At 44.7% G+C, this 65,746-nt stretch overlaps 2 protein-coding genes and 2 long non-coding RNA genes across 4 annotated transcripts; 2 read left to right on the forward strand and 2 right to left on the reverse strand.

Annotated features, from left to right (window-relative positions):
• Positions 1-22,147: 22,147 nt before the first annotated feature.
• LOC115548197 (uncharacterized) lies at positions 22,148-23,453 on the forward strand. The gene is made up of 3 exons (XR_003977545.1): positions 22,148-22,579; positions 22,699-22,832; positions 23,416-23,453. It is a non-coding gene; the product is annotated as an uncharacterized LOC115548197 (long non-coding RNA).
• Positions 23,454-24,888: 1,435 nt separating this feature from the next.
• Positions 24,889-30,420, forward strand: LOC115548040 (uncharacterized). The gene is made up of 4 exons (XR_003977520.1): positions 24,889-24,973; positions 29,135-29,383; positions 29,496-29,766; positions 30,094-30,420. It is a non-coding gene; the product is annotated as an uncharacterized LOC115548040 (long non-coding RNA).
• On the reverse strand, positions 30,292-32,691 carry LOC115546774 (G2/M phase-specific E3 ubiquitin-protein ligase-like). The gene is made up of 6 exons (XM_030360564.1): positions 32,488-32,691; positions 32,133-32,386; positions 31,927-32,052; positions 31,009-31,149; positions 30,734-30,842; positions 30,292-30,619 (listed from the first exon to the last, which is right to left on the reverse strand). Exons 1-6 carry the CDS (start codon positions 32,546-32,548, stop codon positions 30,402-30,404), a joined length of 909 nt encoding a protein of 302 aa, XP_030216424.1. The 5' UTR covers positions 32,549-32,691; the 3' UTR covers positions 30,292-30,401.
• Positions 32,692-32,876: 185 nt separating this feature from the next.
• On the reverse strand, positions 32,877-36,001 carry LOC115546856 (uncharacterized). The gene is made up of 5 exons (XM_030360677.1): positions 35,622-36,001; positions 34,070-34,276; positions 33,615-33,853; positions 33,418-33,518; positions 32,877-33,291 (listed from the first exon to the last, which is right to left on the reverse strand). The coding sequence occupies exons 1-5, from the start codon at positions 35,752-35,754 to the stop codon at positions 33,075-33,077; spliced, it is 897 nt and encodes a 298-aa protein (XP_030216537.1). The 5' UTR covers positions 35,755-36,001; the 3' UTR covers positions 32,877-33,074.
• Between the last annotated feature and the right edge of the window lie 29,745 nt (positions 36,002-65,746).

The raw sequence follows: 65,746 nt of genomic DNA on the forward strand, positions 1-65,746 counted from the left end.
TTTTTGAACTGCATTACCTTATTATTTTAGTGAGGACTCAAAAATGACTCCAAATAACCGATGTTAGGTAAATCTGTTTATGTTTTGTTACGCGTTTCTGGATTTTCCTTTTTTTATATATATCGTCCGATATATCGGAATATCGGATTTTTAAATCACCAAATATTTGTATCGGTAACGGCCTTAAAAATCCCTTATCGGTCGGTCTCTAGTGTGTGTCTGTGTGTGTGTGTGTGTGCGCACGCGCGTGTGCGTACGGTATTGTTTGCATTTATCTTTTGAGCTTTATGTGTCAGCATAATCACGAAACATTGACTGAGCGACTCGCTGTCTCCGACAGCAGACAGGGCCCTCAGAAAGGACCTGTACCAGGTCACGGGGAACACGAGGACCCGGTTGAGGGGACTCAGGGAGCTCTGGGCTGAGACCCTTACCATCGCCCTGCCGGATCAGCAGGAGGAGAAGCCTTTGGGCCGCCCTTCAGGCCTGAACCCCTTCCCTGGCCAGACCGCCCCGGACCGAGGCCAGACCGCCCCCGACCGAGGCCAGACCGCCCCGGTCCGAGGCCAGACCGCCCCGGACCACGGCCAGACCGCCCCGGACCACGGCCAGTCCGCCCCGGGCCGAGGCCAGACCGCCCCGGACCGAGGCCAGACCGCCCCGGACCGAGGCCAGACCGCCCCGGACCGAGTCCAGACCGCCCCGGACCGAGTCCAGACCGCCCCGGACCGAGTCGAGACCGCCCCGGACCGAGGCCAGGCCGCCCCGGACCGAGGCCAGGCCGCCCCGGACCGATGCCAGGCCGCCCCGGACCGATGCCAGGCCGCCCCGGACCGATGCCAGGCCGCCCCGGACCGAGGCCAGGCCGCCCCGGACCGAGGCCAGACCGCCCCGGACCGAGGCCAGACCGCCCCGGACCGAGTCCTGACCGCCCCGGACCAGGGCCAGACCGCCCCGGACCTGGGCCAGACCGCCCCGGACCAAGTCCAGACTGATCAGAAGGAGAGGCCTTTGGGCCGCCCTTCAGGCCTGAACCCCTTGGGAGACATTAAGACGGCCACACAGCAGGCTGAGGGGAAGGGCCTCAGGTCTTGGATGCATGTCCTGTAAAAAAATAATATATATATATGTATGTAGTAATAATAATAGCATACAAAAAACCCAAAAAAATAAAAGCCCCATAAAATGTATTACTGCACCATTGTTCAGACAAAGTATGTACGTCAAACATTTGATGGCACCCAACCGATCATCACTGTGGACTTGGGCGGGACCCATCCGATGTTTGAGGTCCATACTTTGTCTGGGTCCAGGTGAATTTATAAAAAGTATGTACGTCAACATCTGATGGCACCCGACCAGGTCGACATCAATGTGACATCACACAGGAGGGAAACCCCAGCTTTGTCAGAGCCCGGGTGAATTTAAACAAAGTAGTCAAACATCTGATGGGACTCAACCAAGTCCTCATCGGTGTTGCATCACACTGAGGTGTGTAATGCTTTGTTTAAATTCACCTGCGCTTGGACCAAGCTGCGGTTTCTCTCCAGTGTGAAGTCACATCGATGTGGACTTGGTCGGGTCCCATCCGATGTTGGACGTACACACTTTGTTTAAATTCGCCTGGGCCCAAATGCCAATTCTTGCATATAAAATCGAATAAAAATATGTTTGCCGGCGGTTGTTTGAGGGAAAGTAATAGCTAAAACCTCTAAAATAAAGAAACTTAAAGCAGAGGCGTACCAGAACCACTATTAAAGATGAAGAGAACTGGAACAGCAATATCAAAAGAAAAACAACCCGACTATATGTAAAAAAATTTGGGATACCAAAACTAAGATCAATTATATATTAATGGACGAATATGGAAAAAATAACATATTTATGAAACAAAATTATTATGAAATTGGCCCAAGAGCAACTAAACTCCTAGCAAAACGTATACGAAAACAACAAGCAGTTAATACCATACATACAATTAAGGATCCATGCACCAATGAGACGATAGACGAGCCGGAAAATATAGAAAGAGTATTTAGGGGGTTCTATGAAAAATTATATACACAACCGGCTGCTGCGAACGAGGAAGAAATTAGAACCTTTTTAAACGAATTGGATTTACCGTCGATTGGCACTTACCAAAATGAAAGATTAACAGCAGACATTACAAGGGAAGAGATTATTTATGCTATAAAATCATTGAAAAACAATAAATCTCCAGGGAGCGATGGATATCCTGCAGAGTGGTACAAGATTTTTAAGGAGGAACTGCTACCAGCTCTCCAGACTTCCTTTAATTGGATTCTAAAAGAAAACAAAACACCACTAACATGGGCAGAAGCAATTATATCAGTCATTCCAAAACCAGGCAATGATAAGGATAGATGTGAAAATTATAGACCGATCTCAATACTAAATTTAGATTATAAACTATATAAATCAATTATCTCTAAAAGAATAAATACCTTCATTACAGAATTAATTGACGAAGATCAAACGGGATTCATATCGGGCCGCCAAACCCAAGATAGTATACGCCGAACTCTACAAATAATTGACAATGCAAGAAGAGAGAAACAAAGCACTGCACTGGTTAGCATTGACGCGGAGAAGGCATTCGACTGTGTGAATTGGAAATTTCTTTATTAGGTGTTGGAATGATTCGGATTTAATACTAAATCAGTACAATTGATCAAAACACTTTATCAAAAACCCTCTAATAGAATTAAAATTAATGGAAGTTTGTCCAAGAAAATATATCTACAGAGATCGACCAGACAAGGATGCTGTATGTCGCCGATCCTTAGCTCAAGCAATCCGACAAAATAAAGAACTTAAAGGGGTCACCTTGTCAGGATATAAAATTAATGTTTCCAAAACACAGATTTTATCGTTTAATTATACCCCACCAAAAGAGATCATGGAAATACATGACCTTAAGTGGAACCTTAGGTCAATTCAATATTTGGGCGTTACGATCACCAAAAACTCCACCGACCTATATAAAGCAAATTATAACAATTTAGATCAAGAAATAAAAAAAGATATAGCAAGATGGTCTACCCTCCCACTTGATCTAAACTCAAGAATTGAGATTGTTAAGCTTAATATATTGTCCAGATTTCTCTATCTATTCCAATCTTTACCAATAGAGGTCCCCAGGGGTCAATTTGCTAATTGGGAAATAATGATTTCCAGATTTGTCTGGGGGGGCAAAAGACCTAGAGTCAGATACAAAACTCTTCAGCTAAGGAAAGAGAGAGGAGGTATGGGTCTTCCAAAATTAAAGGAATACTATTATGCTGCTCAATTGAGACCTGTGCACTGTTGGTGTAGGTCAGAATTTAGAGCAAAATGGAAAGACATAGATAACAAACTATACAAAGAACTAAAAAATAAAATGGACCGAACAACAGTACACACGCTAGGTCTATGGTTTAAAATTGTGAAAGTATATAAGATTCAGAATGACATTAATATATTAAAATGGGTAGCACATGATATAAATTTAAAACCTGCATTGTATGATCCAGGATTCAAGCACTGGGTAACAAAGGGAATAACAACTTGGTGTGTTTTGGTAAAAGACGGGAGGCTGGAGAGTTTTGAAAATATAAGAAGAAAATATGAATTGGGAGCTCATGAATACTATAGATACCTTCAAATGAGGGACTATTTCAAAAGGGAAATCGGGTCAGATTCTCCCAAGGAGGTGAACGGTGTCATCCAAATCATAATAAAAGCATATCAGGAAAGTAACAAGAATAATTTCGGCAATGTATAGAGGTTTGAATACTAACGACAAACATTCAACTAAATATATTAAGACGAAATGGGAAAAATAACTCAATGTACAAATTTCAGATGAAGATTGGCATGATATGGGCACATCACTCGTCCACGTTTTCTTGTTTTTTGTTTTTCTTTCTTGTTTTATTTAATTTTTATTTTTATTTCTATTGCCATTCCATTTGTTGATGTTGATATAATGTTGTCATATTACTGTGAAAAACTGTCAATAAAGATCTAAGTAAAAAACAAAAAAAGAAATATGTTTGCCAAAATCTTCATTCTCTTGTGTCTTTTTATAGATGTATGCGTATGTCTTATACTTGGTGGCAGACACACACTCTATGACACACACGTGTGTGAGTGTGTACACACACAACAATAGCAGGTGGTGGAAGAAGAACCTGAAAGCCATGAGTCTTCCCAGAAAAGGGCCCTGGTAAAAGTAAAAGGCCCCCAATAGATTACGACTTGAGTAAAAGCCTTCCACTATCTGATATCAATTGCACTTAAGTATCAAAGGTAATTTTCTGATATTATATGTACTTGAGCATGGAAATTAAAAGTACATTAAAAAAAGCAAACCAATAAATGTTTTCCGATTTGAGATTTATTGGAACTTTGACAATAACACACACACACAGAGAGCGAGAGAGAGAAAGAGAGGAGAGAGAAACAGAGACAGAGAGACGGAGACAAAGGGCCCTATCTTGCATCCGGCGCAAGTGACTTAGTCACTGGCGCATGTGTTGTTGCTAGTTTACAACTGGCGCAGAGCGTTCTTTTCCCACCACCGCCACTCGCCGGTAAATTAGGGATTGATCATGCGCCCCAAGGGGCGGTTCGGCGGAAGGAGGAGGCGTGTTCTGGCGCAAACGGTATTTTGCCGTTTCTGAATACCATTGCGCTACTGACCAGGAAATACCTGGTTTAAAGTCAGTGGCGCGTTGTTCAGATGCTATTTTAAGGGCGCATGCATACATGCGCATGCGATGCATACGGATTGCTTGTGCACCTCGCGCATACACTTTGCTTCTCCCATCTACCTAGCCGCACATTCTTGGTAAATTATTTGGTAAAGAACAGCTGATGCAGCGGTAATAAGTTGTACTTTTAAATCAATGCATCTGCAAACACCGTACAGCAAACACATATTTTCTTGACAGAGACATCGTGTAGGCCTACATGCCCATAACTTTTAGGATTGATGAGTATTTGATCGTGAAAAACATTGTTTTACCGCGAGTGAGTGTTAAAAAGAATGAATGAATGCGGGCGCGCGTGTGTGCTCTGTTTAAACACACGCAAACTAAACACGTAACGCATAATACAATCAATGGCAATGTCTTTTACCGCGGGGACACATGCATGTTAGGATAGCATACAATACTGATAAGAAACAATGTGTATAATGTATTGCGTATATCATTAAATAGAACCACAGTTGCCGCATATCATATGTTATATTATATACGTTTTCTTTGCCGAAATTTATTTGAGGACTCAGTATTTCTGAAGTTGTGGAAGAAAACCCCTTATTCCATGTGTGAATTAGGCCATATTATTTGGCAATAAACTGAGCAATTTGCAGTTTGAAATTCATGTGCATCTGTCTCATAGGAGGCTGCAGACGCGCTGTCAAAATATCAACTCGTCCGATTCAAATGCGCTCATGGCTCTTAAAGGGGATGGGAGCTGGCACTCTCATTGGTTTTTTGGACGTTACGCCCAAACCACACCTACGGGTAACTAGGCTACTTCAGACCAACTAGGCTGCTTCAGACCAACTTTTGACACTTGCGCCGCGACGCAAGTGTCATTTATCCGCCTGTAAAATAGCGATAGCGCCGTAGAACCGCCCACAAAGCTGCTTGTGCTTTGCGCTTCCCACTTGTGTTTCAGACCGTTAAAATAGGGCCCAAAGAGTAGGCACAGCATTGTCACCGCATTGTCTCTGTCGTTTCACGTCGTATTCACCATGAAATGGAAAAATGACTCAAGCAAACACACAAAACTTTACCAGACTCGCCTTGCACTCGTTTCACCCAGGGAAAGATTGTTTCCCAGTCTTTATTGTAGCTGCATTCCTGTTCTTAACCGTACGAGTCGTGCTTTCCTCCGTCTTGTGCTGAAGGCAGTTTGACCTGAGTTGCATTTTTTCTTGTTGGTGGGCGTGCCCTTAACCTGCGTCCGCGTCCCATTTGGATTGACATGATCAATCGGCCCGCCCCGCCCCCTGATGAAAGCCCTCAATGAACAAAATTGAGATTCTGAAGCCCTGTTTACACGAATGGGAAAACGCTGATATTTCCACGCGGTTTGGCCTCTCATTTACACGAAAACGCAGTTTTTGTCACAGAAAACGATAATTTCTAAAAACTCCGGCCAAAGTGGAGATTTCTGATTTCTGAAATAGGGCGCTCATTAACGTCATATGAGCGCCCTATGTCAAGTAGGTCTATCTGCAGCCGGAGCCACTTGCCAAACACGCCCATTGCTCTGCCAAACACGCCCATTGCTCTGCCAAACACGCCCATTACTCTGCCAGACACGCCCATTGCTCTGCCAGACACGCCCATTACTCTGCCAAACACGCCCATTGCTCTGCCAAACAGGTCAAGTCTATTTTCGGAAATGTAGGGGGATATATGAGTGGCCCCACGTCGAATGGCATGACCCAAGATACGTCAGACAGAGAAAGCGTGCAAATTCGAGCAAAATATGTTTGACAGTGGAAGGATTTACATGGTTGCTTGGGTTATAGACTTCAAGACCCCCCGGCCCCCCCCCCTCTTTCTCCTTTAAGTTTGGTGCCGAACAACTCGGCCCATACCAAGTGTGACGGGATATTGTTGGTCAATAAAATGATTGAATAAATGTTCAACATGCATGCATGTAGCCTACTACTTTGACTTTCTAATCTTCTGGCGAAATTACACAGGGTAAGTGTAAATATTAAGCATATATAAAGCACATACCTGCCTTTTTTTTCATAAATATCCTTAATGCATAAAACGGTGCAGTAAGAATTAAATGTCGTCTTCCAAGTAGCTCTAAGTACTGCTTATTAATATTAGACCAAACAAGACTCGTAATGGTAGGTAAAACAATACTTTATTAAAGCATGCAATTGTGTTGTAGAACAAAATAAAAATAAAACGTCTGAAGTGTTTGCATGATATTGAAGCCTACAGCGATCATTAGTTAACCTTGTCATTTGTTTACCCTGGTGCCATAGCAACACCATTGCTACCTCTCATTGGCTGAATCTTTGAGAACGTTGTAGACTCAATCAATATAAGGTCGCGGGGAGACGAAGCTCTGTTCGTTTGTATATTTTATTTACGTGACCATATTTTTGTTTTATGTTAAAAAAAAAAGAATCAAAGAACCAGTTCTCTTGTTTTGGGCAACCAGTTCTTGTCGTTCACGTTCGGGATTCGTTCGTTGTGAACGAATCGGTCGCGACCATGGTCGCGACCGACACACACACACACACACACACACACACACACACACACACACACACACACACACACACACACACACACACACACACACACACACACACACACACACACACACACACACAATGCATTTCGCTGCTTAAACAACAACAACAAATATTCCCTCAAATATTATTACTTTCAAAACATTGGCCAAAGTGGAATATCTTTTTTTATTTGGGCTGCTTCTAGGACATTTTGGGTGGATTTTGAAAGGTATGTGGGCGGGACGTTTTTTGCAGGACCTGGCAACCCTGCGCTGTTGCCCGAGGTGCTGAAAGGCTCCGGAACAGAACTGGATCCACTATGGCCAAAAGACTTGTATGCCCCCCCTCCCCCCTTAAATAAATAATATGGCAGAATAAAGAATAAATTGGCTAACCCGGAAGCGTCGCCCTGGGTTCCCTTGACAAAAAGCCAACGGGGTTTTCCATTGGATTTTGGATTATTGCAGAAAAATGACCATCTTTGAAGCACCCCCTCAAAAACTGAAAATAAATAAATAATTAAAAATATCCTTGCTCCAACTAACGAAATGTAAACCAATGCATTCTGAATGGGAGTGTTTCTCCGATTTTTCCATGCTACACAGAACGAAATGTAAACCCATGCAAATAAAGACTTCATGGTCATAATAATTTAAATATCATTATTCTCCTGAGGGTGGTATTCTATTTTTTCAACGGGGCTGCATCCAGTCAATTGACCCTCATGGTTGCTATGGTGGTTGCTATCGACCGCCCCCTCATACTTACATGGCTCCAAAAACCACGCGGCAAAGGAGCTGCCGTAAATTGTGTTGTTTTTGTCGTAAACTAGGGTCCGATGGTTAAAAAATAGACAGATATTCCAAGGTATCCTTAAAAGGCAGCTTGGATGTTTTTATTTTCTGCAGTTTAGACTTCTTCTATAACCTATTTTTGAAAGCAAAACACCAAGCTCATTGATTTAACGAGGCAGGGTTATTTGAAACAATTTATTGAATAAATATTTGTGAGGGGTCATTCCTTCTCCTGAGTTTGCTTCCTATTTATGTCTAGTGTACACCCCTACTGTCCTCAGGCATCCCCCCCCCCTCCCCACATGGATTTAGAGAATTGTTGCCACGTCCCAGTGCTGGAGGTATCATATATATGAAAGAGGGCATTCAATTATAGCCTACTACAATGATCAATTAGGAGGCTGAAGCCCTAAAGAAAGTGATGCAATAGGTGACTGGGTCAACAACATTTAAGTAACCTCTACCTTGAGGTCTCTTATATATCAAAGGGGGTCTCAAAGGACGCATACGCTTCAACCTGTGGCTCCAGCCCTACAGGAAATGACTCATCAAGTGCTCCATCTCGTTGCACCTCACCCAGCGGCTCGCTTGCAAGATTTTGGCCTGAGGTTCTTCCCAGACCTACACCCTAGCCATCCAACATGCATATCTGAGAATCAGGCCTCTCTTTAATAATGACAAAAAGTTATGAGAGAAACACACATTAACTTTTGTTGTCTCATAAGCGGCGTGGTGGGCCGGCTCCTTTTGACCTTTTGACCCCAGACTTCCGGGGGAATAGCTGAATCAATTCATTAGTCAATCAGAAGTAGGCCTATTTAAATATCTTCCCGGTGGCGTAAGAGGGCGAACAACATCTACGCTTCCAGGCGATTGCAATGGTGCCACACATGAGCATATTCGAATATGTTTGATGGTAGTAATTAGCTGTCGAAATTGGAGGCCTTAATCAATAATGAGCAGCTATTGATTTGCTTCCCGATAGAAATTTGTGACAAATTGTATGTTATTTAGCATCTACACGTTGAGCTGAGTCCAATGACACCATTTGTCAAAAATCTCCATCGGGAAGCAAATCTATAGCTGGTCATTATTGATAAAGGCCTCCAAAATCGACAGCTAATTACTACCTCGAAACATATTCAAATATGATCATGTGTGGCACTGTTGCAATCGCCTCGAAACGTAGATGTCAAAGGACACCTTGTTTGCCCCGTTACGCCACCGGGAAGATATTTTCATACTTCTAATGGATTGATTCATATTTTAAGGTTCTCGGAGTGAGACTTTAAGCGGCTGCAGCAGAAGTGTTGAGACGAAAGATGATATCAAGACATTTATAGAATATTCCCATTCACATTATGATTCTTCGTCATAGCTATCCGACCAAACATCCTTCACATTCACCGAGCGAAGATTATGAAAGTCCAGGCCCCCCCTTCCTGCACTCGGGGTCCGACTGGGCCAAGTTTCGGGCAGGAAGGGCCCCCCCTTCCTGCCCTCGGGGTCCGACCGGGCCAAGTTTCGGTGCGGGGGTCCCAGTTAGGCCCTAGAATAAGGTATTCAATTTCAGGGCGGTAGGACCTTCCTATCTCAAAAACTGTTTTTCCACCACATTCTGAACCATTAGGTCTTGCATGCAACACTTCTGAGGGGCTTTGTCCAAATGACAGTCCATTTGGGAAAACTTTTTTTCTCTAAGGGCTAGAACTCCAAATCTCGGATATGTCGTTCTCGGGGCCCCGGGAAATGTGTGTAAACATTTTAGCATCCCTAGCTATCTCGAAAAGGCCGGAAAAAGGGGCATGACCTCCAACAGTACAGTAAATGTACGTAAGCATGCCGAGGTTAGTTTCTACTCCCCATTTTTTGTGGGATGGAGGTGTACATTTGTGGCTTAAGGTGTGTAGACACAGCTGGCCTCTGGCCACGTTTTTGAAGTCTGGGGTCAAAAGGTCAAAAGGAGCCGGCACCACGCCGCTTATGAGATAACAAAAAGTTAATGTGTATTTCTCTCATAACTTTTTGTCATTATTAAAGAGAGGACTGATTCTCAGATATGCATGTTGGATGGCTAGGGTGTAGGTCTGGGAAGAACCTCAGGCCAAAATCTTGCAAGCGAGCCGCTGGTTGCAGGTGCAACGAGATGGAGCACTTGCTGAGTCATTTTCTGTAGGACTGGAGCCACAGGTTGAAGCTATGCGTCCTTTGAGACCCCCTTTGATATATAAGAGACCCCAAGGGACAGCTTACTTAAATTTTCTCGACTCAGTCACCCATTGCATCACTTCCTTTAGGGCTTCAGCCTCCTAATTGATCATTGTAGTATAATTGAATGCCCTCTTTCATATATATGATACCTCCACCACTGGGACGTGGCAACAATTCTCCAAATCCATATGGGGAGGGGGGGGTGATGCTTGTGGACAGTAGGGTTGTACACTAGACATAAATAGGAAGCAAACTCAGGAGAAGGAATGACCTCTCACAAATATTTATTTAATAAATTGTTTCAAATAACCCTGCCTCGTTAAATCAATGAGCTTGGTGTTTTGCTTTCAAAAATAGGTTATAGAAGAAGTCTAAACAGCAGAAAATAAAAACATCCAAGCTGCCTTTTAAGGATACATTGGAATATCTGTCTATTTTTTTAACCATCGGACCCTAGTTTACGACAAAAACAACACAATTTACGGCAGCTTTTTTGCCGCGTGGTTTTTAGAGCCGTTTTTCTTGCTCCAAGCCATTTTTGGAGCAAGGATATTTTTATTTATTTATTTATTTTCAGTTTTTGAGGAGGTGCTTCAAAGATGCTAATTTTTCTGCAATAATCCAAAATCCAATCGAAAAACCCGTTGGCTTTTTGTCAAGGGAACCCAGGGCGACACTTCCGGGTTGGCCAACATACGTCATCCCTCCACCACGCTATACGTGTGTGCGTGCGTGTGTGTGCGTGTGCGTGCGTGTGTGTGTGTGTGTGTATAACACGCTATTTTATGTTGAAATGCGACGTAATCCAGTGTTCACGAAACGTACACTGTCAACGTATGCTTTTGGCGACTGGGTTGGCTCTCAGATATACGTGTTTCTAACAAGATGATATCATTAAAAGTTGCATAAAGTAACGGTTCAATAACACAAACGCAGGAAACACGTGAGCTGCTAGTTTAGCGAAAGCAGCGTCCCTAACAACCTGACGTCGTTGAAACATGCGAGCGAGCCGATCAAATCCTAATAACTATAAAACTAAAGATCAGACACAATCACTGACTGAAGATTATGCAAGTAAAAAGTATATTTCTCGCTAGAAATGTTATTAGAATAGAATAGAATAGAAAGCTTTATTGTCATTGTACAAGTACAACGAAATGCAATGAGCAGCTCCATACATGCATACATGTAAATCGAATATAAATATATAATAATTACAAAAGCAATGTATAATATAAATAAATAAATAAATAAAATAAATAAATACAAATTTAAAATACACAGTAAAGACTACCAACAGACTACTCTGCAGTAGACTACCAACAGACTCCTCACTCGACCATTCATCGTGTTTCCGTCCCCAGCTCACCATTCCCTCCTCCCCCTCCCGCAAACCATAGGAGGAGGAGGGAGGAGAGCGCGCGCCTTCCTCACGATGTGCGCGGGGGGCACCACGGGCATCTACTGCAGAACTGAGTTCAGTAAGGTGACAGCTTTAGGAAAGAAGCTGTCCCTGAGTCTATTTGTTCTGGCATATATGGACCTGAAGCGCCTGCCAGAGGGCAACAGGTTGAAGAGATGGTAGCCGGGGTGGCTGGTGTCCTTCAGGATGCCTCTGGCCCTGCTGAGACAGCGGGAGCCGTAGATGGTGCTTAAGGAAGGCAGAGGGCAGCCAATGCTTTTTTGAGCAACGTTTGCCACCCTCTGCAGTCTCTTCCTGTCGGCCTCCGTGCAGCTGGAGTGCCACACTGACACAGCGTAGGTCAGCAGGCTCTCGATGGTGGAACGGTGGAAGGTCACCAGCAGCTGTGTGTTTAGATGCTCCCTCCTGAGCACCCTCAGTAAGTGTAGCCGCTGCTGGGCCTTCTTGACCAGCGCTGAGGTGTTGACCGACCATGAGAGATCAGCAGAGATGTGGACTCCGAGGAATTTGAATGACTGCACTCGCTCCACACCTTCACCGTTGATGTACAGGGGGGCAGGGGCGGCTCTGTTCCATCGGAAGTCCAGGATGAGTTCCTTGGTCTTGGTGATGTTCAGTGCCAGGTTGTTAGAAACACACCACTCACCAAGTTTCAGGACCTCATCTCTGTAGGCCGCCTCGTTTCCCCCTGTTATAAGGCCCACCAACGTTGTGTCATCAGCAAATTTAACAAAGATGTTCTCTGGGTGGGTGGGACTGCAGTCTGATGTGTAGAGGGAGTAGAGTAGTGGGCTCAGCACACAGCCCTGGGGAGAGCCAGTGCTGAGAGTGCGGGAGGAGGAGAGGTGAGGACCCAGTTTCACCTGCTGGGGTCGGTTGACCAGAAAGTCTTTAAGCCAGGAGCAGGTGGATGGTGGGAGCCCCAGGTTGATTAACTTGGGGATCAGAATGTCTGGCATTATGGTGTTAAAAGCTGAGCTGAAATCAATGAAGAGCATCCTGACGTAGCTTCCCTCTTTCTCCAGGTGACTCAGCACTGAGTGGAGAGCGATGGCTATTGCGTAAATAGACCAAAACCATGCGTTCCTATTAAATCAGTGGGTCAAATCAATGTACTGTCGAGGTTTGAAGAGTACATTAAAGCACTTTTAAGGAATGATGTGGTAACGTGATCGCTTGAATAAATAAGAATGGCAGGGAAGGGGGGGGGGGCACAGGACATCCATAGAATAATTACACAGGGTGCATTTGGAAACCATATTAAAAGTAATATTGTTTGTAAATAGGAATGTATGAAAAATAAAAAATAGGGGGACGAAGGGGGGCTGGGGCAGGGGGGCAGAATAAACACAAACACATGGTAAGAAAAATAAGAAAGGGGGATCCTTTGTGGGGGGCCGGGGGCTGGGGTGGAGGTCATGTAAGGGGGCCTTTGGGGGGTAGGGAAGGGAGAGGTTGGGGTTAGGGTCAGGGGTGGGAGAGGTTAGGTTTAGGGCCAGGGGGCGGGGTCAGGGTAAGGGCTAGGTAAGGGAGGGAGAGGGTTAGGGTCAGGGGTGGGAAGGGTTAGGTTTAGGACCGGGAGAGGGTCGGGGTGAGGGTTAGGGTCAGGTGAGGGAGAGGGTTAGGTTTAGGACAGTCAGTAATTAACGACGCCACGGTGGCGGCGCTGGCACGGGCCATCATCAGGCGGCTCCCCAGGGGTCCCCGACCCACCCCAACGTTCAAACCAAGGGGTTGCATGGTCCCCAGCCTGTCAATCCAAATCCTCTCCGACCTGCGCCGTTGGGCGGCAGACCAGAAGGGGTTGGCTTCTAGCACCGACGCGGAAAGGGCCAGCCATCCGTGTTGTATAAAATGCGCAACCAAGGGTAGGTGAGCGTCTCTTTTATGTTTGATATTATGTCGGTGCTGGTGGAAGCGGACACGTACTGTGTTTCCTGTTTCTCCTACGTATTGGAGTTCACAAGTGAGACAGCGGATCAGGTAGACACAGTTCTTCGTATTGATGCCTGCGTGCCGTTCAGTGGGGAGAACATTCCCATTGTTTTGGTTCCGGGCAAACGGAATAAAATTATAAAAATACGAGAGTCTAGTGACTCTGGGCTCCGACAAGGGGCGCAGTTTGGCCCTCACCAGGAGGTCTCTAATATTTTTGTTTCTCCTGTAGGCGGCGATGATGCCATAACCCGGAAGGTAAGTGGTCGTGTCGAGGAGATGTTGGAAGTTCGACCTGACCAGTCGGGTCAGGCGAGCGGACGAGGTGGAGGAGGTCGTGATAAAGGGGATGCGTTGCCCCTCGAGAGGAGGACGTGTGAGTTTAAAGGTTTTAAGGGAGAGACGGCGGGCCGATCGTGAATATCCCCTAAGGGCGAGGGCGTCAAACAGAATTTTAACTGCTTCCCAGAAGTCTGCAGTTCTGGAGCATATGCGCTGAAAGCGCAGGAGTTGCGGTTTAAGGAGCCCCGCGAACGTGTGCCTAGGGTGGAAGCTGCTCGCATGTAAGAGCGCGTGTGTGTCTGTGGGCTTAAAGAAAACTTTCACGTCTAACATGAGGGACGTCATGAACTGTGGGCCTTTGAACGTGGTGGTATCGAGAAAATCAACGGAGGAAAAATGTTTGCATGATTTGAGAGTAATGGACGGATCGTGCGTGTTTAGGATGTTTAGAAATTGATCGAATTCCGATTCAGAGTGTTGCCAAACGCCCCATATGTCATCTAGATAACGCATGTATGATAGAGGTTGCAGAGGGCAGACGGCGAGCGCAGAGGCTTCCCACTGCGACATAAAGAGGTTTGCATACGAGGGGGCGAACTTCTTCCCCATAGCCGTGCCTTTGATTTGGAGAAAGAACTGATTGTCAAAGAGGAAATCATTTCTCGTGAGGTTTATCTCCAGCAAGCGAAGAAGTTAGTAGTCAGGGCGCGTGACGTCAGGACGCAGGTTAAAAGCATCACGCACGGCGCGCATGCCCCCAGCAATGTCTATATTAGAGTACAGACTGCCAACGTCCATAGTGAATAAGAAAGCGTGCGCAGGGACCCGAAGAGCACGGACCTTGGTGACAAAATCATAAGTGTCTTTTACGTAGCTCGCGTGTGAGATAGAAAGAGGTTAAAGATAGTGATCCAGGTACTCAGCCGTATGGTAGGTTTCACTGCTACAGTCCGAAACTATCGGGCGCCCCGGGGGGATCTTAAAGGGCTCACTCCAGGCCACAGGCTCTTTATGAATTTTTGGTAACATGTAGAAGAGCCTGGGCCTGGGTTGCGCGTCACCCAAGAGGTAGTCACGCTGCCCGTAGGTGATGTACTTTTTTTCCACAGGGAGTAAATCAAATCAACAATCATCGGGACGGTCTCAGTATATATGGGAGCCTCCAGTTTGGAGTAGTAGCGCGTGTCGTGCAGCTGCCTGTGGACCTCCCATATATACTGAGACCTGTCCATGATGACAACAGCGCTGCCTTTATCGGCGGGCTTGATTACTATATTTTTGTTTTGAATTAGTTTGCGCAGAGCCTCCGACTCCTCAGGGAGGAGGTTAGCAGGGGCCCGGAAGGGTAGTTTCTCCGACGGGGGGTGATCCCGGAAATAGACGGCTAGTTTAACCCTGCGGTGGTACTGTTGCATGTCCGAGCGGACCTGTTGGTGCAACTCGCACGGGTCTATGTCGGTGGAGGGAATGAACGCGAGTCCTTTATCCAAAACTGAGAATTGCGCCGCCGTAAGTAGGAAAGACGTAGAAAGGTTAATAACCGAGCGGTTCCCTCGAGGCGTGTCTCGGGGCGCGGGAGCGCTCAGTTTAAATACCCGACCCATTGGTTAAAGAGGAGCGCTGCCGTGTCCCGAGACCAATGGATGTTATCACGTTCGGTGACGAACGCCTGTCTGGGCAGCGTTGGGATCGACTCGTATCGAGTGGCGATGAAAGCATTTAACTTGGAGAGAAGCTCCTGCTCTCTGAACGGGAGCGCACGGGAATAGTTGACTTCAGGAATCAGGAGCGCAGCGCAAGGGAACGCGATACGTGCCCATTTAACAGCGGTTTGGAGATTACGCACAAACGATTTCTCTAACTTGTTATTCCTTTTGTTTAAGCCGAAAGCCAGGACCAGTTTGCGGACCTTGGGGTTGATGGTGGTCTTGGCCATCACCGCGGAGGCATGACGGAACGACGCGCAAGGATAACCATCGATCTGGAGACCAGGTATGCTAAATTCAGCGAAGCGTGTGACGTTCGAGTCACCGAGATTGAGAAGCGGTTCCCTAGACTGTAAGTGCCACTCTTACCCGCATTTCTTACCCGTGCTTGGGTGTCGGGTGGGTCGAGCGAGGGTCACAGTCGGGGTGGAGAAGGAAGAGCCAACGGTGTGGTGCTCTGGAGAAGTCCCGGGGCTGCAGGCCGTAGAGGAGAGGGGGTAAGGGGAACGGGAGAGGAAGAGGAGGCGGGGGGGATGGGGGGGCACAGGGGCGGAGAAGAAGGAGAGGAGGAGAAGGCCAGCGAAAAGGTAGGCGACGGCAGCCTGGCCGGGGAGCGCCGTTCAGCAGGTCCTACCCCCACGTCGAGGGCCTCCGGACCGGGTCCAGGGGACCGGAGGCCGGGGGCAGGAGGCGGTGGTCCAGCAGGTAGGGTGAAGCGTGGCAGCACGGCTCCAGGGGCGGGTTGCAGGAACAGCTGGACCAGAGGGACCGGAACGTCCAGAACCTCTCTGAGGCGAGAGCGCAGCGCGCTCACCGTCTCCGGGCGCAGGCGTTGGCCGAAGTAGCGTTGAGCCCAGGCCAGGGCCACGGTGAAGCTCGGGCGCCAGATGGGGTCTGGAAGGAGGAGGAGAGCACCCACCTTCTCGTCCACCGCAGCCTTGTAGTGGTCCCGGAGCAGCAGCATGCTGGTGTACCGCCAGTTGCGCGCGTCACCGTCAATCAGCTGCGCGGTCGCGGCGTTGGGGACAGCAGGGCGAATGGAGACCCTCAGGGACTCAGCTAGCCTGGCGACGACGGGAAGGGGCTCCGGGCCCTCGGCGTTGGCGAGGTGGTGAGAGGCCTTCAGGGATGCCAGGAGTCCGGGTCGTCAGAGAGCTGAGCAGCCGGGGCACGCGGCGCCTGCCTGGGTGGAGGCGGACGCGCAGACCCAGTGCGCGCCGTGGTGGTGACCGGAGGTCGGGGCCGGTCGCGGGGTCGTGGGTCGGGACGCGGAGGTGGAGGTCTCACCTGCGGGGTCCGGCGGGGGGTTTCGGAGCTCAGGGGGGATGGCGAGGAGCCCGACGCGTCTCAGGAGCGCGGCGATGGAGAGGCTCCTGCGCCTCACGGCGAGGAGGCGAGTAGGCCGGTCTGCGAGGAGGTGGGTAGGCCGGTCGACGTGGAGGCGAGTAGGCCGGTCCGTGGGCCTCGGACCAACCCTCGTGGTGGTGACGGGTAGGCCCGTAGGGAGACCAGTCCCTGACGGGCCTCGCGTGTTGCTCCCAACGTCTGGGAGACGGGTGGCGTGGGGCCCAGAGTATTCGTGTCCGTGGTCGAAGTGATGGAAGCGGGCCTCCGGAGCAGGTGCAGCCCACGCGGAGAAATCCATCAGCGTCGAGGGGTAGTGGGGGTCCCGAGGAGTCCGCCTGCGATGTCCCCGTTGGACCAGGGTCCACTCACCGTCATCTTGAAGGTGGTTCGGTTGCATGTTTCTTTTCGAATAGTTCGAATTCGAATTAAAACGGAAAGTATCTAAGCTATACTGAAATAAACTAAACTGAACTGTAAGGTAATGAGACAAGTGCGATCCAGCCAATATCCGATCTATTTGGAAATTAGGCTGCTGTGGGCATAGTACTACGTTTCGTCAATACAATGACTTCATCAGGTACAAATAGATAGCATAGAAACACACCGTATAATGGAGAATCCAGACAAGCCGTGGTTACTGTACGTCCACACCAGGAGCGACCATAGCGTCAAAGACGCTTTGGTCGCTCACAAAGTTTCGCTGCGAATTTTTCTGTTCGCTTTGGTCGCTCAAGTCGCTCATGACGTACAATTCAATTATGCAGACGCATTTAAAGGAGCCGTATGCGTTTAGTAGGCCCTACAGACAGCCATATCAAATAGTGAACTCTCCCATACACCTTGGCCATATTGCCGAGATGGTTTTGCTTGTTCGATAAAGTGCTTCGACAACAAGTAGGACAGTGATTCCCCCCAATATACAAAAAATCCTAAAATGTAGGCTAATTACAACCGAGAACAAAAAACCCTGCGTGCTGTAGTAGTTAAAATATGTTTCACTGATCTGGATCTGCAAATCATGATCTGCACTCATTCGTCGCATTCAAAACAAATAGACATTAGCGCACATGGCTAATTTGCATAGGCCTACGTACACAGGACTGGTTGGCTCCGCAAGGCAAATAATGGAACATATCTATCTATCTAGGCCTTTCTGTCTATCTATCTATCAACGCGTGTCTAGTTGTAATGTGTAATAATGTGTTTTAATGTGTGTAGCAAATTATAATGATTCCCGCTTAAATACGAACGTTCTAGATGTAGCCTATAAATACTCCCGCTTATCATCACTTGATATCCAAACCACTATGGCGTTTCGATCTCTGAACTGAAAAAGGGTGGGTTCGTACAACACCGGGTGCCCAGTTACAGCCGCGATTAATACTTCAGCCGACATTTTGTTCTGTGAGTGAATAAAGGTAGGTAGGAACCAAAGTGCCTGCCGATGTTCCCTGGGATCCACGCAAGCGAAGAGCGTCTACATTCCGATTGGCTGTCAGTGTTTGGTCGCTGAAGCGAATAATAGTCATTTGCATAAAGTTAAAAAGTTTTCAACTTCTTTTTGACGCTCTGGTCGTTCAACTTTGGCCGCTGGTAGCGTTGGTCGCTTTGGTCGCTTTGGTCGCTCTTGCCCATAGAAAGTGAATGACTTCCGGCGATTTGGTCGCTCAATTCGCTTCTGGTGTGGACGGACAGTTACAGAGCACAAATGAGAGACAACGAAAACAAATACTTTTATACAGACATGTAGGAGGGAGGGGGGACTTGAGGTCTGGGGCAGAGACATCCAATAGGGGGCCAGGGCATCAAAACAATTTCAAATTTAAACATGAAAAGCCAATGGGGGGGTCAGGTGAAGAGCCAATGAGAGATCAGGAGGGTAAACAACTTTAAAGTTTGAATTTGGGCCAATCAGGGGGTCGAATTTCAAAAGTAATGCTGAAGGAATGCAACATTATATCCAGGGTGTCCGCGGAGGTCTTAAAAGTCTTAAAAAGTCTTAAATTCATTTTTCTAAATTTAAGGCCTTAAAAAGTCTTAAATTCGTCAAAAATGTCATATGCTGGTCTTAAATTAATAACTCGGAGGTCTTAAATTTGTCGGGGCAGGGTTATTTAATTTCTTATTTTTCTCGCGGGACTTTTCGGGAAGGAGATGTACGAGGGGCTACTTTCTTGCTAGCTGCATATATAAACGGATGTCTGCGCGCTTGCTAGCTAGTCTGCAACAATGGGTAAATGCAAGTTCAACGTCAGTTGGCTGGAAGACGTCCGTTTCCGAGGTTGGCTAGCGTCCGTTGCCAACCCAGAACAGGCCAGATGCATTCCGTGCAAAAGTAGCCTACATTCAAGCTCGGCACCATGGGGATTAAGGCTGTCGTCAGCCATATGCAGAGCCAAAAACATAAAACCTCTGCCAGGAGCCACACACAGACCCCAGCCATTTCTACGTTTTGCATCTCTGCCCCGGCGCCACCGCCGCAGACGGTCCGCGCTGCTAGCACTGACCTGAGGGTAGCATTTGGTGCGACACCAACACTGAAAGCGGAGGTGTTGTGGATTCTAAACACAGTGGTCAAGCACCAGTCCTACAACTCGAATGAGGGGATAGGAGATCTCTTCGGTTTGATGTTCCCTGACTCTCAAATCGCGAGCACCTTTACTGCTGGAAGGGACAAAACGGCATATATCACTCGCTTCGGACCAGCGCCTTTCATCCGAAATGAGCGAATCTGCAGCGTCAACAAGGCTTTTGTTTTGATATTTGAGACGTTGAACCACGCCACTAAAAGCAAGCAACTTGACGTGCACGTCCGATATTGGGTCGGAGATCGAGTGCATTCCCGGTACTTGGGCTCGCAATTCATGGGGCCCCACATATATGGGGGTAAAGGGATGATGCATAATATAACCGTGTTCCCCTTGGCTGTGATTTGAACTTTGAATTCCTCGTAGGAGTTCATAATAATACATTGCTCGCCTTGGATGAAATACACCGCTCTTGCGCGATTTATTTTGCATAAGGGTGAGTCAAATGACGCGAGAAACGCCCCTTTTATGTGAACGCGCATTGAACCTAAAGCGGAAAACCTGGTTCAACTAATTTAATCTAAAGTGAGCGTTGTGGTACCATTTAACTGTGATTGCGAGTTGCGGCTGTGTCGAGCCAGGTTTTCCCAAGAAAGCCTGGGTATGTTCAACGAGGTTCGTGGTATACCCCCCAGGTCTTACTGAAGGCATTTATTTAATGGTGAAAATATTATTAATCAGTGGCGTAAATATCGACGGTGCAACCGGTGCAGCTGCCCGGGGGCCCAGACGCTGTCACCCCCCTCTCAACAACTTACAACTTGGGTGCACCATGAATACGTGCTGGTGCACCCAAATTAAAAATTTAGGCGCACCAGTGCACCCAAGGAAAAAGTTAGTCTGGAGCCCTGGAGTATCACTTTATGTTCAATAAACAGACAGAAAGTAAACTTGAATGAGTCTCATTGAGTGACGCACATGCTATGCTTGGGTTGTAATACAGCGGGATCCCCCCCACCATCGCGGGTTTAAGGTCTTAAATTTCATTCAAGGTGGTATTAAAAAGGTTTCTTAAATTTGACTTGCTGAAACCTGCAGATACCCTGATATCACTTTTGCTGTGTTTCTCCAGGTCACCAGCAGGTGGAGCCCGGAGGATCGTGGTGTCTGCACCAACCGGAGCCGCCAGCAGGGGCTGCTAAGTCGCCTTAAACCGGGTGGTGTTAAGGAAGCAGAGATGACGGCCGTAATAGAAATAATTAAAAACACAATAAAATAATACCGTTGTATCGAATTATTGCAGTGTGGGGGTCAAGGTGATACAATCCAAGGGTAAAAAAATATACAAAAACATAAAAGGCAAACTGTACATTAATGCGACCGTGATGCGGGTTCATACATTAAAAACATTGATTTTTACATGTATATATGCATTTGAAAAAAATTTATGTAAACATAAAAGAAGAGGGAGCAGCAGGTAAGTGGGGGAAAGGGGATAAGTGAGAAGGAGGCATGGAATGGGGGGCACGGGACACTGATAAAGGATAAAAATAAATAAAAATATGGGCCTGGATGGAAGAAGGAGCCGAGGGAAAGGTCAAAGGGGAGTCGGGAGGGTGAATCAAATTGTAATTACAAGTGGGGACGGTAATAAGGTCAAATTAGACCGTTATAAAGCCGTTTTGATAATGTTGTATTTTTCCGTTGCAATACCATCAAACAAACAGGAGATGGAGCATGGAAAGCCGTGGCGTTGGTGTTAGTCTGGGTCACCGACAGGGGGTGCAAAGTGACGCAAAACAATAATGGAATGGGGGACACGGGACATGGATAAAGGATGAAAACTAATGAAATTAAATAAAAGCAAGGGCCTGGATGAAGGGAGGAGTCGAGGGAAAGGGCAATGGGGAGCTGGGAGGGTGAATGAAAATATAATTACAAGTGGGGCCGATAATAAGGTCGAATTAGATCGTTATAAAAAACGTTTTGATGTTAATGTACTTTAACGTTGCAATACCACCAAACATCCAGGAGATGGAGCATGGAAAGCCGTGGCGCTGGCGTTAATCTGGGTCACCAACAGGGGGTGCAAAGTGACGCCGAACAATAAAGGTAAATATTGTGTTCGTTTAAACAGGGTTAATGCATTAAAGATATATTAAAGGAAGAGGGGCAGCAGGTGAGTTATGGAGGACTAAAAGTGCCAAAATTAAATAAATAAGTACACCATTAAATAAATAAATACACCATTAAATAATTCCTTAAATGTGTCATTAATTAATTAAAATTGGAATTAAATACATAAATGTTTTATTAAATGTGTCATTAATTCATTAAAATTGGAATTAAATACTATTTAATTAATTGACATTTACATTTCATGATTTACATTTACATTTCATGATTTACATTTACATTTCATGATCCTGTGTTTCAGTGCTTCATGAAATGTAAAACTGTCAAACTCGCCCATCAAAATCGGTGGGTGGGGCTAACGCTAATCGAGTCTGATCCATTGCTTTGGTCTGAAGTAGAGTGCTTGGATAAAGAAAATGGCACTCCATACCAGTAGGTGGCGGTAATGCAGAAGAAGAAGAGGAATTGTTAAACTGTCAAACTGATTTGAACTTAAACTTTATCTAGAGTGTGAAGAAGAAGAAGAAGAAGAAGAAGAAGATGATGATGATGGAGGATCTTCATGAACTTTCTAGGGAGTTGGTGAGAGACGTTTTAGATTTAGCAGAGGATGTGGAAGCAGGACCTGCTGACCCAGAGCATGTAGCGAGTAAAGCAGAGGAATTTATTGAAGTTCTTGGAGTTATTTCCGCACTTTCTGACCAAGATATTGATTATAGAGTGACTGCAAATTTAGAAGAAGTAGTCCACCGCTTCTCTGGTACCAGGGAGCATCAGGCCCAACACACACAGGGACCGGGGCGTTTGGCGTTTGACATACCGAGTGCAGTTCTGGAGCATCAAGTTCTTAGTGGCTTACCCGCGGGTCAAATTGCAGCGATGTTCGGAGTGTCAAAGAGGACCATCAGGAGGCGCATGAAACAAAACGGTTTAAGGTATTTACACTTTTTTTTTCTTTTTTTTAATTCAGTTTAGGGATTGCTGGTCTCATCCACTCAGAAAGGATATTATGTTTAAGGTAACATTACTTGATGTTGATATTTTGTTTGTGCAGAAAGACAGACCTCTATTCAGCTGTGAGTGATGAGGAGTTAGACCGTATTGTAAGTGAAATTCACAGAAGACATCCAAACACCGGCTACAAGCTAATGCGCGGTCATCTGAATGCAAGAGGTGTGCGTGTTCCAAGTGAGTATATTAATATGAGCATTATTTACATTTATTTTTAATACAGAGCTCTGCCCTTTGAAAGGTGAAGGAAGTCCGCTTATGGAAAGACGTTGCGAGGGGTCTGGCTGCAGACCTCCAGTGTCAGATGATTAGTTGTATTTATGTTATGACGCAAGCTTTATTAGACATTCATACAGCATTATTTTTTGTTCATTTATATCTTCTTTCTTTGACCTGGTTCTCACGGGTTGACGATCATTAAAGCCCTGTATTTAAAATCAAGACCTGGCTTATCACTGGAGGAGCGATAACACAAATACAGTTGTAACAAGTATCCTAGCCGTAGCGAAAACCGGACTTCCTTTGGACCGCAGTGGTCGCCATGACAACGGGACAACAAACCTAATTAACATGACATGCAACGTAAATAAACACACCTCGCTTACTGCATACAACCCAGGGGGAATGAGTCTTCTTAAACAAAAAATCATTCAAAAATCCAGAAAATACACACGTCATGTCTTTCATTATGACACCACTATTTCCTCAAAATAAGTAGCCAGTGAGTGTGTGGTTATTCGTTTTATTTTCCTCCCCTCAGTCTCAAGACTGCAAGAGTCTTTACGCAGAGTCGATACGGCCACACCAACCGCGTTGCCCGCGTTGGACAACGCGAGTAACGCGCCTAACCTGACGCTTGACCAGTGTGTGGTGGTTCAACGCTTCCAACGCGTCAACGCGCCAACGCAGCTAGATGAGTCCATGTCCATGCAAGTGAACGGAGCGTTCCCTCTTCGTCATAACTATCAAACCAAACATCCTTCACATTCACTGAGCGAACATTATGAAAGTAAAATGCACATTTCTCGCTAAAAATGTTTCCATAAACGCATTTAATGGCATAACTATGTAACTATTTCCACCCAGAATAAAGAAAAATGTCGGCCGTGGCTGCGCTGGAGTCCGAGGTAGGAAACCCAAACGCCGCCGTGTTTGGGTGATAGAGTTTAGATCGGGTTAGATTAAATAATCTCGGATATAAATAACAATAATCGGGTTAAATAACTTCACATGGTGTGTCTGGTGTGTTTCCAGCATTCGTAGTGTTGATCAGCAGATATATAGTCCGCCAAGACGTTGAGGTTGCTTAGTAACCAGAGACTCTGTCCATGCAAGTGAACGGAGCGTTCCCTCTTCGTCATAACTACCAAACCAAACATCCTTCACATTCACCGAGCGAACATTATGAAAGTAAAATGCACATTTCTCGCTAGAAATGTTTCCATAAACGCATTTAATGGCGTAACTATGTTACTATTTCCACCCAGAATAAAGAAAGTTGCCGGCCGTGGCTGCCATGGACATGGCTGCGCTGGAGTCCGAGGTAGGAAACCCAAACGCCGCCGTGTTTGGGTGATAGAGTTTAGATCGGGTTAGATTAAATAATCTCGGATATAAATAACAATAATCGGGTTCAATAACTTCACATGGTGTGTCTGGTGTGTTTCCAGCATTCGTAGTGTTGATCAGCAGATATATAGTCCGCCAAGACGTTGAGGTTGCTTAGTAACCAGAGACTCTGTCCATGCAAGTGAACGGAGCGTTCCCTCTTCGTCATAACTACCAAACCAAACATCCTTCACATTCACCGAGCGAACATTATGAAAGTAAAATGCACATTTCTCGCTAGAAATGTTTCAATAAACGCATTTAATGGCGTAACTACGTTACTATTTCCACCCAGAATAAAGAAAGATGTCGGCCGTATGCTTCTGTGCAAGCTCACTACTCTCTGCCAGTGACGTCGGGTCAAGCTCCACGCTGATTGGCCACCGCGGCTAAGCGTCACGCGTTGGAGCGTTGAAAGTTCAATTTTCTGAACTCCGGGCGTTGGTGCGTTGGGCGCGTTACTGCGTTTACGTGCGTAATTACGTGCAACTGCCGCGCCTAACGCCCCCAACGCAACGCTTCAACGCTTCAACGCGTGTACCGCGCCTAGACCAATGGTTCCCTATGCAAAAATGACGATTTTCAACGCCCCTAACGCGAGCAACGCGGTTGGTGTGGCCGTACCTGCTGCGTGTATTAAGACGACGACAGTATTCTGTTCCTGGCCCAAACTCTTTGTGGCATATAGATGGCCACCATAAGCTCATCAGGTCAGTGATATAAGTAGATAAACAATGCATCTTTCTAGATGTTTCATTAGGGGTCCAAGCCAACAGGTTGGATCCCTATTGTTTTTGTAAGGATTTTTTTAGGGGTCCAAGCCAACAGGTTGGATCCCTATTGTTTTTGTAAGGATTATTATTATTATTATTATTCCAGCACTAAAAGTGTGCCCACACCCCAAACCGTAAATGGTGCGGACACGCGAATTGCATGACTAGATCCAGGTCCGTGAACACTACGCAGACGACAAAATCCAGACACGCCGGCCACTAGGTGGCGCTATACCAAGGAATACGCGTTTGGGGCTATAACTCCCACACCGAACCTCCCACAGTCAAAAACTTGTACGCACATATTCACTGGAGTCTGCTGCATCTTTTGGCATAGGCCACGCCCATTTGCGTCTAGAATTTTTTTTCGCAAAATCGCGAAAACCGCAAAACTGTTTTTTCCCTTCTCCTCCCACATTTCTCGACCAATCAACACCAAACTTTGCACACGACATCTTCAGACGCACACGAAAAGAAAAACTCAAACACTTTTTGATCCGACCTTCGATTACGAAACGGTAGCATTTTGAATATTTGTTTATTAGCTACGTTTTACGTTGAAAATCAAAAATCCAGAAAAATACCAAAATTAGACATCGGATCAAGTCCAAATTTTACACACATGTCGGTGCTACCCTTAATGGCGTTCAATAAAAATATCGGAATATATTGCCATTAGGGGGCGCAATAAACGACGAAATTGTATATCTTCTAATTGGCCCGAGGAATGTTCTTCAAACTCAATGGAAACCATCAAGGGGCAAACCCGAGTCTATATAAAAAATATGGCCAAGAATTATTAATGTGGGCGGGAGTTATTTGGCAAAGGAAAATATTCTTTGGAAAATTTCGCCACAGGGCGGCGCCAAAAAACGACGACATTGTGTATCTCCTATTTGGCCAATGTTCTGAAAACGCGTTTTAGGATATAACTCCCACACCGAAGCTCCCACAGTCAAAACCTTTATATCCACATGTTGTTCACGGTAGCGTTTTCAATACTTGCTTCGCGTTGTGCCGGCGAAATGCACATTTCTTGTCGCGTTGTGCCGGCGAAATGCACACTTCTTGGACCCCTGCATAACTGCTTGCAGTTCTAGTTTATTATTATTAGGGGTCCAAGCCAACAGGTTGGATCCCTATTGTTTTTGTAAGGATTTTTCCTATTATTATTCCCCCGTAAAAGTGGGAATACAGCCCAAACCGTAAATGTTGCACACACGCCAATTGCATGACTAGATCCAGGTCCGTGAGGACTACGCAGACGACAAAATCCAGACACGCCGGCCCCTAGGTGGCGCTATACCAAGGAATACGCGTTTGGGGCTATAACTCCCACACCGAACCTCCCACAGTCAAAAACTTGTACGCACATATTCACTGGAGTCTGCTGCATCTTTTGGCATAGGCCACGCCCATTTGCGTCTATAATTTTTTTTCGCAAAATCGCGAAAACCGCAAAACTGTTTTTTCCCTACTCCTCCCACATTTCTTGACCAATCGACACCAAACTTTGCACACGACATCGTCAGACAAGCACGAAAAGAAAAACTCAAACATTTTTTGATCCGACCTTCGATTACGAAACGGTAGCATTTTGAAAATTTGTTTATTAGCTACGTTTTACGTCGAAAATCAAAAATCCAGAAAAATACCAAAATTAGCCATCGGATCAAGTCCAAATTTTACACACATGTCGGTGCTACCCTTAGTGGCGTTCGAAAAAGATTTCGGAAAATTTTGCCATAAGGGGGCGCAATAAACGAGGAAATTGTATATCTTCTAATTGGCCAGAGGAATGCTCTTCAAACTCAAGGGAAACCATCAAGGGGCAAACCCGAGTCTACATAGACAATATGGCCAAGAATTATTAATGTGGGCGGGAGTTATTTGGCAAAGGAAAATTGTCTTTGGAAAATTAAAAATTTCGCCACAGGGCGGCGCCAAAAAACGACGACATTGTCTATCTCCTATTTGGCCAATGGAATGTTCTGAAAACGCGTTTTAGGCTATAACTCCCACACCGAAGCTCCCACAGTCAAAAACTTTATATCCAGATGTTGTTCACGGTAGCGTTTTGAATACTTGCTTTGCGTTGTGCCGGCGAAATGCACATTTCTTGTCGCGTTGTGCCGGCGAAATGCACACTTCTTGGACCCCTGCATAACTGCTTGCAGTTCTAGTTTTTAGGGGTCCAAGCCAACAGGTTGGATCCCTATTGTTTTTGTACGGATTATTATACTTCCTTCGTTAGAAGTGGTACTACAGCCCAAACCGTAAATGGTGCACACAAGCCAATTACATGACTAGATCCAGGTCCGTGAGGTGACGGCAGACGACAAAATCCAGACATGCCGGCCACTAGGTGGCGCTATACCAAGGAATACGCGTTTGGGGCTATAACTCCCACACCGAACCTCCCACAGTCAAAAACTTGTACCCACATATTCACTGGAGTCTGCTGCATCTTTTGACATAGGCCACGCCCATTTGCGTCTATAATTTTTTTTCGCAAAATCGCGAACACCGCAAAACTGTTTTTTCCCTACTCCTCCCACATTTCTTGACCAATCGACACCAAACTTTGCACACGACATCTTCAGACGCACACGCAAAGGAATCGTGAGACAGTTTTTTGATCCGACCTTCGACGACGAAACGGTAGCGTTTTGAATATTGGTTTATGAGCTAAATTAGACGTGGAAAATCAAAAATCCAAAGAAATCCAAAATTAGACATCGGAACGAGTCCAAATTGTACACACATGTTGGTGCCAACCTTAATGTCGTACGATAAAAATTTCGGATAATTACGCCATTAGGGGGCGCAATAAACGAGGAAATTGTATATCTTCTTCAAACTCAAGGGAAACCGTCAAGGGGCAAACCCGAGTCTATATAGAAAATATGACCAAGAATTATTAATGTGGGCGGGAGTTATTTGGCAAAGGAAAATTGTCTTTGGAAAACTTCGCCACAGGGCGGCGCCAAAAAACCACCACATTGTCTATCTCCTAGTTGGCCAAGGGAATGTTCTGAAAACGCGTTTTAGGCTATAACTCCCACACCGAAGCTCCCACAGTCAAAACCTTTATATCCACATGTTGGTCACGGTAGCGTTTTGAATACTTGCTTCGCGTTGTGCCGGCAAAATGCACATTTCTTGTCGCGTTGTGCCGGCGAAATGCACACTTCTTGGACCCCTGCATAACTGCTTGCAGTTCTAGTTATACTTCCCGCCATAGAAGTGGTACCACAGCCCAAACCGTAAATGGTGCACACGCGCCAATTGCATCACTAGATCCAGGTACGGCACCGCTACTCAGATAACCAAATCCAGACACGCCGGCCACTAGGTGGCGCTATACCAAGGACAGATGCGTTTGGGGCTATAACTCCCGCACCGAATCTCCCACATTCAAAAACTTGTACGCACTTATTCACTGGAGTCTGCTGCATCTTTTGGCATAGGCCACGCCCATTTGCGTCTATAATTTTTTTTCGCAAAATCGCGAAAACCGCAAAACTGTATTTTCGCTACTCCTCCCACAATTCTTAACCAATTGACACAAAACTTTGCACACGGCATCTTCAGACCTACACGAAAAGAATTCCTGCATTACTTTTTTGATCCGTCCTTCGATAACGAAACGGTAGCGTTTTGAATATTGGTTTATTAGCTAAATTAGACGTGGAATATCGAAAATCCAAAGAAATCCAAAATTAGACATCGGATCGAGTCCAAATTCTACACACATGTTGGTGCTAACCTTAATGACGTTCGATAAAAATTTCGGAATATTTCGCCATTAGGGGGCGCAATAAACGAGGAAATTGTATATCTTCTACAAAATTTCGCCGCGAAAACGCTACACTGACTTCTCGCTACTCCTACCACAGTCAAATCCTTTGTATCCACAGGTTCAGGGTAGCGTTTTGAACACATGCTTCGCTTTGTGCCGGCGAAACGCACATTTCTTGTTGCGTTGTGCCGGCGAAATGCACACTTCTTGGACCCCTGCATAACTGCTTGCAGTTCTAGTTAGAATTGCTTTACAATAAAGTTGTTATTTTTCATGTGTTCACAATTGGCTGACAGGTGGAGATTTGTTGTCCATGGTGGGGTGGATGGATTCAGTCGTTTAGTGGTCTACCTGACTGTGGCTGGCAATAATCGTGCTCAGACGGTCTTACAGAGCTTTATTGCCGCTGCCGAGCAGTATGGGCTGCCATCAAGGGTACGGTCTGATAAAGGGGGGGAGAATGCAGATGTAGCAGAATTCATGATCAGAAGCAGAGGTACCGACAGGAATTCACACATCACAGGCAGAAGTGTCCACAATCAGCGGTAAATAAATATGTTTGACAACTAGGCTCACAAAACAAACGTACCAGTTTAATGTACTTCTTTAGCATATGTCACGTAAATTAACAATTTGTCAATTTTATCCTAAACACAGAATAGAGAGGATGTGGAGAGATGTTTATGAACATGCCCTGGACCTCTTCTATCAGATTTTCACTTCATTGCAAGATCAGGGAACACTGAATCCAGACAATGAAGTCCATCTTTTCGCACTGCACCGGATCTTCCTTCCACTAATTCAGCAAAGCCTCGACTCTTTCCGAGATGCTTGGAACTTTCATGGTCTTAGAACTGAAAGGAATCAGTCGCCACAGCAACTCTGGAGAAGATACAGAGAGCAAGGCCCTATGGAGGATCCTACTGAGGTTAAAGAACAATCAACTTTGAACACTTCACTGTCTGTTTCCCCAAAGGAATAATGGGACAAGATATTGTGCTAAACGTGCTACTTTAAATGAAACATAGGTTATAGTTTCTTCAGTCTCCTGAGCTTTCAAAGATCAACCTCTGAGCTGTAATTTTTACGGTGCATACTATGCACAACTGTATTATTTTACAAAACAACAATTGAATAGGCAACATTTAATTTCTCACCGACTTGGTGACCAAAAATAACAATCTTAACTACCTTGTGTAATGACATGTCAAACTACCTTTAAGTACAAGATTGATCATGCTTGTCCTCCATTCAGGTTCCTGAAGAGTATGGGACCGACTGGAACGGACCTCACAGTCTTCATGGAGGCACTGTGTCAGTCCCTGAGGTTCAGCTGGCCCGTGAGCTCTCAGATGAAGAGGTTGCCATTTTGCCAGCTCCAGGAGTTTCTTTAACTGATGCACTTAGATTATACGTAGAGACTGTGCAAGTTTTATCCAGAATCATAGCAGACTGATGTCCAACCCAGTGTTTTATTTGTTTATTAGTTTTCAAAGACACTGAACTTGTGTCAATTGACCTGACCTACTTAACAGTGCATTCAATGACATCTGTCTGAAAAAATTAAACAAATCCAAATCCAGTCTGTGCACTATTTATGGCAGAGACAAGTGCTTCCTCAAAATCCATGTAGGTTTTGAAATGAGCTGGCAGCTTTAGTGTTTCGAAGCATGTGGAGGACGTAGGAAGGGTTCCCCCAGAAATCTCCACTCTCAGTTTGGGAGGAAGCATCTCCCAGCCAACCCAGAATGTCAACAGCTGGGCCAGGGTACCTGATGAAGCTAAAAGTCATAAAATGGATTCAAGACATTTAGTTCTAATTGATCACATCTATCCATGAGACATAGAAGCATTTGTAAAGAGAGCAATGCATTAGCCAAATAAGGTGTTTATACCTGTTTCAATGAACAACCTTAGAAAGCCAGTGACGCGGCACGTGGACTCTAAGTCAAAGTCTTCATCATCACTGTCCTCAACTGGCCATGTGATTTTTTGTAGGAGCATCTTAAAGAATACACAAATTGTAATTATTTTAAAAGGGAGAATTTATTTTGGTGAAGGAATATGCAGATCACATTCTTGGTAAAAGGAAAAATAACCAGCTCAGTCATTGAAAATACATGTAAATTCATCAAGTAAAGTGACAAATATAACTAAATTACTGACTTACCTGGGGTGTGAACTGCATTTCAGCCATTTTGGGGAAAATAAGTGGGACAACATCTGGCCTAGATGTCAGCAGGGGCCATACCATCACATCTTTCAGTCCCTTTCTCAACTGTTTGATCTGGCGCATGGTCCTCCCAATGACCTAAGAGACAGAACCGACCCATATTACAGTCCAAATCCTCAACCCAAATTTTACAAAAGTTGGCATAGTAGGGAAAATGTTCATAAAAGCACAATAAAGTGCTTTATAAAATCCATTCAAACTCTAGTACAGAATATAGCAACCCTTTACAAGACATTTACACATTTTAAAATAATGTATGCCACTATTTACATGTGTATTTTCCCTTCATTTTGCAACAAATCACATTCTACCTGGATGACAAGTTAAAGAGTGCTAGTTGTCCTGTCTACAGTCCCAGTTTGCCTGTGATTGAGAATATGCGGTGCTTCATGCACACTTGACAAAAATGTTCTGCTTAAGACATAACTAATGGATAAATGGGGGAATTCCACTTTCTAAATTTCAGCAACTTGTGTCTATTGCGAATGTTTAAAAACTGTAAATGAAAGAAGTTAACAGTGGTGAACTCTTGACTGTATCACCTTTTTAAAGTAGATTATCAAAAAGCAAATTCACATAACCAGACATGTGTTGTTAAGCTGCTCTCAATTTACTGTAGTGTGATTTTTTAAAACTGTATATACATTAAATGGTGGTTTTGAAGGACTAACATGACAATAGGCAAAGACTAAATATCATTAAGTATTCATAGCATGAATTTCACCACTGAAATTTGGCCTTTTCCATCTCTGCCAGTGATAACATAACAAGCCAGAGTTTACAACACTTATAATTATAACTATAATTTCAACAACTACAGCAATGAATTATGTGACTTAACCAGCAGGAACTCACTGCATGGAGTAGAAGTTTGTTATGTAGCCATCTCCGATTTGTTTTGGTGACTGCTGGAAGATCCCAAGACATGGAAAGATCTGAAACTGTGTCCTTCTGTTCTGGTGTGAGTTCTTCTTGTTCAAGCTAGAATCAAGACCGTACAAGTTATTATATTTGCCCAAACAATATTTTTTGCAAGACAAAGTTTCTTATATGTTACATACCAGTTTTATGATACTCCTGATGTGCAGATCAGGACAGTCTTCTGTAACAACAGTTGCCATTTCAGGATCCCCATTGAACAGTACATGAATCACAGCAGGACTTAATCCTGTGACATGGGGACCGTCATGCAGAAAGCTGTGGGCCAACATCCTTCCTGCAACCCGGAAGAGATTGCTTTCAATGAATGCCTCTGATGCTGCTGGAACAAGATGGTCAGGTTCACCCTCAAACAGCAGTGTTCGGCCCATTCCTCCTGTAAAATATCAAGAGAGCAGGGGATAAAGTCACAACAATTAAACCACTTAAATACATTTTTAAAAGTACATATTAACCTTCAAATAGTAAGAGACTTACCAAGATCTAGACTGAATCCAAATTGGAGTTTGGATATCACCGTTGTCAGAAAGTACCTCATCACTCCCTCTCCGACAGCAGCATCACCTGAAATAAAATACTGAGAATAACACAGTGGAAAAACAGTGGCTGACTAATACAGGTAACTGGATAAGTTAACATTTAACAAGCAAGGGAAAAAATAGTCAATATTCTATTGGCTGTAATTCTAGAATAGCATCCTTAATATTGATTCTTTCAGATTACAGGAGAATATTGCATGGTATATTTTCATTAGTGGTCATCAATTATATAGTTGTTTGGATTCCATTCTCCCATTTAACAATTCCATATAAGATACTTGAGTGGTATAAACTTTACTTATACATTTATTTTACAAACTTTAAAAATGGTTATCATGGGCTTTTAGCCGAGCTTCTTCCCGTTACGTGGGTATGCAACATGGACATGTTGGAGCATGGTGGTGCTGTTTACAGCTGTTTACAGCACACGTTGGTGCAGCTGCCCCCGCCCCCGGGGGCGCTCGGGTTTAAGAGGTTAATTGTCTGTAACTGTATTATCTTATCTAATTATATCGTGTTATTTTTCTATTGACTTTGTTTCAGTTGCTCAGTTATAGCAACCCTATCGTGATGACACAAACCGCTGTCTGCTTCTTTACTATCCAGCTCCTCGTTGACCATCACTGCTGGCACTTCTGCACTTTCAGCTGATGTTCCAGGCCTCACTGGAACACTGTCACTGACGGTCTCACTATCACTTTGGCCTCCCTCTTGTTCTTTCTCTGATTCCTGCATGGGTGTCCTTGAAGTTAACAAAATTTAAATTATGGTCATACTCCCTTATTTGTGTGCACAAGACTCTTAAGAGAGACATTTTCCCAAAGAAAAATTAATATGCGACCCTTGCATTGCTTTAGGAAGTACATACCCATTGCAGCTCAATCTGTGCAGCTTCATCTCTGAAAAGGGAACCTCCTTCTGACAGGTGATGCAGGGGATGACTGGACCAGAGGCAGAACTTGAGCTCTCCTAACAACAACAAATAGCGTTTAATTAATGATTGAAAGTCACCAGTAAGCTTTGTTTTGATTATGTATTGAACTAGGTCTCTGTAAATGTATGTACACAATCGAAGGGTAGATCCTGTTGAAGCGGACGAATGAAGATTGTAGCCTGTCCAATCATCGAAGCTGGATCCTTTAGATAGGCAAGCGTGTATCCAGTGCTGGGACACTGAAGCAATGCCAGATTTCGACTCCGTGTAGATCCTGCAATTTTTAAAAATTCGAAGCCTCCCCCTTCTTGGAGCTTCGGAAATACTTCCATCAACTTGTTTGTTATGACCATGGGATCGCTGTCATTCCCTGGAGAAAATAAAAAAAATCATAACTCATATTGACTCAAATAAGCCTGTGATAACTATTATTCACACTATGAAAATCAATTAAGTTTGAGTCAAATATGAACAGGAAATATTTATAACTATAAAAAGAAATGCTGAGTAGAACTGCAAATCATTTCAACGAGCCGGACAGTACAAACTTATTTTGGTTTTGGTAAATGCCTAGTTTCGCACTGACCTGAAAATGTCACTTTGTGCTCTCCAAGTCCTGAAGTATGAAGGTCCGCTTTAAGCTGTACGCTTGGGACTTTATCCGCCTTGTGGTCAGCCAAACAACACACAGTGTGTGTATAGCTTCTTCGACTCACTTGGACTTGAGCTGGTCGTCTCGTGACATTTCTTCTGGCTCCGCCGTTATACGGCGCAAAGAGCCTTGCTACCTCAGCTGCAACATAGATAAAAATGGTCACCAGACAGCTAAAGCAGCCTCAACTTCTATCTTGGGATGCTACACCGGAGCTAGGGGGTTCTATAGCCCAAATAGACCCGAGCACGTTCTGTATTATGTAATATTATGAGCCCGAGCCCGATTTCAACCCGACATTTTTTTAATACATGTGTAACTTTGTACACATTAGTTACGTAGGCCTACTCTGCTAAATATATATGTAAGGAATAATGAATCTAGAACGCCGGTCATCATTGGGAAAATAATCCCCGACAGGGCGAACAGGACACCGACGTGCAGCGGAGGTGTCTTGCTTCGCCCTGAAGGGGCTTATTTTCGATAATGACCGGCGACGTTCTATACATTATCCCGCTTATTACACAATCCACAGCTACTTGCCAAAACGAAAAAATAACTTCACATGGTGTGTCTTTTTACAAATTATTCGTTACCAGCATTCGTAGTGTTGATCAGCAGTGAAATAGTCCGCCAAAGACGTTGACGTCGCTTAGCAACCGAAGACGCTGGGGTTGAAGTTACCGGACCACTACCCATGCAAGTGAACGGAGCGTTCCACGGCATTGAGAAGACCCGTGCAATAAAGGCCTATAATATTTCTGTTTATGGCATAGATTTCTCCTCAGATTAGGCCAATAAAGCAATGATTAAAAAAAAACACAAACGCTCGATCAAAGGCCCGGCCCGACCCGGCTCGAGGATAGGGAAATATAGGGTCGGGTCAATCAAAACCCTCATAGTTTTACATGAATTGGCTAAACAAATGTTTAGCTAATCAAATTGTGCAGAGAAATTACCAGGATAGCGCCCACCAATTTGGGCCGCTATTTAACAGTGGAACAGGTATCAAATGGGTTTCCCGTAACCAGACGTCCTCTTCCAGTAATGGTGGAAGTAATGGTCCAGTAATGGTCTGTCTGGAAGACAGGGGAACATAGGACCCTTTTTCAGAAAAAAGGGTCCTATGTTCCCCGCCGCAACTGGGGAACATAGAACCCTTTTTCAGAAAAAGGGTCCTATGTTCCCCGGTCACATACATATCGGGGAACATAGGACCCTTTTTGGGAAAAGCGGGGAACATAGGACCCTTTTTTTTTTAAAAAAAAGGGTCATATGTTCCCCTGTCTCATACAAAGCGGGGAACATAGGACCCGGGGAACATAGACACGCTCCCGCCAAAAATCAGCTCACACTATTTAGCCGATTAGCGAACTAGTTTTATGCTCCCACCATTAACAACGAACGTATTACACACGAAGCAAATTTAGCTAGCCCTTGCTGTGATTAGTAGCACACCCGGCTAACATGAAATTACTTAGCTTACCTTGGACGGGTGTACGTAATGGAGCAGCAGGTGTCTGCTGTGACTGAGCCGTCGGAGCCGGAGGAGTTCTGCTCAGAGCCTCTTCTATTAAATTAGCGGCTTCTCGCAGCAGCTCCGGGCAGCTTTTAGACATTTTGTAAACCGAATGTGTTCACTCGCTCTGCGTCAATGCATTATCTGGAATTGATTTGCCTTGACTTGATGCGCAGGGTAACCAATCAGGCGTTAGGATCCGCCTACCAACTTTGATGGGCGAGTTTGACAGTTTGACATTTCATGAAGCACTGCAACACAGGATCATGAAATGTAAATGTAAATCCTGAAATGTAAATGTAAATCATGAAATGTAAATGTAAATCATGAAATGTAAATGTAAATTAATTAAATAGTATTTAATTAATGAATTAATGACACATTTAATAAAACATTTATGTATTTAATTCCAATTTTAATTAATTAATGACACATTTAAGGAATTATTTAATGGTGTATTTATTTATTTAATGGTGTATTTATTTATTTAATTGTGGCACTTTTAGTCCTCCATAGTGCACAGCCCCGCCTTCCCCAGTGAACCAAGAAACCCCGCGCCGTGACGAACGGGGGATTTGACCCCCTCGGTTTGACACAGGAAATTTGAGATTAGAAGGTGAAATCGCCTATGGAAAGCCAAGAAGGCCACAATCCGGACCTAGATTGGCGCGGTAAAAGTGCAATTTCCGTACGGTTTCCGTACGGATTCCGTACGGTTTGGCAAGAATTCCGTACGGAATCCGTACGGTTTTGAATGACTAATAGCCGCGGCTATTAGTCATTCACTCCGGCTATTAGTTATTCACTCCGGCTATTAGGTATGCAGAACGAGCCCCTCCACTTCTTTGCTTGACCACTAAGTTTGAAGGCTGTCTAATCAATCAGTGAAGAGAAAGACCAGACTAAAGTAACGCATTGTCGAAACTAGAGCTGCAGTGCCTCCATGTTTCGCCGTAACATAAGGCTGTGTTGTCTTTACTAGTTTCACTACAATGTAATGACCACCACTAGCTAGTGGAAAATATATTTGTGTCTAGTACAGTGATATATTTGTATATGTTAGGCTATATATTGAGATGGCAGTCCCTCATCCCCAGATTGTTCGCGATATGCAGTAGCCAGCTCGGCCATAACATTACAATATTTCATGGATGCAAGCAAGCCAAGACAATCGATCTATATCTATAGCCTACATGACAACACGCAGACACACACACACACACACACACACACACACACACACACACACACACACACACACACACACACACACGCGCGCGCACACACGCACACGCGCACACACGCACACACTTTAAACACACTGGTAAAGCAATAGGAGCCTGCATTGGCTAAAGTTGTTGCGATGCACGTTATTTTATATCAGGGAGGGGCAAAGTTGTGCATTACAATGCAAACACGACAATAATTGGCACCGTTCTTGCGCACTCAGAAGAACATGAACTGAATAAATGCCAGGTATATAGCATATCGGAGACGGGTACACAATCAGTGCATTTGCAAATGAGAGTCTGCAGTAGGACCAATCTTGTGACATTATTTAACCATCCATCTACAGCTAATACGATCAGACAGATACATCATTGATCACATAAAAGCCCACAACAAGCCCAACATCACCACGGCAGGTGCGCTCTCTCTCGCACATTCACACAATCACTCCAACTTCTCCAACTCCAAGGCAAGGCTGTTTCACTAAGACCACAAACAACCACAACTAACCAGCCTACATATCCACAATAATGCATAACAATCAGTTCTATACATTGCGTCTATCTTCTGTTTGGTGCACATGGCTAATTTGCATAGTTTGCACCGGACTGTCGGCTCCGCTTGTCAAAAAAATAGAACGTATTTGTGAATAAATGCTTTGAATTCTGAATACTGGACTTGGTGAGCTTGAATAGGCTAAATTTAAGTGACCTTTAGTGAGATGGCCTAAAACGGAATAAAAATGTATGGCGTCACATTAGTGCCATAATTCACTAATGTGATAAAAGATGCATTCGGGCGTATTACATTATTCCACACGCGTAGATATTAACTGCGAGCGCGCAAATGATCTCTGCGCGCGCAAAACAGCCTCTCGCGCGCGCAAATTACCTCAGCGCGCGCAAAACAGCCACTCGCGCGCGCAAATTACCTCAGCGCGCGCAAAACCTCTCGCGAAAGATGTTTTTACGCTCTCGCTCGAATTTAATTTTGGCACTATGGGGGAGGGAACCAAGGCAGGGCGATACGTGAAACGGCCAAACGTGATTGGCCGTTTCTGAAGCGCGATATTTGATTGACAGCCCTCCTCACATTCAATTCTGAATTGTACACTAAATGGCTGAACGTATTGTAACTCCAGATTTTATGAGTATAGGCGCAGCCTTTGAAGTGTCGGCCTCATCGTCCTTTAAATAGCTGAAGAAAAGCTGTTTATTGGGAGCAGAACGTCCGCCGGCGCCCGACTATATCTGCGAAATGCGGACGTCGTTGAGGCACGCCGCACGCGGACGTTATTGAGGCCCACGCTGTTGGTGGTCGGGGATTACAAATTTTCAGTGCTACGGCTCACGCCTAGGGATAACCCAATATCGATAGCCTTAAAAGGCTGCCCCTATACTCATAGAATCTAGAGTTACAATAAGTAACTATCGTTTCAGCCATTAACTGTACAATTCAGAATTGAATGAGAGGAGAGCTGAGGAGGGCTGTCAATCAAATATCGCGCTTCAGAAACAGCCAATCATAGGAAAGCCCGCCCTGCCTTGGTTCCCTCCCCCATAGTGCCAAAATTAAATTCGAGCGAGAGCGTAAAAACATCTTTCGCGAGAGGTTTTGCGCGCGCTGAGGTAATTTGCGCGCGCGAGAGGCTGTTTTGCGCGCGCTGAGGTAATTTGCGCGCGAGAGAGGCTGTTTTGCGCGCGCAGAGATCATTTGCGCGCTCGCAGTTAATATCTACGCGTGTGGAATAATGTAATACGCCCGAATGCATCTTTTATCACATTAGTGAATTATGGCACTAATGTGACGCCATAAAAATAAATTATTCTAGGACATATAGGCTTTCAGGATCAATTCAGAGGTTCAACTGTTCGGGATTCATTTTGCTTAGCCAGTGAAAGTCACCAGCTGTAGATTCCGCACTGTTAAAAATACTTCACTACAAGTAGGCTATAAGTCCTCTAAATAATTCAGCAGAATTGCATTACTGCCACACGCATAGGCAGCAGTAGTCATTATGCGTTAAAATGGTCCCTGCCAGTGTTTTTCTATTCTGATGTTTGTGGATGAATCTTTCAGCTACAGCTTTGTTACATTTCCTTGCGATGGTTTGCTAGTTTAACTATACAGCAATAAATCAAATGATGTCAGATGATGTGTCCGTTGCGTGGCTGTCATGTGAGAGCCGTATACGCATTTTAAAAACACCTGCAATCAGCGTGTTTACCCGTCTCCGATATGGCATTTATTCAGTTCATATTCTTCTGAGTGCGCAAGAACGGTGCCAATTATTGTCGTGTTTGCATTGTAATGCACAACTTTGCCCCTCCCTGTTATAAAATAAGGTGCATCCCAACAACTTTAGCCAATGCAGGCTCCTATTGCTTTACCAGTGTGCTTAATATGTGTGTGTGTGTGTGTGTGTGTGTGTGTGTGTGTGTGTGTGTGTGTGTGTGTGTGTGTGTGTGTGTGTGTGTGTGTGTGTGTGTGTGTGTGTGTGTGTGTGTGTGTGTGTGTGTTTAAGTACTAACACATCTGTTGTATAGTCATATTATTATGACATGAAACAAAAAACACAACTATTTATTCCAAAAAACTACTGCAGGAAGGATTTTAGTTTGCGCTCTCGAAAACAGGTTTGGGGGATAACATTTGAACGGTGGGACGTCATTACACGAAATTTTGTGGGGTTGGTCAGTCTTGCGTGCTGAACGTAGGGACGAAATTTGACATGAAAGCCTTGCGTGGTTTTCGAGGAAATCGCTGTGTTTCAATCGTCCCGTGTTTCAATTGACCCGGCTCTCCCCGGCTCGTGTTTATTTTCCCTTTCAATTGATCCTTATGGCAGATAAGTCCCACCCGTGAAGCAGTGACCGATAGGGTAGAATTTTGCACTTCCGTCACTTGAACATGATTGACACAACACTCTGGCCAGTCACCGCCTTCATTGGTTCAGCGAGTCAAAGCCAAAGTTCCTTTCCCCAATTCCTTCTCAACCATGGCTCAGATAACCCCCACAACAGTCTCGTTATGGAAATACAAGACACGTCAAAGAACCGACAAGAAACACTTGCATTACAGTGTGTGTATTCACACACACACACACACACACACACACACACACACACACACACACACACACACACACACACACACACACACACACACACACACACACACACACACACACACACACACACACACGTGGCGCTCGCACGGTCGAGTCTCATTGGCGGGCCAACGTCTCTGGGCGGGCCAGGCAGAGAAGGGGAAGAGCTGAGATTCTTGGTGACGTCTTAAATACAGACATTCCAAATCAGCGCACTTGAGCCTCCGTTTTTTCAAAGGCGAGCAGAACAGCTAGTGCTCGTTTTACACCAAACGCAAGTTTTAGCCACTGGGGGACCATAGGCAGGCTAGGGGAACTCATATTTATGTTAGAAAACCTCATAAAGTGAGATTTTCATGTCATGGGACCTTTAAGAAGCGGCCTGCGAAGCCCTTCAGATCTCTGGTCCAGGGCGTTCTAACCTGTTTGACCTGATGGGGATGTGGTGTTTCAAGGCTGCTCGGACGGCCGGGGAGTTTCCCCCACAGAGCCATCCCGCCAAATACAGACACGTTGCCATGGCTGAGAATATATTGTGAAATACACTCAATAATCATTCTGATGACATGGAAAAAAACACACACACACACACACACACACACACACACACACACACACACACACACACACACACACACACACACACACACACACACACACACGTATCTGGAGACCCAGCGGTGCAAAAGAGGAAATTAAGATTGTTGAGTTCTATTCCAGTTCCCCCCAACAGAGCCATACAGCGACCACAAACATGTTGCCCTGGCTTGTAAATATTTCACTTTAGATAAAATTAGTATGGACTGAATTGAGAATAGTGTTAGTCTGCAAGTGTCCCTCACAGCTTGCAGAACAGCAAAGGTGTGTGTGTGTGTGCGTGTGTGTGTGTGTGTGTGTGTGTGTGTGTGTGTGTGTGTGTGTGTGTGTGTGTGTGTGTGTGTGTGTGTGTGTGTGTGTGTGTGTGTGTATGTGTGTGTCAACATAAACTTTTTTCACATTTACGTTTCACTCAGAAAGTCACTTTTCAGAGTAAAAAGTCGTCATTTTACAATAGTAATAATTTTTCATGTTGTTTACGAACGGAGATTGATGAATTCAGACGAACAAACAGTTGCAATCATTCACACCATGTCAACCACATCACTAAAACAGCCATATCCCTCCTCTTAATCACACCACCTCAGAGCAATAACTGTTTAAATCCTCTCACTCACTCACTCACTCACACGCTCATCGCACACACACAACTTACACCCACACTCTTCCCGATTCCCAATGCAATATTCCCTCTGTGAGCCAAACCCTCTCCCTGTGGATCAGAGTGAGCGTACGCCCCCCCCAGCCCCAGGTTGGTTTTCAAGTCTAATGAGAACCCTTCGTCTCTCTCTCCCTCTCTCCCTCCCCCTCTCTCCCCCTCTCTCTCTCTCTCTCTCTCTCTCTCTCTCTCTCTCTCTCTCTCTCTCTCTCTCTCTCTCTCTCTCTCTCTCCCTCCCTCCCTCCCTCCCTCCCTCTCCCTCTCTCTCTCTCAGAGGCGTCATCAGCCCCTATTTCCGCTGTGTCTTTTGTATTCGCACAATTGGAACAATGGTACAAGTCAGTGCGACACAGTCCTGCAGAGAAACAGGAACAAAAATCAGCTCGCAGACGTTGCGCTTGATGGGATTGTGAAACACCAGCTGAGGGAAATCACGAGTCAGCCTCTTCTTCAACGTATCCTGTCTGCAACACAGCAAAAAAGTTTCAATTTCATGAAGCCTTGTTCCTATGAAAAGTACATTTAAATTTCACTCGTCCAGGCACAAAAGTCACTTTTCTGAGTAAAATGTTGTCATTTTACAATAGTAATAATTGTTCCTGTTGTTTGCGAACGGAGAATGCAGAATTCAGATGAACAAACAGTTGCAATCATTCACACCATGTCAACCACATCACTAAGACAGCCATATCCCTGCTCTTAATCACACCACCTCTGAGCAATAAATGTTTAAATCCTCTCACTCACTCACTCACTCACTCACTCACTCACTCACTCACTCACTCACTCACTCACTCACTCACTCACTCACTCACATGCTCATCGTACACACGCTCACACGCACTCTTTCTCACACACAACTTACAAACACACTCTTCCCAATTCCCGATTCCCAATGCAATATTCCCTCTGGGAGCCCAACCCTCTCCTTGTGAATGGAAGACACTGAGAATCAGAGTGAGCGTACGTTAACCTGCTGACCACTGATTGGTCAACAAGCAACATTTGTGCAGCCTCCCCCAGCCCCATGTTGGTTTTCAAGACTAATGGGAACCCTTCCTCCCCTCTCTCTCTCTCTCTCTCTCTCTCTCTCTCTCTCTCTCTCTCTCTCTCTCTCTCTCTCTCTCTCTCGCTCTCTCTCTCTCTCTCGTGTAAAGTGGGTCAGTAAGTGCTTAGATTCTACTTACAGTCAGGGCCTTCAACGATGAAGATGTACACCAAAAGTGCAAAAATCCTTTAAGTACATATAAAACAAAATCATGAAATAACTAAAGCAACGGCTTTTAAGTGTTGTATTATAAAGACAAGACATAGCGATGGATAGAGGATATCTCTCAGATAGCACTTGTTATGCTACCATAACGTCTGCACATTATTATGGCTCCTATTGCACTCCTACCATCCCTGGAGAGGGATCCCTCTTCTGGGTTCCTTCTCCAGGTTCCCTGATATTAGGGGGGGTTTCCCTGCCCTTTGGGGGGTTAGGGTCAGGGGGCGTCCTTTAAGAAGCAGCCTGCGAAGCCCTTCAGCTCTCTGGTCCAGGGCGTTCTAAACGGTTTGACCTGATGGGGATGTGGTGTTTCAAGGCTGCTCGGACGGCCGGGGAGTTTCCCCCACAGAGCCATCCCCCCAAATACAGACATGTTGCCATGGCTGAGAATATATTGTGAAATACACTCAATAATTTCTGATGACATGGAAAAAAACGCAAGACTACACACACACACATACACACACACACACACACACACACACACACACACACACACACACACACACACACACACACACACACACACACACACACACACACACACACACACACACACACACACACGCGCGCGCGCGTATCTGGAGACGCAGCGGTGCAAAAGAAGAAATGAGGATTGTTGAGATCTATTCCAGTTTCCCCCAACAGAGCCATACAGCGAACACAAACATGTTGCCCTGGCTTGTAAATATTTTACTTCAGATGAAATTAGCATGGACTGAATTGAGAATAGTTTTAGTCTGCAAGTGTCCATCACAGCTTGCAGAACAGCAAAGGTGTGTGTGTGTGTGTGTGTGTGTGTGGGTGTGTGTGTGTGTGTGTGTGTGTGTGTGTGTGTGTGTGTGTGTGTGTGTGTGTGTGTGTGTGTGTGTGTGTGTGTCAACATAAACTTTTTTCATGAGGCCTTGTTCCTGGGATAAGTACATTTACGTTTCACTCGTCCAGGCAGAAAGTCACTTTTCTGAGTAAAAAGTCGTCATTTTACAATGGTAAAATTTTTTCATGTTGTTTGCGAACGGAGAATGATGAATTCAGACGAACAAACAGTTGCAATCATTCACACCATCAACCACATCACTAAAACAGCCATATCCCTCCCCCCAATTACACCGGCTCTGAGCAATAACTGTTTAAATCCTCTCACTCACTCACTCACTCACTCACTCACTCACTCACTCACTCACTCACTCACTCACTCACTCACTCACTCACTCACTCACATGTTCATCGCACACACGCTCACACACACTCTTTCTCACACACAACTTACACCCACACTCTTCCCGATTCCCAATGCAATATTCCCTCTGTGAGCCAAACCCTCTCCCTGTGATTGGACGACACTGTGGATCAGAGTGAGCGTACGCCCCCCCCAGCCCCAGGTTGGTTTTCAAGTCTAATGAGAACCCTTCGTCTCTCTCTCTCAATCTCTCTCTCTCTCTCGCTCTCTCTCAGTCTCTCTCTTAGGTTGAATCCCATTACTTGTCTCGATTCAAAATCTCAGCCCTAACCCTCGCTGTTGCGCGTTCACGCGCCGTGGAGCCATGTCCCAATACAGTTTAAAGGTAGCTTAAGGGGTAGGGGGGAGGGCTAACATCGTCTCAAAATTGAGATTTTCGATGGGCACCCTCAAAGCGCTTCAGTTCTGACTTGCTCCCACAATACCTTGCGAGAAAACGGAAAATCAAGAAATATCCTAGACAAGATGGAGGGCGAAAAGATGCGACAGGATTGGAAAAACACAAATGTAAGTGTTTTCTCTGTGATTAACTAGTAATTATTTTATTGATTATACTCTGCAGCCCGGCCGCGGTCTTCGAAGCCCGGCCGCGGACTCTCGGAAGATCGCGAAAGTCCGATCACGGGCTCTGCAGCCCGGCCGTCGGACTTTCGCGGGCCGCCCGACCCCGGTTCTCGGCCGGGCTGCAGCCCGTGATCGTGCTCTGCAGCCCGGCCGAGAACCGGGGTCGGGCGGCCCGCGAAAGTCCGACGGCCGGGCTGCAAGACCGGGCTGGATATCATGTCGTATGATATCCAGATCTTCCATGTTCTAGTGACTCCAGGTTAAAAATAAGCTTTATACTAATATATTATATTATATTAGTAACATTCTATAAGTAATATTATATATACTAATATATTATATTATATTAGTAATATTACATGGTTAATCAATGTATTTTTTGGCAGTACTATATTGTGTACATAGCTATTACATATTGTACATAACATATGGCCATATCACCCAGTTCTGGCATATAATTCCTAATTCCTTCTTATTCGTTTTCTTTCAGGACATCGTTGAGTCCACTGCCACCAGCCCCCCCACCTCTCCCTCATGCTCCTCCACCCCAGTTACCTCTTCCACCACCCCAGACACCCCTTCCAAGAGGATAGTGCCAGGGAGCAGGCGAGGCATGAGGAGAGCGAGGCAAAGTTGGCGGAATGGGGGAGAAGATGTGATTCTCCACCATTCTCTCAAAAGCTGAGAGAGGGTGTGTGTGTGTGTATTTTTAGGTGTGCGTTTGTGTGTATTTTTAGATGTGTGTTTAGGTTCAGTGTTTCTTATTTAAATAAAGTGTTTCTTCTAAAGTGTTCTTGTTCTTAACCGATTATTATCTAAGGGTGCACTCACACTAGGCCTTCTGGCCGTGGTCGTGGCTGTTTTAGCACCTAACCGTGCTCAAATCTGCCAGTGTGAGTGTGGCCAGTCTGGCCAGGCCGGGCCAATTACAAAATATAAATACCATTTCAGGTTAAACATCTTTACAATGGGTCTTGCTCGTTGCCCGAGACAATGGCAGCCAGTCTGTCTCTTGTAACATTACCAGGGGTCTGGTTATCTGCTAGGGGGCACGGGGAGGCCATGATGACGTCACAGGGTAGGGTTGTCCCATTTGGTAGGGGATCGGTTAGGGGTAGCAATGAGCATGAGCAATGAGGGTTAGGGTTGAGATGTAGGGTTGAGACAGTGAGCAAAGAAACGGGATTGGGCCTTAGTCTCTCTCTGTCTCTCTCTCTCTATTTCTCCCCCTCCCCCTCTCCCTCTCTCCCTCCTCCCCTCTCCCTCCCTCCCTCTCTCCCCCTCCCTCACCTTTACCTTTTGACCTTTGACCTTCTAAGTGTCAGCCTATCAGAGTGCAGTGTGCTGGACACCAGGGACTTCTGGGAGAAAGTGTGCTGATGGGTCGCACCAAGTGACCAAGGAGGAGGGGTGAACGTCTTTTCCCCATTCGCTGCCTCTGGTCTGTACACACACTGAAAGAAATTTGGAGTGACATTTACTTAAAAAAACTAAGGCATATTTTTCCACACAGAAAGTGCTAGTAATCTTTACTCAGGCTATTTCCAAGTAATATTTACTTAATAGAACCACTTATTTTTTATGAAAAATTCACAAGTAAATTGCACTGACAATACTTGTAACTTTCACTCAGATTACCATTGCATCTAATTACAAAACCCAAGTAAACGTTGCTCATTATTCTTTGTGTTTCTTACTCATCTTTTCTTTGTTATATTTTATGTAATTATTAAGTAATATTTATTAGGAATGTATTAGTTAATATTAATTGAATTTAGTTAATATTTTTACTATTCTAATAATTCAATATTTTCCAGAAACAAATATTTGCAGCTTAAGGGATGTTTGAAATACACTTTTATTTCACATTTGAAATGGCATAGATGTATTTAAAATACATAACATAACCACACAGAACTTCCTGCTAGCAAATTTGAAAACAGTGTACACACACACACAAAAGCTCAAAAGTAAAGCCGTTTAGGATTTGAAAATTTCAATGCGGAATGACAAAGCACCAACTGACTTTAGGACTGAAATTCCAGCATACAAACGAATACAGTCAGGGGCGGACTGGACTGACAGACTGACAGACTGACAGACTGACTGACTTTTATACTGCTACTCGCAATTGGTCTTCACACTCATGACTATTTTTCGATTTTTTTTTAAGTGTCTTCTAATATGTGTTTTACAGACTTCGGAAGTCCAAAGTAAGAAAAGATCTCCAACTTATTAATAAACACCTCTAAATTGGTTCTTATACAGCCGAAGTGTTCCCAACTGTGCGGATTGAGGTAGAGAATTTGGATTTGCATACATACACGCAACGCGGCACCCAGTTCTACGCATGCGCTCAATTCATGAGGCCCAGTGATGCTGGTGGCGATACGATACAACGACCTACGGTAAGCTTACTGATCATGAATTAAAACGTCTCTAAAATATGTTTGACTTAGGACCTATGTTCTATGGCCAAGTTCGTTTGCATTGTAAATACAAGACAAGTCTGTAGCTGTTGCTAGCCCTCAGCCTACTGTACTCTGAAACAGCCAGCCGTTAGCCTACACTCTAATGTTGTGTGTTTGAGTGGTGGGCTAGCCCGTTAGCCTATTGGTGCGCGGTCCAGATACCGAATTATGATAGCCCTATACTCCGACAACAAGAAAGTCATTAGTCCGACAGCCCATTGTTCCGAAATTGTGAACATAGCAGTCCACTGGTAGGCTACATCAAATGAAAATGCTAGGCTACTGTGGTGAAGATATGGTGTTTCCATATGCTGATGTTGAGAAGCACAGAGGTAAAGCAACAAGTTGTCTGAGAAAAAGTTGCGAGCAGGGAAAACACATGGATAGGGTGGTGTCATTTATGTGCCATGGTGTACTGTATGATGATGTTATGATGTTCATTTATGAAGACGTGAAAACAGTGGTAGCACTGGCGTGCGAAGTGCTGCAAGATGCGGCGGGAACCACACCACTTCCACCACAAAAAATGAATTCAGTTCACAATTTAGTGGGTACTACTCTTGATACAGTAGAGTAACATCTGATCCATCATTTATTCTCTTCTCTATTCTTTGTCTTTGTCTTCTATTTTTTGTCTTTCTCTTCTATTAAACGCAGGTACACACCCAGTCGGATGAACTCTACCCATTACTGTGATGGACGTGGAGTATACTTTTTTTGTTAATAAATAACACCTTTTGGAAGTGTATAATGCGTCCACTCTCACTGATTGCTATTAACTCATTGCATGGCTTAAGAGGTATGTGGAAAAAAGTTGCACAGTTGGAGTCAGGCTTTTAGCTAGGATTTTTTGTACAGCACTTGATAGTTTTTAGGTAATATTGCAATTACACAGATCTATTTATATGTTTAGTAATTTAATACATAATAACAGTGAGTGTAACTGAAACTAGGTAACAAGGTACAAAATTCAAGTAACAACTTTAACAAAAAGAAACAACTTTCTACACAACTTTAAAGTGAATGATGTATATTGTATTGTATTGAATTTAGATTAATTAAGACCACCACCTTAACACACAAACTCTTGTTGAACTCATAAAGTAGTAGGTTCAGTGACGTGCGGTGAGACAGCTGTCTTCTGTAGCTTCTGCGAGCCCGTGAATCAATGTTTCGTTGGAATCATGATGTAACGTTGTTGTAGCGGGAATACAGCAATGCTATTTTCTAATTGGCAGGGCATATGTATGATTCTAGACTTCGCTAAGCACTGAAGCGACTGAAACGGTGAATTTTGATCACATTCAGCGAAGTTAACAGGTAAAACGGGAGAAAAATAGGGCGTCTTTAGGCCGTCCTGCCTAAAAGTAGGGCGTCCCATTTCTTCTTATTTTTTAGTAGACTATAGGGCAGACGCCCTGCTAGCTAAAAGCCTGGTTGTTGTAGACATTCGAGAGACCAAAAAGACTGAAAAGGTGTGTTATCGAATTTAGTGGGCCGGTCTGGTTCAAAATGCCCGGGCCGATTTTTGGTCCCAGTCCGCCCCTGCCCACACGATACACCTGAAGCTCATAGAGCAACGCAAAGATCCACCAATAGTGCAAGAATATGATGTTCCAGTGTTTGCTAAAGATAAAAAAGACCACTTTATTAAATCCCAATGGGACCTGACCACTCAGCAGATCCTGCCCTATATTGACGGGTTTCGACGCATCCAGAAAATCTCAAACCATATAAATCGTTTTGTAGCTAAAGTCCCAGTGCTGCAGAGGATATTACGGGATTGGACCTACGCTTTCTTGGCTGTTTTTTGGCTTTGAGCTAAAAAAATAAATACAATATATGAAGATTGCCTATCCACCTTGGAGCTTTTACATTCACGTGAACTTCTAAAAGGATGTATCACTGCTAATATTTTACAGAAGAATTGGAAAGTTTTCCACCGAAATGGAAGGGACTATTCCATGGACAATCTTTTCATTTGTGTTGTTAATTTGTCATCGTGAAGGTAAGACCACGCTGGGAATGACTAAAAACGGTTAGTCTTTTCAGGGCAATGACTGCCCTCTTGCTCTTTCTGGGAGAAATCCCCACTCTCTCCTTTACCTCTCTGGCCAAACGTTGGGCCACAGAGGGCCTCTTCTTCAAGGAGCCAGCACAAGGAAATTCCAAATCTATGTAGCGTCTGGATCCGCTGCTAAACCACCACAGGAAGACAGATGATACGAGACTAAAACACTACTTAGTCCACCTTTCAACTACAAAATACTCCCAAGAAAACACAGATTGTTTGTTTGGGCCGACCGGGTCCCTGCTGAGCTCCATGGACCACATGGACACTGATGAACTGCTCATCGGGAAGCTCAAATAGCGCGGAAGGAAGCACGGCGAGGGCAACTGGAAGCGCATGCTGCTGGACCACGACTACAACGGCCGCACGGGCGTCATGCTGAAGGACCGCTGGAGGATCCTGAAGAGGGATACCGTGGCCTGACCCGGTCCCCCTACCCCCCCCCCCCACCCCCAAAGCCATGTATATTGATAATAATTTTTTTTAAACAGTGTGTGAGCATATGTTGTAAGAATGCCTTTGTAATACAAAAGGGACCCTTTTTTTTTTTCAATGTTCATGCGCCAATTGCGCTCAAATGCTACAAGAGGACTAGCGTTCAAGCGCCACTAGAGTAAGGTGACCAGACGTCCCCGATTTCCGGGGACAGTCCCCGTTTTCGGTGATCTGTCCCCGGTCAAAGCTGTCCCCGGAAATGTCCCCGATTTTGACGGTGAATGGGGGAAAAATGCGCGCAGACTCAAACACCAGTTATTACGGTAGTAATTTAACGCAGCACCAGAGAAGACGTCGTATGACGTACAGACGTTATCAGGACGTACGACCAGACGCAGCAGCATCAACAACAACAATCTAGAGGCGGCAAAAAGGAAAAAGAGAAGATCAGCGGTCTCATAAATGGTATGTTGTGTATGAACTTATTTATTTTGTGTGAATTGGCAGTAGACTTGTGTGTGTGTGTGTGTGTGTGTGTGTGTGTGTGTGTGTGTGTGTGTGTGTGTGTGTGTGTGTGTGTGTGTGTGTGTGTGTGTTTGTTTTTACCACCTTGTGAGGACTTGCGCTTGTAAAACTAGCCATCTTGTTAGGACCATGTGACAAAGTTAGGACCTAAATCATGGTCCTAAGAAGGATAAGCAGTGTAACAGCCTGGTAATGACCTGCTTATAAGCCTAGGGTGAAATGGCATTGAAATCTTAAAAGTCCTAAAAATGTGGTTTTTTTACAAAAATGTGTGTGTGAGGGGGGGACCGTGTTTCAAAGTGAGGACCTCTCTGGTAAATTGGTGGTACTGCAGTGTGTATCAGAATAGTGAAACCACACCCATTCCCCGCCCATATCCCTTGCCACTCCCACTACAGTTGCTCTTAACTTTAATAGAAGCAGATTTCTGTTTTTGGGGCTAAACAGCTATCACTTATGCTATTTTGCCACCAAACATATTTTATTTGATAAAATGTATAATTATTATAATTGATTATAGATATAAATATATTATATAATTTAGTTGAAAAGTTTAAGCTATTTATAGAATTCAGGAAACAATTGTTTCCATCTTGTCATACTTTATCAATGAAATTATAAAAATCGGGACTTTTTTAGATCAAAAATTATATCTGAGACCATTAAAAAATTACATTTAACATTTTACTTCTAGGATATGTTTTGTTGATCATTTATTTGGACACTACAATGTCATACTATTAGGCAGGGCTGTAGATTACGGTCAGTAATCAGTCTAGTAGGCTATTCCATTTCATAAACAGCAAATGTTTATATTGGGCTTTCATGGTATTGGTGTATGATGCCTGTCAATGGTGGTATGGTCATAGTTACATGCCGTTTCTGATGTCAACAGATTTTCAGATATCACACTAGTTGTCTACATCCCTTGATGCAATGTATGATGGACAATGGAGGCAACACTCGCCTAGTATGTAGTATGTACAGTAGGCAATTGGAAATTGCCTACAGTAAAAAAAAAGTTGAAATGGCAATTAAGATTTATTTTTGTTGGCCAAAAAAGCATCCTGGTCATGCTCTTCATGGAAATTCTGAAATATACCACGGTATGAGAAAATGACCCATTGCCCTGATAAAGCCTGTACAGGTAGGTCAAGTCAGGCACATCCCGAGCTTAATCCTCGATGCTATCCCAAACATTTATCATAATCGCCCTTTACCCTATTTGTGAAAATGCAATAAAGGCTCATTTTAATGCTTATTAGGGGTCCAGACCGCATTAGAACGGATCCTGATGGAAAACCACTACACCTAGACTCCTCAAATCTGGACTAAATTATCACAGTGAGGCTATACATTATGTAAAACATAGTTTCAGATTTGTGAAACCTTTACCCTAATTGTGAAAATGCAATAAAGGCTCATTTTAATGCTTATTAGGGGTCCAGACCGCATTAGAACAGATCCTGATTGAAAACCACTACACCTAGACTCTTCAGATCTGGACTACATTATCACAGTGAGGCTATGCATTATATAAAACATAGTTTCAGATTTGTGAAACCTTTTTTCTATTTGTGAAAATGCAATACAGGCTCATTTTAATGCTTTTTAGGGGTCCGACTGCATTAGAACTGATCCTGATTGAAAACCACTACACCTAGACTCTTCAAATCTGGACTAAATGATCACAGTGAGGCGATACATTATGTAAAACATAGTTTCAGATTTGTGAAACCTTTACCCTATTTGTGAAAATGCAATAAAGGCTCATTTTAATGCTTATTAGGGGTCCAGACCGCATTAGAACGGATCCTGATTGAAAACCACTACACCTAGACTCTTCAAATCTGGACTAAATGATCACAGTAAGGCTATACATTATGTAAAACATAGTTTCAGATTTGTGAAACCTTTACCCTATTTGTGAAAATGCAATACTGGCTCATTTTAATGCTTATTAGGGGTCCAGACCGCATTAGAACGGATCCTGATTGAAAACCACTACACCTAGACTCTTCAAATCTGGACTAAATTATCACAGTGAGGCTATACATTATATAAAACATAGTTTCAGAATTGTGAAACCTTTTTTCTATTTGTGAAAATGCAATACAGGCTCATTTTAATGCTTTTTAGGGGTCAAGACTGCATTAGAACGGGTCCTGATTGAAAACCACTACACCTAGACTCTTCAAATCTGGACTAAATGATCACAGTGAGGCTATACATTATGTAAAACATAGTTTCAGATTTGTGAAACCTTTACCCTATTTGTGAAAATGCAATAAAGGCTCATTTTAATGCTTATTAGGGGTCCACACCGCATTAGAACAGATCCTGATTGAAAACCACTACACCTAGACTCTTCAGATCTGGACTACATTATCACAGTGAGGCTATGCATTATATAAAACATAGTTTCAGATTTGTGAAACCTTTTTTCTATTTGTGAAAATGCAATACAGGCTCATTTTAATGCTTTTTAGGGGTCCGACTGCATTAGAACTGATCCTGATTGAAAACCACTACACCTAGACTCTTCAAATCTGGACTAAATGATCACAGTGAGGCTATACATTATGTAAAACATAGTTTCAGATTTGTGAAACCTTTACCCTATTTGTGAAAATGCAATAAAGGCTCATTTTAATGCTTATTAGGGGTCCAGACCGCATTAGAACGGATCCTGATTGAAAACCACTACACCTAGACTCTTCAAATCTGGACTAAATGATCACAGTAAGGCTATACATTATGTAAAACATAGTTTCAGATTTGTGAAACCTTTACCCTATTTGTGAAAATGCAATACTGGCTAATTTTAATGCTTTTTAGGGGTCTGACTGCATTAGAACGGGTCCTGATTGAAAACCACTACACCTAGACTCTTCAGATCTGGACTACATTATCACAGTAAGGCTATACATTATATAAAATATAGTTTCAGTTTTGTGAAACCTTTTTTCTATTTGTGAAAATGCAATACAGGCTAATTTTAATGCTTTTTAGGGGTCCGACTGCATTAGAACTGATCCTGATTGAAAACCACTACACCTAGACTCTTCAAATCTGGACTAAATTATCACAGTGAGGCTAAACATTATGTAAAACATAGTTTCAGATTTGTGAAACCTTTACCCTGTTTGTGAAAATGCAATAAAGGCAGGATCAGTTCTAATGCGGTCTAGACCCCTAAACAGCATTAAAAAGTGCCTTTATTGCATTCACAAATAGGTTAAAGGTTTCACAAATCTGAAACTATGTTTTACATAATGTATAGCCTCACTGTGATCATTTAGTCCAGATTTGAAGAGTCTAGGTGTAGTGGTTTTCAATCCGGATCAGTTCTAATACAAACTGACCCCTAAAAAGCATTAAAATGTGCCTTTATTGCATTTTCACAAATAGGGTAAAGGTTTCACAAATCTGAAACTATGTTTTACATAATGTATAGCCTCACTGTGATCATTTAGTTCAGATTTGAAGAGTCTAGGTGTAGTGGTTTTCAATCAGGACCCGTTCTAATGCAGTCTGGACCCCTAAAAAGCATTAAAATTAGCCTGTATTGCATTTTCACAAATAGAAAAAAGGTTTCACAAATCTGAAACTATGTTTTACACAATGTATAGCCTCACTGTGATCATTTAGTCCAGATTTGAAGAGTCTAGGTGTAGTGGTTTTCAATCAGGATCAGTTCTAATGCAGTCTTGACCCCTAAAAAGCATTAAAATGAGCCTGTATTGCATATTCACAAATAGAAAAAAGGTTTCACAAATCTGAAACTATGTTTTATATAATGTATAGCCTCGCTGTGATAATGTAGTCCAGATGTGTGTGTGTGTGTGTGTGTGAGAAGTGGTAACGTTAAAATAAGTATGATTGTTTATCTGAACTGAAGACCTAACGTAACGTTATAAAAGTCAGTGAACGTGACAATGTTTTCATATCGGTCATTAGTGAAGCTGTAATGTTAACGTTAGCATGAGATTACCAGGTGATGACATTGTATGTGGCTCTGTTTTGGAAGAGGGGGAGGTGGAAGACTGCTTTGGTAGCATATGATTTTCCTGTAGGCATAGGGACCTGAGACTGTTAAAATAATAATAATGATGACATTATTTATTAATAATAAATTAATTAATAATCAGTCAATGGTTGATAGTTGTGTGTGTTAGGCTGCTGTTTTTTTTGTCGGGCTGTGTGGGTAACCAATGACTGTAGTAGTTATAAATGCAGACCATTTGATTAGCTGATGCCCTGAGTCACTGTTTTATGTCAATGTTTTTAGTAAAGGGATAATAAATAAATAAGTAATCAACAGAGTGAAGGAGAGAAGATGAAAAGAGCAGGAGAATAGTATGGAAAGGCAGAAATATAGAAGTAAACAACAGAGGGAAGCTAAGGAGAGAAGAAAGAAGGGTGAAGAAAAGAAAAGCATTGAAGGAGAAGAGAACAGACGAGAGTATTACATCTTTTTATATGTTTTGACTTGGTAATTATTACTAATTACATCTTGATGATATTTACTAGCTACTGGTCTGGCAGCTGTCTTTGCACATGACACTTAACTTTGGAAGAGAGATTTTTTTCTCATGTATTATTCTATATTTGTGTTTTTGACACTGCTGTGCACTACTGATACATGATATTTGTGGGTGCTGATATTTTGATGCATTAACCTTTTGCAGGGGCGCCACCAGGGATGTTGGGCCCCATTAAAAGATATCACACTGGGTCCCACCATCACACACACACAGGCAACGCCAACCATGTGCAGTTTCTGTAACCACACCTCTACCTGTGAAGGCTTCAATTATCTTATTGTCCGATACTAACTTTACAATATGACATTGAGTTGTGATAATATAACACTGTGAAGACATGAAGGAAACATTCTGCATACTGATAGTGTTTGTTTAATTATAAATTTGATTTTCCATAAAAATCCATTAATGATGTTTTTTTATTAACATAACTAATGTTCTAATATTTTTTCAGGGCCCCTGTCAGTCACTGGCCCACAGAATTTTCCTAACTTTTCGCCCACTAAGCTGGTTAAAATAAATGAAAAAGTACTTGTCCCCATTTTTTATTTCATAATGATAATATGTAAGGATTTTTCACCGCCGCATTGAAAATGTCCCCGATTTTCAGTTCAGAAATCTGGTCACCTTACACTAGAGGGCCCTCTAAACAGCAGTAGAAAGTTCTGTGCTGCATTTGTATTAAAAAATATTTGACATTTTCTTTGTCAAATATTCCACCAGAATAAACGGCTGGCTGCCAATGGTTCCATCGTGGTCTCAATCACACAACGCAACGAGAGAGTACGCAACCGCTACACGTGCAAGGTTCACAGTGGGCAGCCGCAGCCATGAGTTTCACCCTACTCTCGGCCCCTGATGAGCCAACCCACCTACGTAACACCTCCCCCCATCAAAGCGAACCAATAAACATCAGCTTGATATACCCCAAAAAAAACTATCCTCTTGATAAGGCATCGGCCACAACGTTGTCCACCCCCTTCTTGTGACGAATCACAATGTTGTAGCCTTGTACCAGAAGAGCCCACCGCCTCAACCGTTGGTTGCTGTTGTACATTCGGGCCAAAAAAACAAGAGGATTGTGGTCTGTATAGACCACAACAGGAGAGGCACTGGATCCCACATACACCTCAAAGTGCTGGAGGGCGAGGAGCATAGCCAGGGTTTCCTTCTCGATGGTAGAGTAGTTAAGCTGATGGTTTTTGAACTTAACTGAGAAGTAACACACTGGATGCTGCACAACGCCCTCACCTTCCTGTAGCAACACCGCACCAGCGCCAAAACGAATTTACAACCTACCGTCCAAAGGCACGAGCCCCCATGTCAGTGTGCCTTTGAGGCTGCAAAGTCCCTTCTGTGCAGCGCCCCGGTTCTGGCAGCTCCTGACTTTTCGCGTCCCTTTCAGCTGGAGGTTGACGCAAGCGCTGTTTCAGTTTCTGCAGGCGCAGTACCACAGTTTGAAGTTGGAGTGTGAGAGAGGTCCCGGGTTCATATCCCGGACGAGCCCCCATGTCACATACAAATGTATTTAACCAAACTATAAATGCACACAGCATACACTGACTAGGGCTGGCGTGACCTCAGCCCGTACAGCAGGTGCCAAAGCACAGGTCCCGGTAGTAGGAAGGATCCAAAGCAAACACGTTTTCTAAAGTGAATAATATTTATTGACTGGAAAGGGAGAACAAAGCAGGAACAACAGTAAGACAAACAAGCTGTTAGGCTGTTCCTTAATACAGTAGTTATTCTAGCTATATGACGAGGCAGTTTTGTTCTTTCGACAGGTAAATCTCATGTTCCATGCTTTGTTAAGCAAGCCTTTTCCTGTTGGATTATGTTTCCCATCTTCTCTCAGAGCTCTGAATATCTATATGACTGCAAAACCTGTTATTACTGATGTACAAGAAGGAAGCGGCCAAGAAGAGCCCCCAAGGAGGCACCCAAGCCCGTGTTGTGTGCCCTATCTTTGCAGCCAATTCCAAAAGATCATGACTGAAAAAAAAATCTGGATTTAGCAAAACAAAATGAACCCTTTGACTGCAGGCAAACACAACGCAGATTCAGCCGGTCACACTTGGATCTATAAATGCCCGTCAAACAAAGAAAGCCTTGTGTCCGTACCTAACCCTAACCCAGAGAACGAAGATCACGGCCGACCATCGCAATATGGACACCAACAAGGCCACTCCTGATTTGAAACCCAGTGCGCAACCACCAAGCCCTGAAGACTTGATGGAAGCCCGTCGAGTGGATGAAGAAGGGAGCAAGGTGCCTGCTCGGGACAGGCCTGTGGAGGAAACGACGGGGGCCGACATGAGGAATAATAGATAGATAAACAGTCTTCTCAATTTCATTCAGAGAATTCATAGGAAAATGAATGACATAGCTAGACCTACATAGTGGTTATGGCCCTAGCCACTTTTGTAACGCGTTACTCCCAACACGATAGATAGGTAGATAGATAGATAGATAGCCACTTTTGTAACGCGTTACTCCCAACACGATAGATACGTAGATAGATAGATAGCCACTTTTGTAATGCGTTACTCCTAACGTCCCAATGTGTCAAAGTAATTTTATAAAATGATAGCCTATATTTTCTATTGTCTAGGTCTATACGTTTTATCACGGTTTTCAAAAACAGACAAATGTAGAACATTAGTCCTTTATAAATATATAGTGACGATTATAAACAATAAAAACATCCTACTCGTCGTGCTCAAGTTCAACACTCCATCTTCGGAATTTAAGGGTCGACTATTAAAGCGTCTTAGAGTACCATATTAAGCACTATATAAATTTAATTTCTATCTATGGGTTAGGGTTAACCCCTGGACTTTTTGGTCTGGCCAATGGAAGCCCCACTGCATATTTGCGGGGGTGCTCCCAGGGGCACGTAAGCCCTCACGCCACGTCAAGGCATAGTCCTTGTGAAGGTTGAACAAGTGTCATGTGTGTATAAATTCCGTGGGTGCAGTGTATGCAGATGTAAGTGTATAAATATGTTGTGTGCGTGTGTGTCAGTGTCAGTCTGGCTCTCAGCCACCAAACTTCAAGTAAAATGAACCGAACCTCAAGTAAAATGAACCGAACCTCAAGTAAAATGAACCGAACCTCAAGTAAAATGAACCAAACTTCAAGTAAAATGAACCGAACTTCAAGTAAAATGAACCGAACTTCAAGTAAAATGAACCGAACTTCAAGTAAAATGAACCGAACTTCAAGTAAAATGAACCGAACAAGTGTCATGGGGTGTGTGTAAATGGCACCCCATGGCAGCACCCCAGGCAGCTCCCTCTCCTCAAGTGGGTCCGTAGTAGGTCAAGCCTCAGCGTCCACCCTCCTCATTTGCTTCAGCTTTGCCCTTTTGAATGCCCAATACGAACGGTACGGCACAGAAGCCTCGGTGCAGCGACGGATGTAATCGTGGAAGGCCTTCTTGCAGTCTGGCTCGTTCCAGTCAGCCATTCGGAGCTCCACGCGCGACGGCTGCTGGCTGGTATGGCCCTCGAAAGTGTCCGTGGTTGGACTGGCTGCTCCTCTTCCTGATCCACCTCCTGGACGTCTTCCAGCACCTCTTCTTCCTTCTCCTCATCCTCCTCCTCCCTCTTCCTCTTTGGTGCAATCTGTGGCCGGTGGACCAGGCCCTGGTGCTTCGTGCTGATGTCTGGGTCCAGCCGAAAAATGGTAGCATTCCGGATCTGAGTAACCTGGAACCCAACCTGAATCCTCATCTTCACCATCTTCGACTGGGGGATCGGCAGTTCAGCCAAGAGGGATTTGAGGTGTTCGTAAACGAGATACTCCCCCCTCATCAACATCCCCACGCATGACAGGAACGTGAGGACAATGATCCTCTCTTTATCCGCCATACGCGGGGAGAGCCGCTGTAGGAGCTGCCGCATCCATGGGAAGCCATTTTCCCTGAACACCTCGATGTTCTTCGGGAATGTGAGAGACCTGGCCTCGATCTCCCTACAGACCGCCTCCGTCAAGCCTGCTGCCCAGCTCTCGGCACAGGGCTTTTGCCCGGGCCTCAGCACCTCCACAAACCTGCCGTCCTCCCACGAAAGCACTTTCTTCTTTCTGATGTCCCTGAGGGTGTAATGGGGCAGGAACTTCAGGTCGAGCTGGTCCAGGCCTTGGGTCAGCAGGTCCTTAATGTCATGTCCTTTGGCCTTGGCAATTTCCCTTGCCCGACCAAATGCACTGGGGTGGCGAAAGGAAGGTCCTCTGTCACCTCCAACGACTTGGCAACCTTGCCCGGTGGCTGCGGTCCCTGCAGCGCCCCCCGGCGGGTTCGAGAACGTCTTCAAGTAGCAGTCCTCGAGGAAGACCATCCACAGTGCACCCCCCAGCACCGGAACGGTCCCCTCGATGGACTCACAAAATAGGGTAGGGGGTAGGGGTTAGACAGTGTTTAAGGATATATGTGGTAATGGAACAGGTAGGGGTTAGACATTGTTTAAGGATATATGTGGTAATGGAACAGGTAGGGGTTAGACAGTGTTTGGTTTTCGGGACTGAAGCCCAGAATCTCACCTCAAAAGCCCTGTATCTTTTTTTTTTGGTGAAAAATTACTTTGAAGTTGTTAAAGTACATTAGCTAACAATTGTCACCATTCTTGAGTTTTTTTACCATCTAGTGGAAAGGACATTCAACAGCATGGATAGTACTTCGATACAAAATCATGGGCCTATTTTTGGCCAAGCACACCAGCATAAAATGCAAAAAGGCCAACAAACAAACAAACAAACAATTCTTCTCCGCAATCCTACTTTGAATCTACTGAAAGTTGCTCTCAAAAAAAGTCTCAATTGTAGTTTACATAAAAATCTCTAGAGTTTAATAGTTAAGTGGTTATTGTTTCTTTCCATTAAACATAATTGTCTTGAGCGGGCCCTGCAACTGAAAATGTAGGCTAAGAACTAGAAGGGATTTAGGATTTGCCAATGTCCAGCAGTTTACCTTAAAATGGAGTGACCTAGAATATGAAATAGAATGCAGGAAAGAAATCTTAGAAATTTTAAAGTTTCTGGGGGAGGAGCCCCAGACCCCCCCCCCCCCCCAGGGCTAAGCCCCGGATGTACACTTAGGCCCAATCTCAATACTTCCCCTTACCCCTTATCTTCCCCCTTACCCCTTAAGATGTTTTTGAAGTGGAGGTTAGAGAGATTGATCTTTATTCAGTTAGCGAGACTCTGTAACAAAAAGAGAGATGAATTGGAAAAGACAACTGCTCTGAAAAAAATTAGAGAGGAGGAGGAAGAGGATAGCAATCTGAACCAAAGGAACAAGATGTTTTTGAAGTGGAGGTTAGAGAGATTGATCTTTATTCAGTTAGCGAGACTCTGTAACAAAAAGAGAGATGAATTGGAAAAGACAACTGCTCTGAAAAAAAAAAATTAGAGAGCAAATCAAACTGCTTGCCGACGAAATTCGTTTGTTCAAGGATGAAGCGACTCGGAACAAAGAGCAGAGGAAGTTCACAGACCTACACACGACGCTAGTCGGAGAAGGACTGATAGCGGCCCGCCCCCTCGACTCAGGGCCCTCTGAGGGGAGTGACCAAGGCAAAGGAGGAGGAACCTTGGGAGCCTATGGTTGCATGTACCCGAAACTGCCATTGTGTGGCCCAGATGGGGAATACATCTTCCCTGGTGGTTTACAGGAGTCGAGACACAGTGATCCGGTCATCTGCAGTACCCCCCACGTGCCACGGAAGGGAAATCCATCTGCCCCACCTGACTATGCTAATCATGATGCGATCCAGATCCCACAACAACCCCCCGAGGTGAGGCCTGGAACAGTGACTAAGAATGAATCACGCATTGGAGGATTTGATGACTACAAACAACCACACTGCAGTGTGATGGGAGGCGCAGCAACACCACACATGAAGACCACAGATGAGAAGAAGGGAATAGCCAGGGAACGAGAAAGATTCCCCCAGTCCAACAGGGACAGAGGACGATTCCCCCAGTCAGACAGACAGAAAGAACCTCGACCAGGCCACAACTGTGGACAAATTGGACACTGGATGAGAGAATGTAAAGCCCCTCGAAAGATGTACCGTGACCGCTCCAACGAGAGAGTAGGGGAAGAAAACCGCTCAGACAAAATGAGGGAACGATTGAAGAAGTTACAGGCGTAGAGTGTTGAAGAACTCAGCCGCATATGCGATTCAGTGTCGGAAACCAACAATAACACCAACTTGGAATGACACTCGTTAGATTTGGCACGCAAACTAACTGATACGGGGTGAAGAGTAGGGAGTGTTTGAGTGTTGTTTGTTATTTTCATTCCTTTATTTTCACTAGAGGTTAGTCTTCGAAAGATGCTAGGACTTTTGTCACTGCCTATCTAAGTTCATGTTGGTTCCTTCTTGACACAACTGCTCAGCTTTAGAACATTTTGTTTGTTTTGTATTATTTTTGAACAAAGGTTCAATCATTCATTCATTCACACAAGGTTTATTGAGCGAATCATTAAGACAATTACAAACATAGTTGATCATCATTAATGTTGGAGGCTGTGACAATGCCTCCCCCATGACTGATACTGCACTTTTTCTTTGTTTCATGTTTCATCGTACCTGGGAGATCCAGGAGACACGGACACTTGTTGAGTCCTTGGGAGGAGTCCTTGAACTGAACTGTGTCTGTGTTTGTCCTGACGCCCTACTACGAACTTTCATCCTCATCCCCCATCACACCTGCGGTGGCCATCAACTGGAAAATAACTTTGTTGCAACTGCTACTCAAAACCAACTGAGTCATGCAGTATTGTCTGTGATGTTGTTGTGCCAAGCAGAGGGAGGTGTCTCGACAGTTGACTTTCTTGATTCTTTAAAAATGTTTTAATCATGAGTAACCTAATGAGTTTGTTATTTTCTTTATTATAGTGGCCTACACCTGGTTTACTTGTGTATGATTTGAATTTACTTGTCCTATTGCCTTTTATGCTTTCTTTCATTGATTTAGTTAATTATTAATGGGTCACCAGAAAATACACTGAATTCTCTTTTTGTGGGTGATCTTTAAACTATGTTTAGTATGATCAAGAGGGAGGAATGTAGAATGTTGGTGTATTTTAGTGTCTCTCTGTTGTTCACATTTCTAGTCTAGGAACAGGCCAGGGCCTCTCATACTGATACAAGGTGTTATCCTTAACATTCTGCCATTGTTATGTCTCAACAAGGTTGAACCGACCTGGTCCTCCGGGACATAGCCAGGGCCAAATACCTTATCAAGGCTGAGAGTGCGTCTGTTCACGTGTTATTCATGTTTCCCCTTTTTGTATAATACTCGCCCCAACCCTTTGGTTTGAGGAGAAGAGGGTTTCGACAGCCAAGGAACAAGTCATCGACCACCAGGTCCACTATAGATTATTCAACCTAAGTCTGTATCTCGCTGTACATCCTGGAATAAACCATCTATTCAACCCTCTAATCCAACCTGTCAAGCTGCTTTGATTTCGACTTCAAGAATTACTACTACGACTGAAAATACACAACGCAGAGTCTGTCCGAACAGTTTAGAAATAAGCTGAAATCTAACACCCTTGAAGTTGCGCGTTCATGTGAGAGCTAGTGGTGTCTCAATACCCAATTTGATCAAGATTAAGGGATAAGATTGAGTGCTATGTACCCCTTATTTTTAAGATGATTTGAGAGCTCACTTGGGCCGAATCTCGATTCTTCCCCTTGCCCCTTTTGCTTTGTCTTTGTCTTTGTCTTGGTTAAGACAAAGACAAAGCAAAAGGGGCAAGGGGAAGAATCGAGATTCGGCCAAAGCCTGGCTCCCCCCCTGATCATGACTCTCCTTGCGCCTTTATTTCTGAAAGGCGACTAACGACACACTTGGCGACTTATTCAGACCACCAGGGAGAAGGTGAAACCCATATCAACGTATAATCGCGGCCCACGGCTCTCGTGCCAACAGCGTCGGGGTCTCTCCCTCTCCTCACGCCGTCCAGGCAGTCAGTGGGCGTGGCTTATGGGGAGGAGGACTCCGCACGAGCGGGAGCGTCACCGTCACCATATTGATTCACTACAGCGGAACTCTTATGATTTCTAAGAGCTAGTCTGATGTTAATCTAAATGTAGTTTTAATGACACATGAAAGTTCAAAGAATGACTTGTATGCTTCCTTACTGCCCCCTAGGGTCACGTGTCGTCCACTACAGCTCGTAAAAACGAATATAAGGATTATTCCTTGATGACGAAGTTCCAAACACAATTAAACAAAAGACAGACAAATTGTTCGCCTTAAAGAAGAAAACAGAAAGAAAGGTTACCATCGGGATGAAGCCCTGAAACAAAGCATTGCAACTTTACACCGTCCTGGCGCACTTCACTGGGACCACGCACCGGGTCTGTCCCATAAAACACACACAGGCGGACGACAATACGTAACCGATACCGGAGTGATGCCCTCACAACAGGGGGAGACGCCAAGCCGTCGTGGACCGACACCGGAAGGATCCGGGATGGGGGACGAGGGTTGCTTCAAGTCCGTTCTCCCCCCTCAGGTCCTGGACGACAGCAGGCTGGCCCTGCCGGCCGAGCACAGCCTCCTGAGCCCGGCCAGGTTCCACTCCGTCGACCGGAGCGTCCGGGTCCAGCAGCAGGTCCAGCTCACCCTGGCCCGCAAGGGGAAGAGGTCCGCCTCCAACGGTAGGCCATTTAGTCAGCGCTCTTCATAACACCTGCAGATCAAGGTATGGTTCAGGTTGGGAGACCTGCAATGGGGACCTCATAGAGAATGGAATAACACATTTTGTATTGAACTGTGCTGTAGACAAGCTGCCTGACGTTGTGTTACGAGTGGCCGGGCGTGCACTTATCTAACATGCCCTGGGAATGTATTAATATTCTGTGAAACTTAAAACTGGACCATTTATTCGTTAGAGTTGGATTCAAACTCAATGCAGGACCACTATTGGAGTGGATTGGACGAATGTGGGAACGAAATTAATTGTTTGGAGTGCCGCGGCAAAACGAATGAGCGCAGTAAACTTCATATCGGCCCAAAGGCAATACAATGCGCTTTACAAAGGAGAAAGGTGAGAACATAGCCCGCCCTAGACCCACCGTTCCACACTAATTCCAAAGTCCAATCAGACCCAGACCAGGTGTGCAGCAGTGGCGAAGCTAGACCTTGAGCTAGAAGCTCGAGGTCTAGCGCTGATGCTGCGTGTTTCCTCCCTCCCTCCCTCCCTCCCTCCCTCCCCTCCCTCCCTCCCTCCCTCCCGGTTAGCGTAATGCTCCTCCCTAACCATGCTAGCCTGGCTCTGTGTCTCCACGAGGCTCAGTAGGAAGCTCGTCATTCTAGCGCTGATGCTGCGTGTGAACCTTTATGTTTACTGTTGTACAGAGTGTTGAAGTTACAATTAAAGCAGCACATTCTTTATTCTCCCCTCCCTCCCTCCAACACCTCCCTCCCATTAGGAGCCTTTCCCCAATACTTTTATGGCCTCTGAAGGGATACTTCCCAGGAAGGTTCCGCCTGACGCCTCCAAACACACACACACACACACACACACACACACACACACACACACACACCTGTCTCTGGACGTGGAGGAGCTGACGGGCGAGGTCACGACAGAGCCTCCGTCCGGAGGGACCGTGAAGAAGCGTAACTTCTTCAGGTCCACCTTTTCTGAGAGGGACAGCCTGTGTGGGGGGTTGGACACACACACACACACACACACACACACACACACACACACACACACACACACACACACACACACAGTGTTCCTGTTGAGAAGTGCTAGCACTGCGTTGTACTTCCATTGAACCATTGCACAATATGCAAACCACCACAAGGCTTTTTGTTGTGGTGGTCTGCATTAGCTGAGCTCATAGACACATTGACATTGTACACATTCAGCATTGATTATGTCATAACGATGTTATCCTTTCAAAGTCCAGTCAGAGAAACTGCAGTGTAAATAATCCAACAAATGTGTGTGCTTCTTCGTGTGTGCTTGCATGCATGTACGTTTGAGCATGTGTTTATGACTGTGTGTGTGCAAGACATTTAAAGAGTGTGCCTTTTAGTTTCCGGCTCCGTTTAAAGGCCACTTTATCATCCCATAAGGGGGGGGGGGGGATGCATGAAATCAGCTTCCACACACACACACACAGCTTGTGTGTGTGTGTGTGTGTGTGTGTGTGTGTGTGTGTGTGTGTGCTCCCTTACCTTTAGTCGTTTCACGGCCGTTGAAGAAACAGGCCATACGAATACTGCCTCCGAGGTCTGAGGCCGCCCTGATCACGGCCCGGCCCCCAGCGGGCGGCCTTCTGCCCCTGACGGGGGACACTCACCGCAGGGGAGGGCTGCTTCTTACTGGAGTCTTCATCTCTGCTGCATGTAACAGTGGTCGAGTAGCGCCCAGGCTGCCTCCATCCCCGGGTCACGCATGTGCAGGATCCCTTTAGAGGGGTACGCTTTAGTGTGTGTGTGTGTGTGTGTGTCAAGAGTAGGGTTTAGAGTGTGTGTGTCAAGAGTAGGCTTTAGTGTGTGTGTGTGTGTGTGTGTGTGTGTGTGTGTGTGTGTGTGTGTGTGTGTGTGTGTGTGTGTGTGTGTGTGTGTGTGTGTGTGTGTGTTGTTACGTATTTTAAGAACACAAGCTGTATTTCCCTCACTTAAAGGTTGGGTAGGTGATTTGCGAAACGCCAGCAGATTTTGAAAATACACAACTCAAATGGTCCTACCCCCTCTCCTTCAACGCTGACTCTGACTCCACCCATTCCAAGTACCTGGACGCGCAATCATGCACGAGCGCGAACAGAGATGCGCGAGAGCGAGCCAGGCTAGCGTAGGTTTTCGTTTAACAACATGGCACTACATTCAGCTGTAAGTTGCACCCAGTACCGCGGGAAGTAGGAGTGCTGGGGGTGCTGCAACACCCCCTGTCCGAGGCCCTGTCTTATCACAGAAAACGATCATTTCTAAAAACTCCGGCCAAAGTGGAGATTTCTGAAAACGCCGGTTATGTGTTGTCGTGTCAACGGGGAGAAACGGGATTTTAGGTTCTGAAGCGTCACATTATGCACCAGGAAATGCTTAACGTCATGTGAGCGCCCGCTGTACCGTATTGGTCCGAATATAAACACAAACCCCATTGTAAGACGACCTATATTTGGAAAAAAGATTTGAAGACCAGATCCGTTTTTTATGAATAAATAAATTGTATTCATTGAAATAATATACGAAAATAAAAAGGCATCGAATAAAACACTGCATTGCCACTAAACAGTAGTGCAAATAGGCCGTACTGATGTGTACACCAAAGACTATTCCTGACACTCCTCTGCCCCGCTGTGTTCGCTCTGGCTGTGGTCGCTCCGAACTGTTTCGGC

This window comes from Gadus morhua, chromosome 1 (assembly GCF_902167405.1).
Source record: "Gadus morhua chromosome 1, gadMor3.0, whole genome shotgun sequence".
NCBI classification, from domain to species: domain Eukaryota; kingdom Metazoa; phylum Chordata; class Actinopteri; order Gadiformes; family Gadidae; genus Gadus; species Gadus morhua.

Bases quoted from the DNA above. Each gene is read 5' to 3' on its own strand.
- LOC115546774 (XM_030360564.1), bottom strand. From the start codon at position 32,548: ATGAGGTACTTTCTGACAACGGTGATATCCAAACTCCAATTTGGATTC. The intron at 31,150-31,926 runs GTGAGTTCCTGC...TCTGTCTCTTAG, and splicing joins ACAAACTTCTACTCCATGCA to GTCATTGGGAGGACCATGCG. The intron at 30,620-30,733 runs GTATAAACACCT...TATGACTTTTAG, and splicing joins AAGGTTGTTCATTGAAACAG to CTTCATCAGGTACCCTGGCC.
- LOC115546856 (XM_030360677.1), bottom strand. From the start codon at position 35,754: ATGTCTAAAAGCTGCCCGGAGCTGCTGCGAGAAGCCGCTAATTTAATA. The intron at 33,519-33,614 runs GTACATACATTT...TGTTGTTGTTAG, and splicing joins AGGATCTACCCTTCGATTGT to GAGAGCTCAAGTTCTGCCTC. The intron at 33,292-33,417 runs GTATGTACTTCC...GTTAACTTCAAG, and splicing joins CACAGATTGAGCTGCAATGG to GACACCCATGCAGGAATCAG.